This window comes from Podarcis tiliguerta (assembly GCF_965153285.1).
Source record: "Podarcis tiliguerta genome assembly, chromosome: 14".
Lineage (NCBI taxonomy): Eukaryota > Metazoa > Chordata > Lepidosauria > Squamata > Lacertidae > Podarcis > Podarcis tiliguerta.
In genome coordinates, this window is record NC_139547.1 from 42837394 (window position 1) to 42909482 (window position 72089).

The following is a 72089-nucleotide window of genomic DNA, read 5'->3' on the forward strand; positions in this document are numbered from 1 at the left end:
GGGCCTGGCTCCAGCACGCACTCCTGACACAGAGGAGGGGGTGGGCAAGAAGCTGCAGAACAATCCCAGGAGTTTGCCTCTCCTACTGTGACAAGCTCCCCTCCCCGCTTGGCTCCAAGGACACACAAAGTGATGCGTAGAGCGGAACAGAGAGGTGCCCAGACACAGTTCAAAGCTGCTTGGGAGACACCTGGCCGAGGAGGACCCTTAGTGGAGGTAGAAGGTAGGGGACCGTCAGTCCTGGAAACTGCTCTATAGGGGCAAGACCTGGCAGGATGTGTTGCTGAATTGTATGCCATTTTATTGAATGAAGAATTAGCTGCACTGAGAGACTCTGCATCTGAACCCAGCCTTGACACTGACCCAGACCCAGCTCTCCACCTGGTGCCCCTGCAGCCTTTGACTCTGACTCCACATCACTGCTAGAGACAGGGGTTATGGCACCCTTCCCTTTTGGGTTGGGAGTCTTCACCTCTGTCACCTGATAAAGAAGAATTCAACTCCTGGTCCCTGAGAGAGTGATTTCAGCAGTGAATTTGTCTCAGTTGCTGCACTGGAATTTCTTGGAATGATAATCTGCTCACAATGCAAGTAAAGAATTCATATTTTGCAACAAACACAGTATTCAGAGAACAGGAGGCAACCTGGTCTTCTCGGGAAAGCCACATGCTATTCTGAGTTCATTTGGCAGAAGCCAAAAGAAAACACTGACTAAAATACTTTCCCCTCCTCCCTTTCCCACTCATAACAGGGGGGTGAGATATGATGAATTTCTCCTGGTGGAAGCAGGCAATCGGGTTCCTGTCTCATAATCAGCTTAAAAGAGCTGCCGTGGGTCCAGAGGGTCACACCAAAATAACTTGACCTACCTTGGTCCTGTAATCTTTAAATACTACTCAACATCTGCCGTTCCGCATTCGGTCATAATTAATGTGTCTTTTGAAAGTTTGAGAGCGGCAGCCTTCCAGGTTCAAATTAATTAGCACAACTTCACAGACGAGGAAAACCTGGGCAAAAGAAAAAAGGCTCCTTCAGCTGGGGCAGATATGGAGAAACCAATCCACTTGTGCCTGCAAATCCACTGGAGCCAATTCAGATCTTAGTATCCCATGCAGCAAGATGAAAGTCAAGTTCTGATTGCTAAAGCTTTGTCTATGCTGATTGATGGGCAGAGATGCAATTTTAGAAATAACGGCTGTAATTTAAACAGAGGAGGGGACGTCAGGACTGAGGGCCAATTGCATCCCCCCAGACTTCTCTGTCTGGCCCTCAGGAATCTCCTACACCAGTCTTTCTGGCCCTCACTCACCCTGCATCATGCCACAAGTGCTTTGCCTACCTGGAATGTGAATTTGAACTCTGCCTTGCCTGGATGGAGGAGCCTGAGTGCAGAAACTGGCCTACTGTACAAAGGTAATGTGTGCTGGTCCCGTGGGTTACCCGAGAGGTGAGGTCCAAGTCCAGTCCGTGGTCAAAGGTGCAACATGGAGGCAGTCCGTAATAGCTGAAGCTGGGGGCAGGACAGGGAGTCGGGTGAGGTCAGGGTCAGGCATGCACGCAGGGAGCCAGGGCGGGTCAGGAGCTCAGGCAGGAAAGCAGGACAGGGTGCAGGCAGGAACTAGCAACCAACAATGTTCCTCCCGCAACTTGAGACTGGGGCTGGCCGGCTTTTATCTGCCCCGAGGCATAGGGTGGCCCCAATCCTCAGGTGACTTGCCTCCTGGCCTGGAGGCGAGCACTCCTCCTGCGGGAAGTTAGTTCCCTCCACCTCTCTGCCCTGAGCCTCCGCAGCTCAGGAGAGGCTGGAGGGTTACCGGACCCAGAGGCAACCTCAGCTTCTCTGACGGGGCTGAGAGTGGACCACCTGCAAGCAATGGGTCCTCCATCACCTCAGGGGCCAGAGCAGACTCAGCTGGTGCCTGCACCTGAGGATCCAGGACAGGTGAGGACCCTTCAGGTTCAAGCCCCAGCCGGCCCTGGAGGTGGGGACTCCTGTGCCACTGTGAGAGCCAGTGTGGTGTAGTGGTTAAGAGCGGTAGTCTCGTAATCTGGGGAACCGGGTTTGTGTCTCCGCTCCTTCACATGCAGCTGCTGGGTGACCTTGGGCCAGTCACACTTCTATGAAGTCTTTCAGCCCCACTCACCTCACAGAGTGTTTGTTGTCGGGGAGGAAGGGAAAGGAGAATGTTAGCCACTTTGAGACTCCTTCGGGTAGTGATAAAGCGGGGTATCAAATCCAAACTCCTCCTCCTCCTCTTCTTCTTCTTCTTCTTCTTGGATCCCTCAGGTTCAGCATCCGAGTCCGAATCCCAGGCCATCACATAATGTTTATATTAATTTGCTCCGCCCACTTTTGCCTCTGGCCCCACCCACCGCTGGCATGTGGCCCTCAGAAGGTAGCCCAGAGGGTAATGTGGCCCTTAGGATGCAAAATGTCCCCCACCCCTGCTTTTATATATTTCAAAATCCACTGGTGCTCCAAACTGCACTGCACCAGGTAGCTGGCTCTAATCTTTTGAATTTCCCACAATGACCTGGGGCAGTATTACACCAGGAGAATTGAGGGAAATTTTAAATAGTGGCTAGAGCTGGCCACTCAGCCCAGTCTGGAAAACCACTGCTGTTTTCTACCAGGTAAGCCTGCTAGGGCCTGCGGCTGACCAAGTGTGGGGTGAAATAAGTGGGCACTGACGTGGGGGCGGGGGGAGAGGGCATGGACTCCTGGTGAGATTGAACGTGGCAGCCTCATCCAACCCAGCAGAGTCCTCACAGAGCATTCTGCCCAGACTTATTTTAGCTTCTTCCCTCCTGGGACATCTTCCCTAGTCAAAAATTCACTCAGGCGCTCCAAGCATTTAAGGGAAAGGCTTTCCACCCCCCACCCCACCCCCCTCCTCTGTGTAGAAATAGCTGCAGAGATGAACAGAGTGGGAACAGAATTTGCGTCTTGATGTAAACCAACCCTCCTGTCCCCCAAAAGAGATGTCCAAGCAGTTTCTTCCCCCTCCCTCCCATAAAAACCCCAAAGCAGACATCCATTTGTTTTGACTTTGTTTTCCACTTCATGGTTTTTGTGGGGGTCATTCTGACATCTGGGAAAGTAGGTGGATTATGTTCTCAGTAATTATGAAGTTCTTCTGTTCCTCGATCTCGCCAGTGGGGGTGGGAGGGGAGTTTATAATGAAAACGAATGTGTCTAGCGCAGGCAACACCTGCAATGCTCCTTTGCAAAATGCAAACTTGACCTTCAGGCAAAGAGGGTGGAAGACGGTTCTGTCTACAGTCCCCGAGGTTCAGATGATGCAGATCCGTCCTGAAAGGCCACTCAGACTGACATTGTTTCTGACATCTGGTGTCGATGGAAAGAAACAAGGTTTCCCCCCACCCGCCCCCAGACTGCCCTCATCACAGTTTTAATATTTTGTCACAGTGGACCTCTACAACCTCTACAAACAGTTCCTTCTTCCTGCTCTGACAGACGATGTTGTTTTATTCAAGGGATGATTTGAGCTGGGCCATTTTCGGATCCCAAGAGCTGAGGGAGGCACTGCATAAAGAAACAGCAAAAGCTAGGTTTTCTGAAAAGTTTGGCTAATAATAATAATGATAATAATTTATTATTTATACCCCACCCATCTGGCTGGGTTTCCCCAGCCACTCTGGCGGCTTCCAACAGAATGTTAAAATACAATAGTCTATTAAACATTAAAAGCTTCCCTAAACAGGGCTGGCTTCAGATGTCTTCTAAAAGTCTGGTAGCTGTTGTTCTCTTTGACATCTGGTGGGAGGGCATTCCACAGGGCGGGTGCCACTGCCGAGAAGGCCCTATGCTTGGTTCCCGGTAACTTGGCTTCTTGCAGTGAGGGAACCGCCAGAAGACCCTCAGCACTGGACCTCAGTATCCTGGTAGAATGATGGGGGTGGAGACCTCCTTCAGGTATACTATATATATATAAAGGTAAAAGGTAAATGACCCCTGGACAGTTAAGCCCAGTCAAAGGTGACAATGGGGTTGCAGCTTTCATCTCACTTTCAGGCCGAGGGAGCCTTTGTTTGTCCACAGACAGCTTTTTGGGTCATGTGGCCAGCATGACTAAACCGCTTCTGGCACAATGAAACACCGTGACGGAAGCCAGGGTGCACAGAAACACCGTTTACCTTCCCACCACAATGATACCTATTCATCTACTTGCACTGGTGTGCTTTCAAACTGCTGGGGTTGGCAGGAGCTGGGACAGAGCAACAGGAGCTCACCCCGTCATGCGTATTCAAACCGCCAACCTTCTGATTTTGTGAATATACTTTCATTGCAGGGGCAACATCATGGTTTGGCATCTGCCAAGACCCACATCCCAGCAGACGCCCGTGGTTTTAGGACGAGTGCTAAGGGGAGGCTTGGGGCCAGAACATACTCAGGTGCTGGTCAGAGGAGAACAGAGCTCTGATATTGCTTCAGCAGCCATTCAGAGCCAGCCCACCCATGAGGCAAGTTGAGGAGACTGCCTCGGGTGGAAGCATCCTCAGGGGCAGCAGATCCAGGCTCCAAGGAATGCATCACCCACTGCTGCTACGGCAGGAACAGTGATAGTCACAGTATGCCTCCTCTGCGGTGACCTCTTGGCAAACAGAATCTGCAGCTCTTCTTCTCCCACCCCTAGAGAGGAAATGGTGAGAGCTGCCCCCTGGGATATCACTGCGATTCAGAGCAGCCCCCTTCCCTTCCCCCATGACAGCCTTTGATTTTCACTTCAACCATCAAGTAAGGTTGATTTGTCTCTCTCCCCCCTCCTGATGTAGATCTGCACTCACCCCTTCTTCCAGGGGGAGGGCACCTTGTGGCTCGCCTCAGGTGCCAAAATGTCTTGGGCTGGCCCTGATCCCAAGTGAGCATGAGCTCTACATTTTCCCCTCTTGGGAGCCAAGACATAGAAAATGACCCTCTTCTCAGAACCTTAAAAATCCTCTTTTTCCCCTCAGCAGAAACTAATACTGCAGTAGCAATTAGGGTGTCGTTTCATTCCTTGTTTTCAGCATCCAGGCGTTAGGCATTCCTTATTTGCTCCCCCATTGCTTTATTCGGTATATATATTTTTTCCTCCTGGTGCATCACTGCAATAATTATTGCGTTCAAATAAACGTCCACCTCCCCTCCTGCAAAATAATGTAGCCCTGTTCTTTAGAGAAAGATAGCAGCTGCAGCATCTCCCCTGCCTTCCAAGTGACAAAAAGTTTGGGTTCTAGTGAGTCAGACCCAAATAAAGATGCTGTGATTCAGGGTCTCATTCTAGCCTCTTTTTTTACTATCCCCTAGTTGCAAAGAGGCATCATTCCCTACATTACAGACTCTTATTAGATTATCCCCTCAACATTCTAGGCATGAGGCAGAGTGAGCCAGGCGACAAAATCTGAGAGGTGGGCAGTGGACCCATGGGCTGTATCCTGCAACCCATAATCTAGCCTGCTGTGCTCAGTGGCAATGGAGGACACTATCCCATTGCCAGCCAGAGGAGGCCAGTCCATTCAGTAGAATGGGGTGCTGTCCTCCCAACCTCAGCCTGCCTCCATGTCTTGGCTTCCACTCACAGATTTGGTACCCAAACTCTCATCTCGGATGTTAGGATTTAATGCTTTCTTCCAAAATTCATGGTCGTGCCCCAACGTAAACTGGGTTGTTGTTGTTGTTTAGTCATGTCCAACTCTTCATGACCCCATGGACCAGAGCATGCCAGGCACTCCTGTCTTCCACTGCCTCCCGCATTTTGGTCAAACTCATGTTAGTAGCTTCGAGAACATTGTCCAACCATCTCATCCTCTGTAGTCCCCTTCTCCTTCTGCCCTCCATCTTTCCCAACATCAAGGTCTTTTCCAGGGAGTCTTCTCTTCTCATGAGGTGGCCAAAGTATTGGAGCCTCAGCTTCAGGATCTGTCCTTCCAGTGAGCACTCAGGGCTGATTTCCTTCAGAATGGATAGGTTTGATCTTCTTGCAGTCCATGGGACTCTCAAGAGTCTCCTCCAGCACCATAATTCAAAAGCATCAATTCTTCAGCGATCAGCCTTCTTTATGGTCCAGCTCTCACTTCCATACATCACTACTGGGAAAACTGTAGCTTTAACTATACGAACCTTTGTCAGCAAGGTAATGTCTCTGCTTTTTAAGATGCTGTCTAGGTTTGTCATTGCTTTTCTCCCAAGAAGCAGGCATCTTTTAATTTTGTGATCGCTGTCACCATCTGCAGTGATCATGGAACCCAAGACTGAGTTACAGGCTGCAAAGTCAAGAAGTGTGGTGGAGCTCTAGAACATATGGCTAGGCAGACAATAAGACACAGATGCAACATTTGACTTATCCTCCTGAGCTCTGTTTCTGAAGAGTGGGGTGGGCACCTGCATTTGCATAGTTGACGTCCCAAGGCTCAGGACTGGGCAGGCAAGCAAGCAAGGGCTTCAGCAAGCAGGCTGAGAGTGCAAAATCTATTTGCACCAGCACAAAGAGTCCCAAGGAAATGTGTTGGTGCAGGGTGGTCGGACCTGGAGAAGGAGGAGAAGCTCAGGGAGTTAGACCTGGAAGACCTTAGGGAGTTCCTAGTAGGGTGAGGCTTTGTAGATCAGGCTTCCTCAAACTCGGCCCTCCAGATGTTTTTGGCCTACAACTCCCATGATCCCTAGCTAGCAGGACCAGTGGTCAGGGATGATGGGAATTGTAATGTCAAAACATCTAGAGGGCTAAGTTTGAGGACGCCTGTTGTAGATTCTGAACCCCAAGAGATGTCTGATTTGAGGGAGGGTCCTAGCTGATAGGGACGCAGGTGGCGCTGTGGGTTAAACCACAGAGCCTAGGACTTGCCGATCAGAAGGTTGGCAGTTCGAATCCCCACGATGGGGTGAGCTCCCATTGCTCAGTCTCTGCTCCTGCCAACCTAGCAGTTTGAAAGCATGTCAAAGTGCAAGTAGATAAATAGGTACCACTCCGGCGTGAAGGTAAACGGTGTTTCCATGCGCTGCTCTGGTTCGCCAGAAGTGGCTTGGTCATGCTGGCCACATGACTCGGAAGCTGTACGCCGGCTCCCTTGGCCAATAAGGCGAGATGAGCACCGCAACCCCAGAGTCGGTCACGACTGGACCTAATGGTCAGGGGTCCCTTTACCTTTACCCAGTAGATGACAACTCACCCTCCCATGGTGGCCAATGGTCAAGGATGACGGGATTTGTAGTCTTAGCAACATCAGAGTACCGTGGGCTTCCCATCCTTGACTTTCACACAGTTTATTCTGTTTCTCTAACATTAATTTCCACATTATATTTGAGCTTTCAGGTGATGTAAAAGCCACTTCTGGAAACCTTGCAGAACGTACTAGAAGAATAACACTCATTTCTGTGTTAATTGCTTCCAGAAAAGAATCCATTCGCAGCCACCTTAACCCGCAAAATTCTTAGAGTAGAGTGATTAAATTTGGAGCTGTATCCTGGCATACAGCCTGTTCCTGCCGTTCATGGATGAATCATGGAGTGAAAGAAGCACACATGTGGAAAAGGTTGGGGAGTAGTGGCATTGTCCCTGGACATTGATTTTTGAGTCACACCACTGCTACGGGTGTGAATGAAATTGAGCATGACATGCTGGTATATTGGCCAAAAAGCCACAGTTCCATAATGCAACAGGGACTGCAGTGTGAAAGAAATTAGAAGCACTAGAATTACAATCAGGAAAACGAATGCAATATCCCCCATGTCTGAATGAAGCTGAAGAGAGGTCTTAAATGACTTTGCCTTCTAGGGGTACGTTGTAAGCGCAGGCTTTGTGTATGTTTTAACAACACTCCCAAAACTGATTTCCATTTTCTCACCTGATAATTATCCTTGTAAGAGACATACCTCTCCGTCTTAATAAATATTCCACTTCTCATACTTTTTGAACCGTTGCCTATTAATCTTTGCAAACACCTTAAGAGTAGCCAGAGGGATGAACTTGTGTGGTCTGAACTCCAGGTAAGCAAACATTTTCCTACTGGAAAATATAAGTTCAGGTTCAGCAATGCCAGCTATGCCCCTTCATACTTCATGGCAAGTATTAATATTTTATTCTTTTTATCAGGCAGATGATTTTCTAATGACAGAAGAGCTTGGAAGTGATCCCCTGCTGTGATTGACTGACAACATCATCTGTGTGTACTTATCTATCATCAAGCAGCCATTCTCCGGTTCTGCAGAAATTGGCTGGCAGCTGTCCTGCACCCCAGAGGCAGTCGCAATTCAGTAAATAACTCTTAGCTAAGGAACTATATGTTATCATAAAGCCTCTTCAATTTAAAGGCATTGTATTAACACAGTGGAGTACACAGGTTGTTGTCTTCCAAGCAGACTAGTCTCTTGCATTTTTGCCGTCAAACTGGCTGTCATCTTCCACCTCAGAGATGTCTGCATTTCAAGAAACAAAGCTCAGCTATGGCTTGGCACTATGCAGATTAAGTTGTTGCTGCTGCTGCTGCTGCTGTTTTCAAAACAAGAAGTTTAAAAGTAGTCTATAAACCGAAGCAGATGCCTAAATTTTGGGGAAAGGCATGGCAATACAGAGAACTGATCAAAGGGGCTCTTCTCAGTCACCACCACCATCTAGAATCTCAGATCTGTAGAGCTGGAAGGTACCATGGGGTCATCTAGTCTAACCCCCTGCAATGCAGGAATCTTCCACCCAACATTGGACTCAAACCCATGACCATGAGATTAAGAGTCTCATGCAATACCAACTGAGCTATTCTTCAGGGATATGCTGCAATTCATCTGACTGTACTCAGACCCAACCCTCTCAAAGGAGCACCCATTTGCTTGCCCACATGCAAAAGATGACTCTTGCTTGCTGTGCTAAAGCTGTGCCCATTCTGCCCCTTAAAAGCTGTTGTTCATTGAATCAGCAACTTAGCTAGCTCAGCCCTGCAGTCCACCTGCTGTGCCTTGTAACCCTTGCCTTGTCTATGTATCGTACTGATCTGCGTTCGAGTTCTTCATCCAGTAAGAGCCAGGTCGGAATCCAAGGTCTGTACTTAACAGTAGATTGTGAGATTCTAATTGCTGCTCTCAGTTGGCAGGAATGGGTGGCCAGGAAATTGGGACAGAAGGTGCTACCAGGGATGTAAGAAGACAGCGATTTCCGTTCCATGCCATACATGCCATAATCAGCACTGTTTCTAGTCCTCTGCAGTTCAGTTTCCACCAAATTCTATGTTATGTGTCCCACTGTCCACTGGTTAATGTAAGTTACATGACTTATGTAAGTTACATCTGTCCTCGAAATTAGTTACGTAACTTACATTCATTTCAACGTAAAGGAAATGTCACAACTGTTATGTATTCAGTGGTCTGTGTTTGCCTGAGCTTGAGTCGGGACTAAGGATTCTGAGCTCCTGTGTTCTTTGATACATGGTGTCCAATCACAGAACATTTCAGGGTTTGGGCCTCTGCCATTGGCCCTTGAACTCTGAGTCGTGATTCGCAGCTTGGAAGTTTAGACAGCCAATCACGTTGGGAGTAGGAGTGGCATAGGCTTTCAGGAATGTGTATAAGCAGTTGTCTTGCTCCTGTTTCCCAGTTGTGCAGTTCAATAAAGGTTTTTGCTGTTATCACTGTGTCTTGCCTCGTGGGAACCCACCTACACTTCCACAACAGGTTTTAAAAAAGCCATTCATTGTGTGTCATTCGTGGACTTAAAACGCCAACAACACTGTCACAGAATGAATGCCCCTTGCTTGAATTATTTCCCTATTTCCCTATTTCAAATTCTGCTTCCTTTTCAGTTTCATCGGAATTCTCCATCGCCTTTCAGTGCCACTGCTATGAACTGCCTCAAAGTTCTTAAAAAAACAGGCAGAGTCTCCAGTCATACACATGGCCCTCCAAAATTTTGAATTTGGGATACATCACACATTGGACCAAGACCCAATGCTGAGGAGCATTGGGGAGGTTTTGAGCAGGTCATTGTTATTAGTACTATCATTTTGCAAAGGCAATAAAGGATGGAAAAATAGCTTCACAATAGAGAAAGGGCTTTGTGTTGCCAAAGCAAGGTCAGCCTAGCATCTTAAAGGACGGGTAGCCAGCTTAGAACCCTCAAGATATTATGGACTCCAACTCCCACCAGCTTCAGCCAGTGTGGTCAGTTATCAAGGATTATGGGATTTGTATTCCGAAACACCTAGAAATGCATCGGGTTGGCTACCTTGCTTAAGGCACAATCCTGTTGATGTTGTGCACCTTCCAGCTGCATATATTTGGGGGAGATTTAGAAACACGTGTAAAACAGAGTTTAAGGAGTTTTGAAAGAAGGAGGGCTTAGGCGCATTTATGTGACTAGGTCATGTTCTCAATCTTCCCCATTTGCAAAGGTAAGATCGGAGATGAGTGAAAAACCAACATGCGAACCTCGTGGCAGTGGAATCAGCATTTCACAAAAGCACCAAGACATTTTAAATTTACAGTGCAAGTTTTTAATTTCCTCTTTTTTTAAAAAAAGAAAAGAACATTGTACTACGTATTAATGGAAATATGTAACTTTCTCTTACAAATGATACAGTCACTACACGAGAGCTCCGTACAATCCAAACATTTGAAAAATAATATATGATTTTTAAAATATATAAATTCCCTTCCTTCCCCTCCCTTTAAAATCCCCCTAAAATCAGAAAAGGTTATCAGCTTTCTGTCCCCCCCCCGCCCCGCCCCGATATGTCATGTAAGTACTCTTATTGATGCAAGCCAAACAGTCACCAAATGCAAAAAAAAAGGGGAGGGGAGCCACATCTACAAGGTATTGGGAAAAGAACACATTTGCTTTTTTAAAAAAATAATAATCACACATTTAAAGACAGTTCAGCGCTTACAGATATCATGATAGCGAACAAGAACTAAAAAGCAACACAGCTGATTTTTATTTTTTGTAAAGCACAAAGGACCATCACAGGAGATATTTCTTTAAAAAAACAGACAGTTTTTTAATTGGGAGAGATAAAGAAAATAATAAACATTGTCCAAGAGCGATATGGAACCTATGGCCCTTCGGGTTTTTGTTGAACTACAGTTCCCATAATCCCTTGGCCACGTTGGCTGGGGCTGATGGGAACTGGGAGTCCAACAGCTTATAGAGGACAGCAGGCTCCCCATCCCTGCAGACAGGAAGTCCTCCTGCACAACTCCCATTGGAATGAATGGGCGGCATCTACTGAAGCACTACTGTGCCCATTCATTTCAATGGGACTTGCAGGTGAAGTGCTCAGTGAAGAGGCCATGTTTCTTTGCAAGTGCAGGGGTGGGTGGGGACTAAAACAACATCCTTAACTTTGGCACATGCTTATGAAAGGCAAAGCAAAAGTACAATCCCCTTTGGGAATTCTCTTGGGTAGAGATTTTAAAAGGAAGTAAACAAATAAAAAATACCCAGAAGGTTAAGTATGGCTAAGAGTCAGTACCTAATAAAGATCAAGGGTCCTTACTCAGGTGTAGGGTATCGCCAAAAAAAAAGAGGACAAGGAGGACACATATTTGCATAAGTTAATTCCAGTGTTCAGACAGAATTTAGAAATAATTAACTATAATCTGAATAAAAATATAATACATCTCAACATGGTGGGGTTAAGACATCTGTTCCCTCTGTGCTAACGGAGGGTGGCCAACTTCAAGATCCCTCCTGTTCTTCTCTCTTAGGCTTTTTATCTTTGGACCAGACAGACCTTCAAATAGAAGGCGCCTTCAAACAGAGGACCGCCCTCTGTAAAGGTAGGACACATGGTTTCCCAATAGCCAGAGGCCTCCCCTATCAATTGAATCAAGGTGTCTTGGGGCTAATAAATGGGCAAGCAGCATCTCTGGGAACTCAGCCTCAGGAATAAGGTTGCCAACTGTTCAGGACACAGGAAGAGCTCTGCTGACTCGGAACAAGGGTCCAAGTACAGTGGTGCCTCACAAGACGAAATTAATTCGTTCTGCGAGTTTTTTCGTCTTGTGAATTTTTCGTCTTGCGAAGCACGGTTTCCCATAGGAAATGCATTGACGGTTTCCCATAGGAATGCATTGACGGTTTTAAGAAAAAGGCGCAAGACGTTTTCGTCTTGCGAAGCAAGCCCATAGGGAAATTCGTCTTGCGAAGCAACTCAAAAAACAAAAAACTTTTGTCTTGCGAGTTTTTCGTCTTGCGAGGCATTTGTCTTGCGAGGTACCACTGTAATCCAGCACACGCTGCTTCCCCAAGTGCCTAGCTGGATGCCTTTGGGAAGCCCCAAAGCAGAGAATTAAGGGAGCAATGTGCATGAGAGGTTGGATTTCCCCCATGTCACCCAGTGGGAATTCCAACTCACGTGCACTTGGTCAAAAAAAACCTGGCAGGGTTTCCAGACAAGCTCTCTGCAGAAGCACTTCCAACAGCAGTTTGACATGGAGGCCTTAGTAGAGACGATCACACACTCAAAGAATTATAGAGTTTGATGGGACCCCGAGGGTCATCTAGTCTGACCCCCTGCGATGCAGGAATCCTGTTCACAACCATCCCTGGGTGGGTTCATACCACCAACCTTCTGATTAACAGCCAGACCCATGCTGCGAAAAGCTTCCCCTTATGCAGTGCAAGCTGCTGTGCAAGGCACAAGAGCAGCCCAGATCACTTTCTTCCAGTCAGTTGGCAACCCTGTTCAGAATCTCTGTGCATGGTACTCTGTGATGCGAGCGTGACGGATCAGGAACGAAGGAAGGCCTGGGTTCACTTCCATGTAAATACCCAGCAAATACCCACATAAATGACTTCCAGTACATTCATCAGCCAATGAAGGACATGAATACAATCAGAAAACCTTAGCCCCAGCAACAACTGAACTGCCCTGGAGGAAAGGAAGACAGGGTTACACCCATTAAAATTAATGAGCCTGGGTTTGTCACATCCATTGTTTTCAACAGGTCTATACCGTGTAGGGCTGCATACACACATTTATCCCCTCAAAGAATTCTGGGCAATGTAGTTTATCCTTCAGAGTGTTACGATTCCCAGCAACCCTTAACAAACTACAGCGCCCAGAATTCTTTGCGGTAGTGAGAAATGTGCTTTGAATGAGCTTTAAAGGTACTGTATAGGGTGTACACAGCCTAGGACTAGTAGTGGATACAAGAAAGAAAGAAAGAAAGAAAGAAAGAAAGAAAGAAAGAAAGAAAGAGACAGACAGACAGACCTTGGTCAGATCCCTTGCTGGCTAAACTGAACGCCATCAAAATTGCTAAAGTGACAACTTTTATGTTTTGTTTTTCGTAAAGTCCTATTTACAATCAAGCAGTATATAAATTTGGTCAGATAAAATGAACCAATAAAAACACATGGCACAATCCATTTGAACAGCTGTCCTGCACAAGCCTCCACTGAAATGAATGGGCGGAAGGGCACCACCAAGTTCTTGGCACAACTCCCATTCACAAAATCGGAGATTGGGGGGGGGGAGGGACCCTCAAAAGTAATCTTATCCAACCCCCTGTCCGATGCACAAAATCCTCTGCTGCAGCATCCTTGAAGATGGCCATTCAGCCTCTGCTTAAAAACCTCCAAGGAAGGAGAGTCCACCACCTTCCATGGTTCATTTCAGAGGGGCTTACTCAGGAGTAGATCCAGGGTAGATGGTGCTGCTAACACTTTCCTGCGAGGCTGGAGTGAAATGGCATGCCGCAAAACTGACTCCTATACATTGTACCACATCACAAACACACACAAGAACAAAACCAAGAAAAGTGCTGCTGTACAGCAACACTTTTTGCAATGTAAATAGTGCATATCTTTTGCTTTTTAAGGGTCTGAATGATGCAATATTAAGACAAAGTTACCACAGCGTTTAAAAAGTGCTTTTTTTATTTAAAGGAAGGGCTACCAAAACACAGGGGCTGGAGTCTGAGGAAAGGGGAGATCAGGATCCTGCTAGCAAAGCTTTGGGCTCCCTCTGTGATGGGTTTACTTAGAGATCCTAACTATTGCCTAAGGACTTTAGAACAACTGCAAATGATATGCTCTGAAGGGGAAGCGTGAAAGGAGGACTGCAATGTGCCTCAAGATTCACAACCTGTCATAGCCATATTTGGATTTACTTCTAACCAGGGATGGTGGAGAAATCCAATTCAGTTTTCATCTGAAGCCAAATCTATTAAATTCGCACTTCCCAAACAATATAACTCAAACCCAGCCGTCCTTTGAAATTTGCAGCTATTCGAATGTTGCAATAGGGTTCTCCAACCAACGTTTACAAAAATGCATATATTAGGGGAAAGTGTGCACAAAAACAAATACATTCAAAATGCATTTTATTAGGAGGAATTGCTTGCAAAAAATGTGCACATTAATCAAAACTGCATACAAAAATGTGATTATTGGGAGAATTTTGCACTGAAATGCTGATGAATTTTCATGAGCATTTAAAAACACACACACACACACACACACACACACAATTTCACGAACTGCTGCAGAATTCTGGTTCTCTTACAGCCTCTCACTTCCGATCTTAAAGTTATCCATATTTTCCACAGCACTTTGCATTTTTTTAAAAAAGTCCTCATGAAAATCCACCATATTCCTCTTAATATACATGTTTACATGCAACTATGTGCAACAGACATGTTTTTGCAAAACAATCCCCCCTAATATAATGCATTTAAATATTGTTTTCAGTGATATGGATATTTTTATGCATACTTTACCCTAGCAAATGCATTTTTGTACTTGGCTGGAGAATTTCACTGCAAAATTCAGAGAAGAGTGGATTTCAAAGGACGGCTGTGTTTCAATTTGTAGATCGTTTCTGAAAGTGTGAATTAGCTTGGCTCCCCTTTAAATGCAAATGGAATCAAATCTCTTCCCCCATCCCTAGTCACAAAGGAGGACACCTGGCGTAAAGGTAGGATGAGCTCACAGGTCTGCTTCTTCCATTGGAAAAGAACAGGGAAACCTGTTGACAGGGCAGCTTATGCATCAAAGTCCCAGTCCCAGTTCCATTAAACCAGCCCAATAGACACATTTAATTTTATTCCTTCCTTGAGATGATTCAGAAGTGCGGAAACAGAATATCATATTGCCCTTGTGCTACAGACCACTTCAGACTGCATATGCCACATGTTTGAATACTGCTAGTGTTTAAAAAAAACCAACAACAATTTGCATGTGGAAATCTAAAGTGAAAGGGAGATCAACAAAAACCCATAATCCTGATAAGCTGGATTTCTATTAGCATAAGCAGAGCCACTGGCCCATCTAGTCCAGCATCCTATTCCCATGGTTGTAAACCAGATTACAAGAAGCCTCAAAATAGGACCTGAGTGCAACCTCTCTCCCCCCATTTGGGGTCCCCCAACGACCGACATTCGGAGGCATCCTGCATCTATGACAGTGGTGGACAATACAACCATGGTGGCTAGTAGCCATTGATAGCCTTTTTCTCCATGACACAGTTTCATTCTCACATGACGGGATCCTCCAGAAATTTAGGACTCTGCCTACAGCCTGAAGTGGGCACGAAAAAGGAAAGACAGGGCCTTGTGCTATTTCCATAGGGCCATTTAGAAAAACCTAGAGGGCCACAGGAAGTAATTCACCCCTGCTTTAAGGAACCTTCCCTTTCCCATTCTTCACTTCAGCCCAGCAAGTGCTCCCAATTCCTCCATTTGGCTGTAAACACAGGGCTGGGCATTACAGCTTCAGTGGGAAACAGCATGAATCTATTGCGATGACCAAATTGCATGTAAGTCCTTACACTTAACCCCTACAACGTTTGTGCTTTATTTGACACCATGTGCTGTTAGGAGGAGACGCATTCTGTCATTAAGCAGGGAGAAAGTATTTGCACGGGACATGGGGTTTCTGCCAGAGGGGTAGAAGCAAGCTTTGGATGTGGATCCATGGCACTATCTACTGCTCAAGTCTGAGAGCTTGATGGTTTTGGAAATTTGTGCCAGGAACCCATGCAGGTAACAGACAGAATTGGCCACGAACCTCTTCTGCGGGAGCTCCGCTGAGCAGAATCAAAGATGGACAGGTTGAGGGCATAACAGTGTACAGGTGCTTCCCAAACTTCTCCCTCCCCCAATGGACCATCTGAAAATTGCTGAGGGTCCTGGTGAACCACTTAAGGATTTTTCTGCCTGCTCTAGCAATTGCAGTGCACAGAGCTAGATGCTGTGTGATTTTTAATGGTGTTATTGCAGACATGTCATGGACCACCTGAATGAAGCTCATGGACCACTGGTGGCCTGCAGACCAGTTTGGGAACCCTTGTCTTGTACGCCACCTCCTGTTTAATTAAGGGAGGCTGATGCAAGCACTTGTGGAGAACTGTGCCTCTCATTGGTACCCTGGCAGTGAGTTTACTAAGGGGTAATTAAAATTAACGCTAATGAAAGGAAGCGGATAGGGGCATCAGAGCATCAGACCTCACGAGAGATTGTCTTAAGAAAAACGGGGCACTTCAATGGGTTATGGTCATGGCTATAAATCGAGCAAACGCTCTTCGCACGTCTCTACGGGCCATTTCGCTGCACCTCCAAACACATCCACGTTGTTGTCAACCCAGGGGATGATGTTGCCCGGCATGTTGGTGGAGCAGTTAGCAATATTCATGATGTCTTCAGGCTTCAAGACTCTGTCCCATATATTGAACTGGCTCATCTCCCCAACGAAAGCTTGAGTTGCATCAAACCTTCCTCCAACAGTGTCCTTAAAGTGAATGAAAACCAAAGCTTGGATTAGTTCAAGACCATCCTTTAAAAAGATGGCCAAATCAGTATCTTTACGTTTGCAAAAATGAGGGGGAAAAGAAACCAGTGCAGCTTACTTCTGCGTAGGCAGAAAGCTGCGGGCCTGGTTTTCTCGATTAGGAAGCTGTTCCATGTCATGTCAAGCCACTGGTGCATCTAGATCAGTATGGACTATTTGACTGGTGGTGGAAGAACTGAAGGAGCCTTTCTCAGACTTACTTGGAGATGCTAGGAATTGAATTTAGGGCCATCTGCATGCAAATCCTAAATACCAAGAGCGGGGGGACCTGTGGCCTTCCATGTATTGTTGGACTCCAACCCCCATCAGCCCCAGCTAGTATGGTCAAGGATGATGGGAGTTGTAGTCCAGCAACATCTTGAGGGACTCTGGTTTCTTACTTCTAATATCTCCTCCAGTTGATCCTTAGGTCACACGTAGAATCATAGAATTGTAGAGTTGAAAGGGACCCTAAGGGACCCTAAGAATGCAACACAGCCTTTTGGAGGGGGACTGCACCCCAATAAACATAAATTGTTTATTGCAGATTTTCCTATGTAGAAGTGCCCCTCTATTGAGTTGAATAGTGATGCAATGAGCTTCATTACTACAATGGAATCAGCACCCTTGCAAGGGATGGTGAGCTCAGGAATGTGCAGGATGGTTTATTCACTGTGTTCAGCTACAACCATGAATCTTTTATTTGTGCGCCGCATGTGTGATGTTGCCATCTGCAACATACTGAGACTGATGTACTCATATGTGAGGCCCTCAATAGCTCAGTCAGTAGAGCATGAGACTCTTAATATCAGGGTTGTGGGTTCAAGCCCCACGTTGGGTAAAATATTGCTTTATAACCATGACACCTTCCTGGTGGAAAGGTAAAATACACACGTAATAAAGAAATACGGTATGGCCAACAATATGTCAGAGATGTGTTAGGTTTTTTATGTTATAATACATTAGCAGGAGGAGGGGAAGAGGTAGAGGAGAATTAATCCCAGAAACATGGGAAGCTGCCTTATACTGAGTCCATACTGCCTACACTGACTGGCAGCTGTTCCCTGGGATTTCAGACAGGGGTCTCTTCCTGGTGACACTAGGGATTTGAACTGGCAACTTTCTGCATACAATGCAGATGGCTCTACCCATGAGCTATGGATTTTCCCTGTAGAAGATGAAGAAGAGGGCCTTTCCTGTGGTGGCCCTGCATTCCTAGAATACCATCCCCAGGTTTGGTCCCTCCTCATTGGCCTTCAGGCAGGCCCCAAACACCTTGTTGAATGAACCATGGTGCAGTGTTTTAATAACTTTTCTCTACTGCCGCTATTTTAAAGCTCGGGAGATGCTTTTGAATTTCAGATTTTAATGTGGTGTTTTATTGATTTGTTGTAAGCTGCCCCAGGGTATGGGCTTCAAAAAGCAGGCTGGAAATAACAAGACGGATCATGTTCTTTCGTGTTCGGAGGCAGCATGCAACTGAGTTGCAGTTGCTGGGCAGCAACGTCACAAAGGGATACCGCTGTTGTGCACTGCTTATGGGATGCCCAGAAACATTTGCCTGACAAGTGTGGGAAGCAAGATGCTAGACTATAGAAAGATAAAAAGGTAAAGGTAAAGGTACCCCTGCCTGTACGGGCCAGTCTTGACAGACTCTAGGGTTGTGTGCCCATCTCACTCAAGAGGCCGGGGGCCAGCGCTGTCCGGAGACACTTCCGGATCACGTGGCCAGCGTGACATCGCTGCTCTGGCGAGCCAGAGCCACACACAGAAACGCCGTTTACCTTCCCACTAGTAAGCGGTCCCTATTTATCTACTTGCACCCGGGAGTGCTTTCGAACTGCTAGGTTGGCAGGCGCTGGGACCGAACAACGGGAGCGCACCCCGCCGCGGGGATTCGAACCGCCGACCTTTCGATCGGCAAGCCCTAGGCACTGAGGCTTTTACCCACAGCGCCACCCGCGTCCCCCTAGAAAGATAACCAGCCGGAAAAGAGGAAGGAGAGTCTCCAGGGCCACAGATCAATGGTACGGCATCTGCCTTTGCATGCAGGAAGTCCCTGTTTCAATCACTGACATCTCTAGGTCAGGCTGGGAAGGCAGAGAGCTGCTGCCAGTCAGTGTAGACAATTCTGAGCTAGATGGCCCAATGATCTGACACAGTATGGGGCAGCTCCCTACATGTTCTTCCTCCCTCCCTTCCCCACCTACCCTCTGACTTTCTGCAGATGAAAATCACACCCTTTCAGGATGTTTCTTTCCCCTTCTATATTGGTCTCTCCCATAGTTGGGCTTGCAAGATTTTGGGCAGAACCTGTATTTTAAAACACTTTTTGTGCATAGGACTTAGTTGAACTACTGTGTTTTTTTAAAGACAGGTGCAGTCTTCTGCAACATGTCATTAAAGCAATAACAGTGCATTACTGCCTGGATAGCTCAGTTGGTTAGAACTTGGTGCTGATAATGGCAAGGTTGCAGGTTCGATCCCCATATAGGACAGCTGCATATTCCTGCATTGCAGGGGGTTGGACTAGATGATCCTCAGGGTACGTTCCAGCTCTATAGTTCTACGATTTATACTGGTCACACCATTCTGCTTTATTCGTTATCATGCAATGCTTCTGCATTATTGCCACACAGAAGGGCACTCTTGCACTACAGAGCAACAAAAGCAGAACCAAAACACACCCCGGGGCATTTGTAGTATAAAAAGTTACTGGATTCCAGCAGGACGTTGCAGGACACACACTGATGGGTGATGAAGCAGTGTGTCTGCCCCAAAGCTTTAATAGGTGCAAAGAATTTTGAAAGTGAGATTGTGTATAACCACCCCAATACCATCATGGGTTGCACCCAATGATACTTTACTCAGAGTAAACCCATTGAAAACCAATAGGTCTAAATTAGCCATGCCCATTGGTTTCAATTAATCTACACTGAGCAAGACTAATATTGGATACAATTCCATGAATGCACAATAAAAAAGGATATCTGCAGGTACCTCTCAGGCCACATTCAAACCATATGATACCACTTTAAACAGTCATGGCTTCTCCCAAAGGATTCTGGGAGCTGTAGTTTCTTAAAGGCGATGAGAGTTGTTATGAGGTCTTCTATTCCCCTCACATAGGTAAAACTCTCAGATACCCTTTTGAAGACTGATTGATCGTTGAAATACTCTGGGAACTATAGCTCTGGGAAAGGAATGGAGATGGCACTTTCCTGTTGTTTTAATTTCTTGGAAGGAGGAAAAGGAGGGAAATAAGCACCTTGCATGGCTTACCTGTTCCTGACCAAGGATCAGAACCCCTCCTGGCTTAATGGGGTGCCAAGGAGCTAAATTATCCCCTGTCCCAAGCTTCTCTCCATCCTGGAAAGCTTCCCACATTCCGTCCCTCGTGGTCCACGTCACACAGATGTGGTGCCATTTTCCATCACTAATGAAGAGCGGGAGCTGGGCGACCTGTTGAAGATAATAAAGGTTATTGTGGATGTCCGGAGTGTTACGCCCAAAGGGTGCAGGCCTGTCCAGGGGAGGCTGGTCTGTTTGGCTGAATGGCATGTTGCATCACCAACCTCAGCCTGTCTTCAGCCAATCCTCGCTTGCCTGCCTTCTCACCAGCACCCAATCCAAGCGGAGGCACTGACTGTCAGCTCCCTCTTTAGTCTCAGCGTTGCCCCTTGTAGAAGTGAGGAGGAAGATGGGGACAAACTAGAATGAATTGGTTCTGCCAGTCACTGACTCTACCCACCATTGGCCTCTTTGCCTTCCTCCCTGGGAGTCCCAATGGGCACCAGCCGCCATTGGCACAGACCACACTGATCCTGAGCCAGTCAGTGGCTGAAGCACTCTACATAGAACAGACGGTAAGGTTGGCTAGGGCAGGAACATGGCTTGCAATCTCTGGACTTTCCCATTTTACAGCCAACAGGATTTTGCTGCGGATTATACTGGAATCTCGGTTCGTATTTTATGGCGAAGCTTGGCAAATCCTACATATGTCCAATCAGCGAGGAGAGACAGATGCTAAGCGGCAGGATCAAGCTGAACTGTAGAATTCAGCAGGGAGGAAGATGGGGACAAAACTAGAATGAGTCATTGACTCTGTCACCTCCTGTTGCTGGCTTCCCTGCCTTCTGCCCTGCTTATCCCAAAGTGTAACAGCATCCATTGGACCTGTTTGCTGAGCGGCAAGAGCCTAGTCCTCAGGAAAGCCAAATACTAAAGGAGAAGAGTTGTGAAGATTGGACACTAACACACTGCAGAGTTCTCAATGGGGGGGCTGGGGGGGCGGAAGGAGGTGCATCCTCCCCAACAATCCTGCCATCAGTTTGCATTTATTAGTGCAGAAAGTATTGATCCGACACGTAGAGGTCTTTCCTGTTCTAATTAATTCAAAAGGGTTCTGCGAGCTTCTCTGTGTGAAAGAAACAAGCAGAAGGTTCATAATGTTTGCATTATTCCTTCAGAGAAGCTGAGTACAGCTGGTTTAAACTGGTTGTTTTATCTCTTTTTGTCAAGGTCATGCTGACTATCAAAGTAAGGCCAGAAGGAGCCTTGGTTTCACTTTCTCTTTCCGTCTCTTTTCCTTCTGGTGTGGTGTTCTGTACATAGTACAGTGGTACCTCTGGTTGTGAACAGGATCTGTTCCGGAGGCCCGATCGCAACATGAAAAGAGCGCAACCCACAGCGGCGCGTCTGCACACGCGCGGGTTGCGATTCGCTGCTTCTGCGCATGCGTGTGACGTCATTTTGCGCTTCTGCGCATGCGCAAGCGGCGAAACCCGGAAGTAACCCTTTCCAGTACTTCCGGGTCGCCGCGGGATATAACCTGAAAGAACGTAACATGAAGCGGACGTAACATGAGGTATGACTGTATGCTTAGTGTTAAGGTTTAGACTTATTGTAAGTAAGTTTAAGTTAAATCTGCTGCAACTGGATTTCTTATGGACAGTGCCAGTCCTGAATGTATGGGATTTGTGACCATTATACTCCTTTGCCTTCAGTAGCAGTAAAGCTCTGCTGGATCCTGCAATGTGTTTTAAGTTTTTACTCTGCTAACCATACACTGGAGTTCTGCTCTGGATCAGTACTGATCGGGGTCATCCCATAAAGCTGAGTGTTGGAAGATTCGGGGCAGGGAAAATAAAGTGCTTCTTCACACAGCACATAGCCCAGCTATGGAATTCTCCCGCAAGAGCTGCAGCCAAGGGGCACCAACTAGGAAAGCTTTAAAGGGGAATTAGCCACATACATAGAGAAGTCTGCCATAGCTACTGGTCATGTTGGCTATGCGTTACTTGCAGTATCAGAAGCAGAAATGCCACACAGTGGCAGAGCATTGGCAGAAGGTCCCAGGTTCAATCCCTAATGGCTTCTCCGGGTAGGGCTGGGGGAATTGCCCCACTTGAAACCCTGGAGAGCTGCTGCCAGTCTGTGTAGGCAATACTGAGCTAGATAGGCCAATGGTCTGACGAAGTGTAACGCAGATTCCTAGGCCACTGAATGCTGGGGATCATGAGTGGATGGGAGTGCTGTTGCGGTCAATCCTGCTTGTAGGTTTCCCATAGGTATCTACTGGCTGCAGTGGGAACACAATGCTAGACTAGATGAGCTCTTGGTCTGACGAAGAAATACCTCAGGTTAAGAACTTAATTCGTTCTGGAGGTCCAACCTGAAACTGTTCTTCACCTGAGGTACCACTTTAGCTAATGGGGCCTCCCGCTGCCACCACCACCACACGATTTCTGTTCTCATCCTGAAGCAAAGTTCTTAACCCGCGGTACTATTTCTGGGTTAGCGGAGTCTGTAACCTGAAGCGTATGTAACCTGAAGTGTCTGTAACCGGAGGTACCACTGTAATCTTCTCAGCTATTTTGTGTTGGAAAGCGAAAAGGCCTGACATACAGTCTGTCACAAAAACTCTTGTCCTTGGTTCCGTAAATACAGTGGTACCTTGGGTTACAGATGCTTCAGGTTACAGACTTCGCTAACCCAGAAATAGTACCTCATGTTAAGAACTTTGCTTCGGGATGAGAACAGAAATCGTGGTGTGGTGGCAGCAGGAGGCCCCATTAGCTAAAGTGGTACCTCAGGTTAAGAACAATTTCAGGTTAAGAACGGACCTCCAGAACGAATTAGGTTCTTAACCTGAGGTACCACTGTATTTAGCTGGAGATTCCAACCAAACATCAGGAAGAACTTTCTGGCAGTAAGGGCTGTTTGATAGTGGAACGGACCTCCCTGGGAGATTGTGGGCTCTCCTTCCTCGGAGATTTTTTAGCAGAGGTTGGATGGCCATCAGTCGTGGATGCTTTAGCTGAGATTCTTGCATTGCAGGGGGGTGGACTAGATGATGCTTGGGGTCCCTTCCAACGATTCTACAATTCCTTCTATCTATCTGGAATCATTGTAGCTCCCCAGTGGTAACAGCAATATCCTCTGAACAGGCTTAAATACATTTTCCTTTAGAATTGCCTAGTAGAATTGATTTTTTGTACCTGGATGCTGATAAAGCCCTGTGTGCATATATTATGAACTGTGGCAAATTCCGAATGATGCACATGTCTCTTAGCAACCTCTTATAACGCTCCCAGGGATTCTATGTTTATGAGACTACCACAATGCATCTGCACAGAACAGCAGGCCTTTTCCCCTCCCCTCCCCAGCTACACACAAAAACATTTCTCCTTCTGACAGAGCCTTATTTTGACCACATTTGTAATAGGTCAGTTGCTAACTTGATTAATTGTTACGTGACTTACAGTCTAATTTTAAAGTGGCCAAGCCAACGAGCCGCACTCTGGTGAAAGGAGCTTCTACCAGCAAAGTAATTCAAGAACTGCAGCTTTACAACCTGATCAATCAACTGGGCGAACTTGCAGCAGTGCAAGTCTGGGAGCCTCATCCTTCCCTTTGCAAGCAAGTAAACGTCATGCGGCCTCCCAAATCTTCACTTTGCAAAACAATATGCAGAATGAAACACAGCCGTCTTTCAAAATTCAGCTTTCTATGCAGTGCAGTTCTGCAGACAAGTAATGGGTACCCAAAGTACATTGGTGAAAATAACGTGCAAGAATGTGCTATATTAGCAGAATTTGCTTTGCATAAATGTGTGCATTAGGCAAAATTGCATACAAATAATGTTCTTATCAGGAGATATTTGCACTAAAATGCTAACGAATTTCCATGAGGATTTTTATTTTATGCAAACTGATGTAAAGGTGTGGAGAACTTAAGATTGGGTAAAAAACGAGAAAGCGGTTGGCTCATCTCTACTTGGAACCAAGTCCCATTCAGTTCAATGGGACTTGCTAAGGAGCAGGTGTGCACAGAATTGCCATCCCAGGGGCCAAGTGCCAAGATGCTTCATATGCCTGTTTTTGGTTTTAACAAGAGGGGGGCTCAAATGCATTGACCCTCCAGACAGAATGAAGAATTGCCCTACTATTTTAGCAGGGCAGGATAAAACTCTGCTACATCTTAGAATGCAGCAGAGCTTAATCCTTGAACATTTCACTATTGCACAGCGGGAATTCTTTTCTTTTTTCCTGCCTTGGCTGATGGAAAGAAACGGGATTCTCAAAAGAAAGAAGAAGAGGAGTTTGGATTTCATATTCTGCTTTATCACTACCCTAAGGAGTCTCAAAGCAGCTTTCGTTCCCTTCCTCCTCCACAACAAACACTCTGTGTGGTGAGTGAGGCTGAGAGACTTCAAAGAAGTGTGACTAGCCCAAGGTCACACAGCAGCTGCATGCGGAGGAGCGGGGAATCGAACCCGGTTCACCAGATTACGAGTCCACCGCTCTAAACCACTACACCACACTGGCTCACTGGAAGGCAAGTGTTTCCTCACCTTGTCATTAATGAGCAGCTCAATGGGGTTGTTCCCCCACTCGATCAGCACCACTTCATTAGCTTGCCCAGGGACAGCGTAGGAGAAGGGTGTCCCTATACCCGGAGAGGCACTCGACTTCAGCCACAAGCACACAGTGAAGGCATACAGCTCAGGCAACGTCTTCTTGATCTTCCCATACAAGTAGTTGGTGCGGAGAGGGAGGGAGACTTTAAATTCATCCGGCGATTTGAAGGCGCTGGTACCTACAGCCATATCCCAAAGGACACAAGGTTACCCATGTAAATTGCAGGGAGGTCACTCAAATAAAGAAGCTGATTCATTGCACAGGTTTTACCTGGTTTATCAATCAATCAATCAATTTAGCATAAAAGTAACGCAAGAGCTCTGAAAGCAAACTAAGAAGCGTGCTTTCTTCATCCCTGCACAGAAAGTTTCCTCCCTGAAATATTAAGTGTCTAAAATTAAAACATAAAATATATCTATTTTATGGATCTTCATGATGTATGTGACAGGAGAAAGCGCCTTTTCAGTGGTGCCCCCTGTATTTTAAAGTTTGAATGGGATCATTTTATTGTGTATTTTGATTGCGGATGTTTATACTCTAATGTTTGTGAAATTGCTTTTTGTACCTGAACATAGTTTAAGAAGTCTTTTTCTGGCAATAAGATTTATCTAAATTAATAACAGGATTAACAACAAGTGCTGGATTTTAAAGGGACTCTTGAGTGGGGCAGCGGCACCATGCTAGCTCCTCAGCAGGTGGGTCACTGTTGCTTACCAGAAGAGGGGTGGGTGAGTCAGCGGGAAGGTTGGTGCAGTGAAACACAACAGCAGAGCCAATCTAGCACTCCTGCAAGTGCGTTTGCACTGTAGCAACCTCTCCACTGCCTTGCCTCCATCCCTCCTGCGTAAGCAACAGCAACCCACCTGCCAGGAAGCTAACACAATGGCTCAGTCTCACCCAGAGAGCAACTTCTGGTGGACAGCAGCATTTACTGCAATCTCCTCTGGGGTATGTGGAGATTATTGAGCGTCATGCCACAGGTGCTGAAAAGATATCCCTTGCCCGAGTCCCTGAAGCAAACATTGCAGACTGTAGGCTGTCTGGGTCAGGATTGGATATATAGGAAGCTGCCTTGTACGAGTTCTGACAATTTTATCCATCTAACTGGGTGTTACATACTCTGACTGGCAGTGGCCCCTATGGTCTCAGGCAGCTTGCTCCTTTTAATTAGAAATACTGGGATTGAACCCAAGACCCTCTGCAGAGTATGTGTATGGTATCTTCGTTTAATTAGACGTTCTGATTCTGTGCTTACCGGTGAATGGCTGCCTTCTTTTTAATTAAAAAACAACAACACTATGTGTTTTATTTCTTCCTTCCTCTGTGTGGCATACATATATTTATATGAAAGAAATTGGCAAGCACATTCATTTGCAATGAAACAGAACACAAAGCCTTTGATTTCTATGGAGCAGACTTCACCGTAAATGTGTTTTTTACACTGAGGATATAGGTAACTTACATCAAGACTGCATGTGGCAATTTCCGGCAGATCTCGACACTACCTGTCCCAAATGGTTTGCTTTTAAAGAAATCTAGCAGGTCAGCTTTTTTAAAATAGCTTTTGACTGCTTTTAAAGACCTGGGGATTTTGATTTGCAGCAGTGATCCTGAAGCTTTCTCAGACTCATTTTCCCTTTTAACTGCATTTGGGTCCAAGTTCTGCAGCAGCCTGCTTGCCTCTGGAATCTCTTTCTATGAATGCATCGCCACCCTATTAAGAGGTTAAAACCCATCTGTGAACAGCACCTGCCCCTGGGGAGAAGATGAACATTTTCATTCCATGCTCCCTTTCACCTTGGATGAAAGGTTCTGTTAATTTTTTATCAACGTGTCCATCTTTCAGCCTGATTCCAAACTCGGGTTCAAGCTGGATGCAGGTTTACTCAGGTTCAACGCTGGTCCTGCACCTATATAAAGGGTCAGTGTGATTTAGAGGTTTAAGAAGGCATGGGAAATCCATGACTCTCCAGATGGTGCTGGACTCCAGTTCCCATGAGTCCCCGTCACCATGGCCAATGGTCATAGATGATGGGAGCTGTAGTTACACAGGAGGACCTCCTGTGTACAGAGATAGAGAGCCTGCAGAACTCCAGATGTGGCTGGACTCCAGTTCCCATCAGCCCCAGCCACCATGACCAATGGTCCAGCTACCATCTTCCAGGCTAGCCTACCTAACAAGATTGTTGTGAGGATAAATGGGGCAAGTGGGAAAGAACCATGTATAACGACTTAAGCTTTGAGGAGCAAAGGTGGAGTATTTAAATATAATGCAATGTAAATATTAACCATTGCAATTATATGCGATATATAATTATCATTTATTGCAGTTGCTCATACAAAAAAATGGCTAAAAGCTATTTGACAAAACACAGCACCTAAAAATGTTTTAAAACCGGGGGGGGGGGGGACAATGAGCACTACAAAATACACAAAGCACTCGTCCAGTAACATTTTAAAAAGGACAATTCCACTAAAATATGACCACTACCATAAGACACAAGTTAATTACCAAAGGCCTAAGCAAAATAAATCTTGGTGCCTAAAGATGGACAAGGATGGTGCCAGGTACATCTTCCGGATGAAAGCATTCCAGAAATGGGATGGAGCACCACTTAAAAAGCCAATTTTTGTGTGGCCACCCTCTGTCCCTCCCTCGGGGGGCACATGGAAAAGGGGCCCTGCCGAAGGCTACAGAGTCTGGGCTGGTTCATATGATGGCAAAAGGGCAAAAGGTTCCCCTCACTTGCTTTATACCAGGCATCCCCAAACTCGGCCCTCCAGATGTTTTGGGACTACAATTCCCATCATCCCTGACCACTAGTCCTGTTAGCTAGGGATGATGGGAGTTGTAGTCCTAAAACATCTGGAGGGCCAAGTTTGGGAGTGCCTGCTTTATACAACCTGGGGACACAATCCAAATCCCTGGCCTGCCTTAGATATTGTTCCGTTTGCTCTTACAATGGAACCTTGCACACACAAAGAAACACACTGTATTAGAATCCAAGCCAACACACATTTGGTTTCCAAGTGATCACCCATCAGACCAGACCTGCTGAGCTTCAGCAAGGTTGTGGGACTGACAGGTCATCAGACCATACCTTGGGACCAAATCTGAGACAGAACCAGGCTGAACCACATTAGTCTGTCGCCGCCACATCTAATTTCAGTCTCAGGAGTTGAGTCTTTTTTCATTCCGCAGACACTCATTTCCAACAGTGTGTGTTTGGGACTTCATCCTGAGAAGATGCCTCCCGTTCCCCATGACCATAAGAGGAGCTGAGCTGAGTCTCACAAAAGGCCCATCTATCTATTCCACCATTCTATTCCCTCGGTGGCCAACCAAATTTATTTGTTTGATTTACATTTCTTCCAGTGGGAGGACACAGCATGAATTAAAACAAATACAATGAGTGTATTAAAACACACAACAAGTGTCAATACTTCTTTTTTTAAAAAAAACTTGTAAGTAACCATACAGTGGTACCTTGGTTTGCGAACAGCCTAGTTTACGACCATTTTGGATTATGACCAATTCAAACCCGGAAGCGCACATCCCGGTTTGTGATTTATTTATTTTTTGATTGCGACCCAGTTTTTTTGCAGGCCCCATTGGCGAAAGCGCACCTTCGGTTACGACCTGTTTTGGTTTATGAACGGATCTGCGGAACAGATTATGGTCGTAAACCAAGGTACCACTGTATTAAAAAAGAGCACTGCAAACCCTTAAAAACATTGAAACACACACACACACACACACACAAGTAGAATATCCAGCCATAAAAGACCCTGCCAAAACAGTCAGCTAGTGGCCAAAGACCTGTCTGAACAAACAAATCTTTTGTCTACCAGTGAAAGGGAAGCACAGAGGGGGCCGGCCTAGCTTCTTGTGGAATGGAGTTCCACAATCTGGGAGCAGCCACCAAGAAGGCCCTGTCTCATGTCCTCACGAAACATGCCTGCGAAGGTGGTGGGACCAAAAGAATGGCCTTTAGGGAAGCATTGATTAGCATTTGGGAAGGCTGCAAAGCAGAACAGGAGCACAGCAGCCTTCTCTCTTCCTATCACTAGACTTCCTATATCTCCAAAACATCCCTGTAACTAGCACATCATGGCAAAAAAACTAAGTGACCCAAAATTAAGATTCGCCTGGTTTTGTTCAACAACAATAACGAACAACAAAAAAGAGAAACCAGAGGTGCTTATGTGGTCTGGAGATTTATTTTAAGGAATTTTTGCACCCTTTACCCATAAGAGTAATGGCATGCCCAGATATGTGCAACCTGGCTCCTGCAAAGACTGGGGCTTAACCTTCACAAAATGCATCCGTTGGCACAATTCGGAGGTGCAATCATTAATTTGCCTGAACAAGCCTTGATCCAGACTTGCTTAGTACTATAAATATCATTTAAAGTGAATCTATATTTAAACAATTCACACACTCTTGATCTGTAAAAACAGGGGGAAAGGGAAAGGGAAAATGATTATGCAGACAGTTTCGTGTTATTCCTCCCTTGCCATGTGTGCTTGAAATTTAAATACACAAACTCTAGCCAAGCGTGCTGTTTCCCAGTAATTAAATCTAAGGATCTGATTAAATGATTAGGATTAAGAGTGTCCCCCAGTGGCTCCAGGAGTAATCCACAGTAAAGGTTGCGCATTTGAGACAGGACATGCTTGCCCCAAGGTCTGTGGAGTGAACAGAAGTGACATTCAGCAATTAATTAAAAGCAAAAAAGAAAAGGGAAGTTTGTCTCATTTCACAGCTTGCTCAAAGGCAAAGAAGACGCCTTTACAAGTAGGGTAAGTACCTCTCTCTTCCTCTGCCTACCAATTAAACTAACTGATAGGAGGTTCAGGACAAACAAAATGCAGTACTCCTTCACACAACACTTAAAGTTAGACTGCAATCCTGCAGACAATAAGCCCTGCTGAATCCAATGGGACTTGCTTCTGTGCATTACATGGACAGACTTGTGCTATAGCTTATGGAACTCATTGCTACAGGATGGTGGTGATGGCCACCTGCTGATATGGCTCTGAAAGGGAATTAGACAAATTCATGGAGGAGGAGAGGTCTACCAGTGGCTATTAGTTATGATAATTATATGCATGCTCCAGGTTCAGAGACTGTAAACCACTGAATACCACCTGCTGGGGAGCCAAAATGGCAGAGGGCTATTGTCCTCATGCCCTGATTTTGGGTTTCCTTGGAGGTATCTGGTTGGCCACCATGGGAAACAGACTCTTAAACAATGGAAGCTGGTCCACTTACGGTGAATGGGACAATGCCCCGTCTACCTCAGCCTGACCTCAGCCAGCCACCAGCTGCCTTCTTGCATACAACCAGTCAGTGGGTGGCTCTGCCTGTCATTGGCTCTGGAAGCGCCTGGTACTGGTCTCCTTGCCATCCGCCCCAGCAGTCCCAATCAGCCCCAGCCACCACCATTACACCCGGCATTTCTCAAACTTGGGTCCCCAGCTGTTGTTGGACTACAACTCCCATAATCCCTAGCTAGCAGGACCAGTGGTCAGGGATGGTGGGAGTTGTAGTCCAACAACAGCTGGGGATCCAGGTTTGAGAAACGCTGGACTAGATGGACTGCTAGCCTGATCAACAAGGCCTCTTCTTGCTTTGTGTGCTGGGGGGACTACAGAAATTTTATTGCCAGAAATGGATCGTGCAGGATTGAAGCCACTTCTTCCTTGCTCAACATCATTCCTTTGAGATCGTGAGAATGTATTCCATGTAGTGATGGAGACATGGCAGTAGCCTCCTAATAGCTACAGGACCGCCATGCAAAGATGGAACAGACTTCTTATCTGTTGCTCTGGAGAGCAGGGCTAGAACCAAGTGGCAGTTGTCAATCGGAGGGAAGGAAGCAGGTTTAAGCCAAACATCGGAAGATGCTTCCTAATAGCCAGAGCTTTTTGACAGCAGGAGGTGGTGAGCTCCCCTTCACTGGGTGTGTTTTAAGGAGGGGCTGTACAACCATCCATCAGGAATGAATCAGCTGCATCCTGCATTGCAGATTCTGCACTGAACAAGAGGGGGTGCTACATAAACATAGGAATATAAGAAGAGCCCTGTCTGATCAGGCCATTGGCCAGCTAGCCCAGCATCTGGTTCTAACCAGTGCTGGATTTACATATAAGCTAAACAAGCTATAGCTTAGGGCCCCACTCGCTTGGGGGCCCCCAAAAAAATTAAAAGGAAAAAAAACTGGATGCACATTTCCAAAATATAAGACAAAAAACAAATACAATAAAACCTACATACAGCAACAGTGTTTTGTGTTGTGTAGGCTCCTATGATGCAAGTAATGGGCCCCGCCTGCTAGCCTGCTCCCTAAAATATCACTGGTTTGCTCATTTCTATATATAGGGTGCCTACAGTCTGCATGGATTGGTTGCATGGCAACATGTGCAAATGGCTTTAGATACCTATTAGGTCCATAAATTACCATACAGCATATATTCAACACAAAAAGTAGCAACAATTTGTTGTTGACAAAGCACAGCTGGACATATAAAGGGCCCCATTACCTTCAGTAGCTTAGGGCCTCATCAAACCTAAATCCGGCCCTGGTTCTAACAGTGGCCAACTAGATGCCCCACTGGGAACCCCATAAGCAGACAACAGTCTCTCTTCCTGTGGTTTCCGGAAGTCAGTATTCAGAGACATGTTGCCTCCTACAGTGGAGGTACTGCACCCCCATCGTCCAAATGTGTGAATAAGTCTGCACTCAGGGTGCCCTTATTCTGTTATTTATTTATTCGGCTTAGATTCAGACCAATGCAGTAATGGCTGTCCCCATCCACTACCAGCAATACAAGTTGCTCCAGGCATCACTGCACCCTAAATCAATACACAGGACTGGAGTGTTGCAGGACATCTGAGCTCCTGCTGAGTCAACAAGTCAAACAAAAATAAACCCACACCGGAATATACAAAGGAGGATGTAAATTAGGCATCATCATTACCTCTTTCTAGTTCAGAAACCCTTTCAAGAAGTGCGTTCAATGCTGCCTCTGTCCTTTGCCGATGGGTGGAAGTCTCATTATGAAGCAGGGATTTCTCGTTCTCCAGGTCTGCCACTTTGCTTAAAAGCTGGCGCTCTAAATCTCCCAGCCTCCTCTGAAGCATCTCTCGGAGATCGTGAGGCAGGGCTGTATAGGACACGTTCGCTCGGAGCTGATGCTATAAAGGAGAGGGGACAAGGGGGAAACAAAACAAAATGCCACAATTCTCATTTATTAAACTTAACGAGGCACTAATACTATATTATCTTCTCAGATGCCCCAGGGCTGCAGGAAGTCAAGCATATGCAGCAAAAATTGAGCTTCTGAGTTCATATATCTCACTGTATGGGAACCCATGTGTGCAGATGGGAGACGTGTGTACACTTCTCCTCTGTGATCTAACAGCCAGGGATGTATATGCAGAACCCGGTAAACCACACTCTCTTTAAAAAGCTGGATTTCCACAGATCAGCCTTTCAGGGCAGGAAGGAAGAGAGCAGTAGGATTCAATTCATCTAATAGCTGATTAACAGTATCCCAAGGGAGTCATTCCCATTAATTTCAAGGAGTCTACTATGAGTAGGAATAGCATTGGATACGACACTGTTAATATTCAAATAAGCATGATTAGGAATACAGCCTTATTTTAAATTCCAATTTATAATGCAGCAATAGTTCACGTTTGAAAAATACATCTCCTTTTAAAAAAAACTAGCAGTGAGGGTGGGGAGATGAGCTATGACATAAATAAAACAGGCATTGCAAAACAATGGATTAAAGCAGTCCACACTAGCATTCCCAACAGCCAGACCTTACAGATCTCATTCTAACAACTGTAGATGGTTGCTGGAATAAATAAAGTTTTAGCCTTCTTTTAGGAAAGCAGAAATGGAGGGTCTTGACAAGTGAACAATACCCTGCAAAGATGGAGCAATACTAGAAATGGCCTGGCTTCATGCTCTAAAAGAGCAATTCAGCAATCAATGTGGAGATCAGCTGTGGGAAAAGGACTTCTGGAAGTATAGAGGTCTCCATGCTGGCTGCAGCTGCTGGAAGCTGAAAACATCTGGAGGCAGTGTTAAAAACTCAGATATATAAGCTAGGAGCCAATTGGCTCCTTAAACCTGGGTTACAGTCACTAAAACAGAATGCCTAGTTGCCATTTTGGGGCCAGATGGCTCGAAAGTCATATTTTTCAAAACAACTTTTTGGTTCCTAAAATTCATTCCGATTTTGCAGAAAAAAATATAATGGATTGACTTCTACAGGCTGTGTTGCTAGTGTGTGCAAACAGGCGAGATCCAAGGATCCCCAGGCATGCACCTCCAGAGAGTAGAGACATCAGGTGCCATCCTGGTGCCCCAAACATCTTCACGTGGTCGCAAGTGGCCGATAGCCAGGTACAAAATGCACCCAGCGCCTGGCTAATTTCGAATGCTATCTGGAGGGCATCATATTGGCTACCACTGGGTCAAACTAACACTTTCAGTTATGACCAGGAGTCAACTTTTTTACTTACAAATGGATGGTTGATAACTCTTAAGCCGCTCCATTCTACAGAAAGTGACGCCACTTCTATGCAGGTATGTTGGGGGGGGGGGAATATGTGACTTTGGTGGCATGCAATAGCTCCCACAGGGGCATTAGCTGCCAGATTTAAAATTTCTTTGCATGAACAATTGTTAAATGCTTATGGTGCATGCGACAGAGATCTCACGCCAATCTAGATATGTGATTTTGGGGAATGCAGATAAATTTGTGTAAATTGTCACTGAATGGCTAACTCTTTGAATCCTTTTACTGGAGCGTTCATGAGGGTGCCTTTGAACTGTGCAATAAAAGCATTGCTGCTAGCCATTTTATTTACATTTTTATAGGCCTGATGTTACTGAGTTCATCCATCCTTATGTTTATTCAATGTCATAGCCAAAAAGAAGAAGAAATGAAATGAAACAGGGGGATACCTGTGACCTCTGGGCCACAGGTTGCCTCACTGTGTCCCACAGGTAATCAAACAAAGCATCTGGCATTTCCAAAGGTGCTGCACCTTACTGATAATGTTCCTTTCCAAAGAGGAAGGGGAAAAACTTGTCCTTAAGAGTTATATCCTTGATATTTGATTACTATGAGACTTCCTCATTATACATTGACAGCACTTCAAGCAAATGTAAGAGCTGCTTCAAACACTGAATTCTGCATTGATTACAAAAAGCTTTCAACCATGTCCTTCAAAATGACAGCTGGATTGGAAGAGGAGATATACTCTGCATTAATATTTAAGCATCAGTGACCACTGGGCTGAAAAATAATAATATCTAAAATAATCATATCTAATGATAAAAATAATATGTAAAATACTGTCTCATTCATTCCAATTGCCTTTGTAGCAGGTTGTATAGTTAAACTGTTGAGAAGATGGACCAGCACTTAACACTTAAACAAAATAAAAACCCTCATGTTCTTACATGGCACCATATGCCAAGGACACATTATCTAGGATGTCAACGTTACACTGCAACCTCTTAAGCAACTATGTTCTTAGCCAAGGCTGAGATTAAGAAAAAGAAATGAAAAGCACCAGGGCAGGGAAATAAAACCCACAAATCTCCTCTCAATCCATTTTATTGGTAAACACACATAGAACAACTATACCTTCTTGTGCTTCCATTGGGGGAAATGGCACCTCATAAACACCAGTTCTGTAGTTTGTACTTGTTGCAATCAATTTTCACAAAATCTGCACCAGGGCTCAGAACAAGCATCGCCTTGCCAGGAGCTGGTGAATATTTTATTTCTTTGGATTTCTAATAAATTGACCAATTCCAGATCTCACTTCCCCTTCATATTCTCCCTCTTATGCCTGGATTAAAGTATAGCTTCTTTGCTTAATGTGATAATAAAGTTCCCCTTTTATAAAAGAGAAGTTCAAGAAAGTGATTTACATAAAACCTGAGCAGCCTTTCTTTTTAAAAAGAATCCCATTAAAGATGAGACAATGACTAAGAGTTTCTGGGAAATGAAGCCTGTTTATTGCAGTGTCCCAGAAGGTTGAAACTTCACTAATTGCTCCCCTGATAATCTATGATGTATATATTTAGCGGGTGACAACAATCCCCTAAGGAGAGATGCACCTTCAGCTGCCTAGAAGATGAAACTATAGGTTACATATGTTGAATGGCTAAGAAAATGGCAAAAAAGACAGGCGGGTACAAATATGGAGTTCTTCCCCAAAAAATGACCTGGTATTTGAACTTGGAACAGCACCATACTATAGAATGGACCAGACACACAGACTATGAATGAAGATGTTTCACACAATTCTTTAGATATGGACAGCAATAGACTATTTTTAAGAAAATGAAGGTTGCAGAGCTGCTATAATGGGATCTGAGCACTTCTTGATGGGGGATATCAAATCCTGTTCCTCGACACTACAACTACTCAGAAGAATGTGTAGGTTATTTATGCAGCAGTATAAGAATAGCACTACTGGATCAAGCTCAACATTTTGCACTGGCCAACCAGCCGCCTCTGGCAAGCCTGCAAACAGGGCAAAAGGGCTGTTGCCTCCTTCAGCAACTGGTATTCAGAGGTACAGTCCCCCTACACATGGAGTCTCCATTTAGCCATCATGCTAGTTTAGTATAGTGGTTAGAGTCTGGGGTATAGATTGAGGAGATTTGGGTTCAGATCTCAGCCCCAAGGCTTTGTGGATGACCTTGGAAACCAGTCAATGTATTTCAGCCTATGACTGTCACACAAGGATAAAGAAAGCGGGAGGCATGAAGACGAGCAGAAGCAAAGTGAAAGAGCATCTGTTTTGCATGGACAATTTCCAGCATCTCCAGACAGGTCTGAGAGGGACTCCCTCCTTCTGAAACCCTGGAAAGCCACTGTCAGTCAGTGCAGACAGACTGAACTAGCTAGACTAATGGTCTACCTCCGTATAGGGCAGCTTCCCGTGTTCCCGTGATACTTACAATGCAATGCCTACTTTAAAAAAGTAAATTCCAGTGTGCCCTGAAGTGCTTGCTCCCTAGTAAGGCTAGCTTTTAGGATTGCAGCATAAGTCTAACTTGCCTCCTTTCCACACCAGTAGCCAATTTTCAGCATCCTGGACACACAAAAGGTTGTTTTATCCCTATTAGGACTCCCTAAGAGTCAAGTTTCAAAGGCAAAGTGACTTTCTCACCTTCAAACCAAACACAAGCTACCTGGCATCAGTCACCCACAAGGATGCCGCTCTCTTTTCCAAAAAGAGATGGAAGCACCACAAACAGCTCCCACCCCGCACCTAGCTACCACCTGTCAATCACCCCCAACGGGGTGCGCTCGCTTCCCGGGACCAGAGGCCAAATTGCAGCACCACAGACAGCTCCCGCTCGGCACAGAGCCCGCCCCGCTATCCATTACCGCCAACTGGCTGCCGTCCCTGCTTGGCGAAGTCGGCGGTTAACTTTCAGCACCGCGGACAGCTCCGCCCGCGTTCCCCCGTCCTCACCTCCAGATTCTCCAGGCGATCCTTGAGCGTCTGCATGGTGCGGCTGAGCTGGTCGATGATCTTGGCGGGGTCGCGGGGCAAGTCGCCCATGGTGTCCTTGCCTTTGCCGAACTCCTTCCTCCACGTGCCCGCTTTGCCGTCGGGGGTCTCGCAGCGGCCGAGCTTGGCGGTCAGCTCGCGGATGGCCTCCCTCTGGTTCCCGATGGTCTCCTTCTGCTGCAGGATCGTCTCCCGCAGCTGCAGCACGGTGGCCTTCAGCTCCTCCTCGGGGGGCAGCCCGCCCCCTTGCATGGGGATGGGGGGCAGCGGGCAGCCCGGGTTGGCAGCGTCCAGAGGCAGCGAGGTGCACACGAAGCGGCTCCCCGGGGGGCTCTCCTGGGCGCCCGCTGCCCCCCACGCGGAGAAAGCCAGCCCCGCTAAGACAGGCAGCAGCATGCCGGCCGGTGGGGTGGGGTGGGTGGGGGGCGCTAACTTACTTCGGGAGGGACCGGCTCAGCATGGGGTTGCGGGGAAGAGTCTGCCAGACCCGGGAAAGCTCCTGCGGTGGGGGTTTCCAAACGGCTTGCCGTCGGGAAGCGCCCAGCGAGCGTCTCTCCGCGTGGGGAAGCACTTTTCTTCGCAGGGGAAGAAAGTGCGGAGCGGGAGAAAGCTTGCAACGCCCAGCAGCAACTCGTTACAAGAGACAGCAAAACTAGGATTGCGCCGGCGAAGCGGCTCGCGCGCTCTTAAAAGGCTGAGCCGGGTAAGCTGCGAGGAGGGAGGGGGCGTGGGAGAGCCTGGCAAAGGGAGCGCTCCGTGGCCGCCTCTCGTTCTGATTGGTCGGTCGGTTCGGAAGCCCGCGTGACGCCTTCTCGGCTCTTGACTGGCAGGGCGGGGCGAAGAGTAGAGAAGGGGGGCGGAGGGGGGGGGGGAGAGAGAGAAGGCGGGAAGCATCCTCATTCGTTTCCAGCTTGGGAGAGACGAGGGAAGCGCGCGAGGAGGATGGGGAAAGGCGCGTGCTCGCTGGGGGGGGCGGGGGCGCGCGGGTTTTAGGCGCGAAGCAAAGCGCGGGAGAAAAGGCGCGAAAGCTTATTTCGCTTTTATTCCCTGAGGAGAAGCTTTCGCTCATTCCTCTAACCTGAAGGAGAGGTGTCGGGGCTCAAAGCCCGTCGCAGCTCTTCTCTCGCATGTGGGTTGAAACAGTGAAATAATAATAATAATAATAATAATAATAATAATGTGTGGTGGGCACCTCACAAGGTTGTTGTGAGGATGAAATGGAGAGGAGGAGAGCCATGTGTGCCACCTCAAGCTCTTTGGAGGCTGTAATGTAATACTGTAAATAAAACTGGGAAAACCTGGGCGCAAGTCACTCCTTAGCACCACAGCACTTGTACATTATCTTCTGCTAGTCTAACTCATCTTCTTAACCTACCTCACAAGGCTGTTGTGAGAATAAAAGTGGGAGAATGTGTGCTTTTTTAATAATAAAAAAGGAAGGATAGGATTGAAGTGAAATGTAATAGCAAGCACTCTGCACATTGCTCAGAGGCACTTTTTTTGTTATAACACAATACTATTTGAGACTGAGCTGTGGTAAGTCTCGACACATGTAAAGCACCCTTCAGGGACAATGACCCAAGAGATGTGCTGTGCAATGAGGTGTGAGAAGAAACTACACCTTTTGTATTTCATATTTATTACTTTATGCAACATGCCTTTATTCTGTGGTGCTCAAGATAGCATAAATAGATTCCCCACCAATACTTCACCCCAACACTGTAAAGCAGACTGGGCTTAGAAGTAGTGACTCACAGTTTTTGCAAGTGATTGTTATTCATTTGATTTATTTATTTAAAACCTTCATGTATCTCTGAACTGCAGTCGTCTCGAAATAGTTTACAAAGATACAATGCCCCAAAAGTAAACATCAGTTATAACGACAAAAACAAACATAAAATGGCTGCTGGCAAGAGTGTCAGCTTGGCCCTGCAATCATGGGTGCCTAGGGCCATAGGTGCCATGCAGCGTGCATGGCCCTGGCACCGAAATTTGTGGGTGCCCTGCCCCTTCATGGGGAATTTTGTGGGTGCTTGGGCACCCAGGGCCCCAGGAAGTTGGCAGCTATGGAATAAAAAGGTCTTCAACAGGTGCCATAAAGGAGGAAGGCCTGTCAGACATCAACTGGAAAGGAGTTCCATAAAATTGGGCGCACAATGTAGCTGGAGCCTCCAGACCAGGCTCAAGGGTAGCCATGCATAGAGTACATTGCAATAATCAAGTTATGTTGCCATGTTGCTCTGCACTGTGAGAGGAATGGCGATGTAGCAATTAAATAATAATAATTTTTCATTTGCATTTTTTAAAATTCCGCAAATGCTTTGTACAAACTTTTTCTATAGCTTCAAATGTAATGATAAGAAATCTCCACCCTCCTACTCCCAAATTAATGCCCTGCCTTTGTTTTTGTTTTGTTTTTCAAATGCGAAGCCATTATATTGCTAACCAGATACATTATTAACCACCCAGTGCCAAAGCCTTATTCATATCAACACCTCCTTTATAACATTCCCAATATTCTTCAAGGCTGAATCCTTATTATTCCAATATGTTATAAAAATTGACCGTTTTTTCTCACTGCCTTCCTTATCGGAACATAATAATGCTTGTTAATCATTTTTTAATATTGCTTTTTAAAAATGTATTTAATCAAACCATACAATTCAAAACCATGTAAGAAATGAGGCAGGGGTTCCCACACTCCCATTTCCATCCCTACAGATCACTTTACAATTGCTCTCGGTGGACCACTTAATGATTTTTCTGCTTGTTGTATCAATGGTAAAGCACTTCAGTAGATGCTGCATGATTTGTAATGGTATTTTCACCAACACTCCATGAACCACCTGAATGAAGCTCATGGACCAACTGGTGGTCTATGAGTCACACGGCATGGGAATCCCTGAAACAAGGAAATAGAGAAAGAAGGAAGGAAATACAGAGAATAAAAATGAAAATTAAACTTCTCCCACACACACAAAAAGAGAGGTACAGATTTGGGTCATAATTCTTGGGAAGAATAATAGCATGTTGGTTAATTGTTCCCTCTTTTTCCAATGTCCAGGCTCTGAATGTCATTACTTACACAGCCAGATTGGCAACATTTGTCCATTAGAGGGAGGCAGCAGTAGAAGTACTAGAAGTTTGCAGAAGTATAAAAAAAAAATGTTTAGTCCTATAGAACGAACCCTTAAAATAGTGCAGTGTAAATTCTGACTGGCTGTTATGTGCGGGGCGGAAAATCAGGGGTGGGGCCGTCCTGCCTAGCCCTGAGCTGGTGCCAGACACTGAGTCCTCGGAGGACAAACCAGACGCTCTGCAGGTCAAGAACCTTGAGCAACAGGCAGGGCCTCCTGGCACCAGTGCTGAGAATCTTCCTGTGGAGCTGTCTAGGTTGAGACCTGCCGAAGAACTTTGTCAGAGGAGGAGGAGGAAGAGCCACCCCTCAGTCTCTGAGAAGATTGGTGCCAAAAGGCCCAGAGTCCAATCCAAAGAGCCATGACACAACGTATGTCTACAGACTTTGAGTCATCATGTGGCTCATGAGTAAGGGGTCTACTTGTGAATGAGGAATCCCTAAAACTTAGTTACTACCAAGCAGCTGCAGCTTGAACAGACATCCCCAAACTCGGCCCTCCAGATGTTTTGGGACTAGAGTGGTACCTTGGGTTAAGTACTTAATTCGTTCTGGAGGTCCGTTCTTAACCTGAAACTGTTCTTAACCTGAAGCACCACTTTAGCTAATGGGGCCTCCTGCTGCTGCCACGCTGCCGGAGCACGATTTCTGTTCTCATTCTGAAGCAAAGTTCTTAACCCGAGGTACTATTTCTGGGTTAGCGGAGTCTGTAACCTGAAGAGTATGTAACCCGAGGTACCACTGTACAACTCCCATCATCCCTAGCTAACAGGACCAGTGGTCAGGGATGATGGGAGTTGTAGTCCCAAAACATCTGTAGGGTTGAGTTTGGTGATGCCTGAGTTAGAATGTGGTTTAGGAGGCCACAGAATATAAAGTGATTGGGCTTGGCTTAACTGAGACTATGCTGTACCTTGGACTGTACTTTCTTGGACAACTGTTTTGGTCAAAGGCTTTTACCTCACTGAGACCCCAGGCTTTGAGAGAATCTTCTGGAGCACAACAGGGAAGGGAACAGCTGGAATTTTGGGCAGCAATGCTCCACAATGCAACCTTTTGTTGCAGGCCCCACTTGTATACTCAGTTCAAGGCAGGGGAGATATCTGAATGAGGGACTACCTGATTAATTGCTCATTTTCATTTTTAAAAATCCATATCCCACTTCCCCCTCCACAAAGAAGCTCCTTGCAGCAGCCGACAAATCTATATGCAAAAATTATCGAACCATTAAAACCCAAATTACCAAACTAGAAACAGCAGCACATAAAGAGCAGAACTAACAATATGTACATTAAGCTGCAACAGAATTTAAAAGCTTGTTTAAAAATGAGTGTCTTCAGTTGCTGGTGGAACACGAATGAAGAGAAAGGTTGTTTTTATTCTTTTGTTATAATTTTTTTAACAGGATTTATATGCAGCTTAATCATCAAATCCTCTAAGCAGCTTACATAAAATATAAAATATATAAAATATAGGCTCACTTAAACAAAAGAAATCTTTAGCAGCTCCCCCCCAAAAGTACAGCACTTGCCTGATATCAAAGTGCTGATCTTTGGTATTGATCCTGGGGCTAAGACTCAGCTAAGGTTAACTCTGCCTGCCCTCTAGTGGCTAACGGTAACAAGCCCACACCCATTCATAGTCAAGTCTTCTTGTTTCTAGTTCCATCTGCACCATACATTTAAAGCACTCCTATGTCACTTTGGCAGTAATGGAGAATTCTGGGAACTGCCGTTTGCTCAAGGTGCTGAACTTGCAAAGCTACGATTCTCAGCACCCTTAAGAAGCTGCAGTTCTCAGGAATCTCCACGACTACTAAAGTGGTATAATACTACTTTAAATGTAAGGTATGAATGTTTCCTTTGTTAGGAGAGCTTCACACAGCTCTTCCTATAAGGAATTTTTTTAAAACAAATCTATGTTGGCAAGCTCCAAACATGAGTTGAACCGCATTTTGTTAGGGCAGGACCTGATTCTGACACTCACCAAAAACATTGTGGACTATTTGCAAGCCTCAAAGTGAATTCCTCCCTTTGATGTGACTTTTTTGCAGGCCTCATGTACTAAGGCTGAAATAATGGCACCATTGGCGCAGACTACACTGATCCGAAGCCAATCTCTGTCTATGGCTGAAGCACCCTGCAAGGACTGGATGATAAGGTTAGCTTGCGCAGAAACATTGCTTGAAACCCCTGGACTTTCACATTTACAGCCAACGGGGATTTTGCTGCTGATTACACCAAGATTGTGGCTTATAGTTTATGACCGAGTTTTGAAGTTCTGACATGTGTCAGCCAGCCAGTGAGGAGAGCTAAGTGCTAAACAGCAGGATCGAGTTCAACTTTCCTGGCTATTGAGCACTAGTGTGCAGTACGTGCAACAGAGCTTTGTTATGAGAACGAAGTGTTGTTCGGTATTAAAGCCATATGTCTTTTGCTTTGACAGGCAAGGTCAATACAATTGCGGAGAAGTCTAACATGGGCAATATGAGATATGGCACATTCTTTTTCCTTGGTGAGGCCAAGCGCATGGTGGAGATGGACGGATTGTCTAATATTAGCACCATCAGCCTTCGCTGTTGCCCACATTTTGCTTTGTCATTTTAGTGCTAAGCAAAGATAAAACTTCAATTTAATACGTATTAAACACACTGTTTGAAAAATATAGCTGATGTTTATATGTTTATGAGCATATAACTCTTAATTTTGTGCAAACAGCATGCATCAGTTGTTTATTGGATTGAGGGAGGAAAAATCCTTTAAAAAAGCACAGCACACACCAGCCTGCTGCTTTTGATGCCCATCAATAATTAGGCAGTAAAGGAACCAGATTTTTTTCCACAGGTTTGATTATTACTCATCCAAGCTGTTTTCACATAGATGCTGCCAAAGAAAACGATACCCATGCAACATATTCATGCAAGTCAGCTATATATTTCGTGACGCGATAAATATATTACGAAAGAGAGCTTTATAGCTGTAGTGGAAAGATTTTTTTTTTTTTTAACGTCATCGCCCTAAGGGCTGTCTGGCACACTCACCATCTCTCTTCAGCCCACGGAATGGATTTTTAATTTTTAATTTAGCATTGACAATTTCAGCTGCCTTCAAAAGAGCTTTGTTCTTTTTGGAAAAGGCCTTTGTGTTCTAGTTTGTGTCATTTGCCGCGTTTGAGGCACTGTTTTGAAATGTCTAACCCTGAAACTTAGGAAGAAAGATATAGGGCACAGATGGGCTAATAAGGCTGGATTTTTGCTCAGATGCCTGCTGAAGGCTTCAGCCTGCTACTAGCAAATACTAGGGAACCCCAAGCAAAATTTGTATTTACCTCCTAGTATAGGGCCAAAAGAGGGACGCGGGTGGCGCTGTGGGTAAAACCTCAGTGCCTAGGACTTGCCGATCGTATGGCCGGCGGTTCGAATCCCCGCGGCGGGGTGAGCTCCCGTCGTTCGGTCCCAGCTCCTGCCCACCTAGTAGTTCGAAAGCACTCTTAAGTGCAAGTAGATAAATAGGGACCGCTTTATAGCGGGAAGGTAAACGGCGTTTCTGTGTGCTGCGCTGGTGCTGGCTCGCCAGCTGCAGCTTCGTCACGCTGGCCACATGACCCGGAAGTGTCTTCGGACGGTGCCGGCTCACGGCCTCTAGAGCGAGATGAGCACGCAACCCTAGAGTCGGACACAACTGGCCCGTACGGGCAGGGGTACCATAGGGCCAAAAAAGCTCCAGTATGTGGAGACCAATCATGGCCTGCTAGGGAGTCCAATTTGGCCCTCCAAGCCACTTCCCCCCTAAGACCACACCCACCTGGCATCACTGATGACATTCACTGATAGGTAGGGCAGGGTGTAATCCTCCAATGGCTGTGCTGAAGGAACAGGACCACACAGCTTAGGCAGCAAGATTTAATCTTCATTCATTGGCTGATGAGGACACTCAAATCTCCCCCTCCCCTCCTCACACTCCCAGTTTTCCTTTTTCCTTTTCCTATTAACCCTTAGGGCACATCGGTACCATACATTTAATTCACGCAGTTTCCCACACTGTTGCAATGTGTTAAGGGTGCTGGGAATTGCAGCTCTGCGATGGCAAGCTATACTTCTCAGGATTTTTGGGGGGGACCATTTGCTTTAAATGTATGGTGTGGGTGTGCCCCCAGTGTCCCATGGTTTCTGAACAAGGGCAATTCTCACTGGGCTGGTTTGGTGAAAAGGCTGCCACCTGGGGAGTGGGGGTGATTTTTTTATTTTTTTAAAAGCTGAGACCCTCTAGTTTTTCAAAAGAATTTGAAAGCCTTGCTATCACTTCATCATTGCTCCTGCTCTGAAAAAAGTCCTGGAACTATGCTCGCCTGCATTCCCCTCAAGGCAGGCCCATCCATGAGGCCAAGGTGAGGTGGCCACCTCAGGTGGCAGGATCCACAGGGACAGCTGTTGATCTTTCTTTCCCCACCTCCTTTCTTCCTGATGCAGATCTTCCCTCACCTCTTCTTCCCTGGCAGGGAACAAGCACCATTTTGGGGTCCACCTCAGGTGGCAAAATGTCTTGGGCCGGCCCTGATTCCTCTTCACTATGCCAGGGATTTCATCATGAATTCATCGTGTCCATGCTATACTTTTCATAGGCTATTCCTATTAATTCTTCTATATATTTTGTTATCTTGGATTGAGTATGGATTTTTTTTTTCAAAATGAAAGCCTGTTTCCTTTTATTAGTAAACCTTTTAGAGGATACTTCATTTCTGTTTTTGCCAATAGCTGGTTTGAAGAATACTTATGAAGAACATGGGCATTAAGGCAGCTGATGGACTTATTCTGTAGGAGTGTTCGCTGGCGCTGTGTGTACCCTGAATTGCAATGTGAGTTGGGTTGATTCATGGAAGGTTCTCCACCCCCTCCCCTCCCCAGCGCTGTCAGCTTGGTCTCATTTCTCTGGAAAAACTTTCCCAAAGACTCTCTGCCTGGGAAAGAAAATCACATCCCCATGGCTCCATTTTAGAAAAGTCTACAGCCCTGCTTGGGACCCTCTGGCCCTCCAGATATTTTTGGAATCATCCCTGAGCTCTGACAACACTGGCTGGGGTTGATGAGTGTTAAGAGTTCAACAACTTAAATTTAAAAAATGCTCAAGATGTGCAATATAGCCTTGAATTCTGCCTCCAGCCTTACATCCCACTTTCCTTCTATCTTTCTTCCTGTACTGCTTTTGTTAGTGACTGATGATGGGAGAATTATTTCTTCACCCCCATTACATTCACAATGCCAGAACGTCAGGTGTTTGGCCATGATGTGTCGTCTGCTTCCTCTTGCATTCTAATGGGCATTACAAGGAAAATGAATGTTGGCAGCTCTTCAGGGATGCTTGATTAACTCAGAAAGCCACAGTTTCCACACAGTGCAATCTCTATAAAGAGAATTATCTGCGTTTCTTTCATTCATACTTTGGTCTCTTAATCAAACTATGCAAACTAAAGAAACAAAAGGAGACGTTGATCCATTAACAAAATGCCAGCACTGCAGTCATTGCCATAATCTGATTCCAAACAGTCGCACTTTCCAAGGGCGCAAACACACATTTCTAATTACTACTTAGGTGACTCTTTCCTGCATGAGGATTATCTCCAGGTAGGAAAACTTGTGCACAGCTTCACATACAATCAAGCTGGCACCCAGGAATTTTGGACAGAGAGGGCTTATGTGAAGGACATGCAATATACAAATGTGACACTAGATGGCGACAGTGAGCTATGACAAATTCAATGTATTTTTCAAAACTTTTTTTAAAAAAGCATTTTCACAGCATTTTTTATATGTGTGTAGATTCCACCCCTGTCAAGGGCTGTATTTTCCTTTGGGGATAACACATCAGGGACTGCAGGCCAATTGTGGACAGGGTTAAAGCCAACAGAGGGTGAGATTAGTGGTGGGGGGATAAGGCCACTTGGTTCTCTCTCTTCTTCTGCCACCTCTTTTCCTCACCCCAATAAAGCCTGAGGCCACAGCCTTGCTAAAGCTTATCTGGTCATTGCCTAGAAGAGTGACTGCCTGGGAACTACAGGTATGATGCTTTGGGTTTCACAATGGAAGAAATGTGGGGTGTAAATGCCTAAGGGCTCCCCAGAATCTAGAGCTGGCCCTGGTAACCTGTAGTTTAGCCAATGGCTGTTGCAGGGAGGATTTTCTCAGTGGTTGTTCTCCAGTTGGCTGCCTAGTTCCCCTCCTCCACTCAATTGCTATCTTGTTAATTGCTTCATAGATTTAATCTGTTTAGTATCAAATGTAAGACACACTTTGTGCCTTTTGCTACTGCCAATTGTTCATTTAGGCTGTTTCCTTATCTTACAGGTGGCTTATTCTAGCAATTTTTTATATATTGATTTGTTTAAATTGCTCCACATTGATTGTAAGCTGCCTCGGGCACATTTTATGGAAAGGAAGAATATTAAAAAGAAAACCTTAAATAAATGAAATTATAGTTAATGGAAGGAATTTCACAAGCAGTCTCCTTATTTGTATTCCATGTGGTCACACATGCGTTTGCAAATTGTTCATAATTTTATTTAGAAAGGGCATGGGTTTGCCAGAGCTTCTGTGAAAGCAGCTCTTAGTTAAATCTAGGGAAGTGTGAAAATCAGTCAGATCAGATGTACATGTCTACAGTCAATCTCTCACTTGCCTTTAAGTTCTTTTTTCCGGTTCGTGTGGGCGCTGGCAGCTAATGCAGGTTTCAATCAAACGTCAACAAGCAAAATTCCTCCTGCCCTACAGACAGCCACAAAAATGAATCAGTGATTTATTCACACTACAAATTCATTTAGACCCCTGTCCAGACTCGATGAGGCACAGCAAGTTGAGGGCATCACGTTTCATGTTCGTGAGATTCTTTTGTTTTTGCCAAATGGTATCTTCAAATGTGAAACAGCATGCTCTTGAAACTGGAAAACAACATCTAATTGGGGGGGGGGGGATTCAATTTCTGCCCAAAGATGGAAAAAGTGTCTAATTTAGACATTACTTCCCAGTTTGGTAATGAATTGCATCTAATTGCCTCTTAGCGAGAGAAAGACATTATGGCGGCAGACCTGCGCCATGTCTGATCTAAGATTTGCTATAAAGGGAGTGGTGTGATTTAGAGTACATCCAGTAGGAGGGGTGCATATCCTCCCCCCTCCCCAGTTTTCCTACCTGAATTGTTTAAGGTACCGTATTTTTCGCTCCATAGGACGCACTTTTTCCCCTCCAAAAATGAAGGGGAAATGTGTGTGCGCCCTATGGAGCGAATGCAGGCTTTCGCTGAAGCCTGGAGAGTGAGAGGGGTTGGTGCGCACCGACCCCTCTAGCTCTCCAGACTTCAGGAGAACCCCAGCGCCAGCCCCACAAGGTCGGGAGACAGCAGGGAGGCGGAACGCCGCCATCCCGCTGTCCCCAGACCTGGTCTGAAGGCAGGCGGTGGGGAGAAGCGCGCTTCTCCCCGCTGCCTGCCCCGCAAGCTCCGGGGACAGCAGGGAGGCGCAGCGCGTCTTCCCGCTGTCCCCGGACCTGGTCTGAAGGCAGGCGGTGGGGAGAAGAGCGCTTCTCCCCGCTGCCTGCTCCGCAAGCGCCTGGGGGGGGAAATAATTTTTTTTCTTTATTTCCCCCCCAAAAAACTTGGTGCGTCCTATGGGCCGGTGCGCCCTATGGAGCGAAAAATACGGTAGCTATGTCAGGCCTTTTTGCAGAAGAAACAATGCTCTGGTGGTACCTTGTCGTCCAACCATGTTCTTGTTGAAGAATTTTGCTTTCATGGACTAGTGCTCTCTTTGTCAGATGTGTGAGAAGTGTTCTGCCCTCAGTCAGTAGAAAATGGGGCATGGCCACAGATGGAAAAGGGTGGTACTTAATGGGTATGTTTAAGAAGCACAGAATAACAGTACCAATAGGAAGAAGGCATTGTTTTCCTTTCTGCTCTGTATCCATTGTATACAGCACTGTTTCTGTTCCACGGCAGTTCACCTCCTGCCAAAAATTAATATATTCATCCCACCGCATGCTATGACAAAATTATTTCACTTACACAATTAATTAAACAAATTGCATTGTGTGCTACCGACCAACAATAACAGACAAGACAGTGTATTGGGATCAAATAAGGCCACAACTTTTTTGATTGACAGGTGCCAGAGGTTTGGCATAGGCATTGGGTAACACCATGAACTTCCAGGCCCACTGGCTGGAAGTAAAACCTAGGTCAACCCGACAGCTGGAAGGGGGACCTATGACTTACATCAACTAGAAGCGCCCACTGTGGGATCGGCATTTTGAGGTGTGCTGTGGCTCCAGCCACTGCCTGGGCACCTGGACAGAAGCAACTCCCAGATTCCTTTAACTGGATACCCATAATTTGGAGGAGCAGGTAGAGGCTACAGCCTCCCCTCCAACCAATACTAAGGCTTTCCCAATGCCAAAGACGATTGCTATGAGGTAGGCGAAGGCGTAAGCCAATTTGCCTGCCCCTGATAGGCTGAATTTTAGTAGGTCTGAATACAAGGCCTGACTGGCAAGACAAGGCTAGGCTAGGCTGCCTTGCTGGCCAGGGAGCCACGCAACAACCAGGGCTTCATCTGGACTGCGATGCAACACATTGGAACCCAGCTACAATTTTACTACACCAAAAGGTTTAGCGGACTTGTTGTTATGTTATTTCCTCATTTCAATGGAAAGGAAATTCAGTGTGAATGGGTGGGGAGAGGCATTATCAATTACATGTCATTGCAGACTGAAAGCAGCAACAACAACAAATACCAATTTTATTCACAGGTATTTAATTGATTTCTGTTCTGGACATGGAATGAAATAGCAAACGTCAGTAATTTCTACTTCCACTTGCATTTTTGTCGGGATTCTCTGACACCCCTCTACACCAGTACATACAACCTCCTTTTCCAGCTTAAGGAAACGGGCTAGTTTGCAGTTGGCAATTTTCATCTTTGTATGTCAAAAACAAAGACATTGCAGCAATGGGTTTATGGCAGCATTGTTGTTTGCACTAGAAATGTATTGCTGGCGATGAATGCTTTAGTGAGAGCTTTCATTACAAAAGAGGTGGAGGAGTAGCAAGGACAGCCCCAAATGCAGATTCAGCATGAGGCAGAAAACGCAGGGACCATATAGGCTTTCAAAAGCAATTAATGAGGTCCATGGAACAGTCAGATCCTTTCTGCAGCCTCTGCTGACCCTTCCACGTCTTAGCATCATCTGCCGATTCAGAATGCTGCTCTGAGATTGCAGAGAGTGGTTCAAAAGAGTGTTTTGATTCATATTGCTCATTGTAAGTGAAAGACAACTTCACACAACCAGGAAAAGCTGGGAAGGATTTCCTGAGGTTTAATGAGCAGTAATAGTTTGCTGGCAACAGGCTCAGCCTGCCTCAGTGCTTGCCAACTCTTCATGGGGTTTCAAGTGGATTCTTTGCTTTCTCTATGGCATATCATATTGATGGAGCCTGGGAAAGGCCATCAAAGCCTGCCTTGTCTGTTTGACTTTCAGACAGGGATGACGACGAAATTCAATTCCGTTTGTATTTAAAAGTGAACTCAAGCTAATCTGCCCTCCCCAAAACAATACATGAATCAAAACATAGCCACCCTTCAAAATTTTCTGAATTTTGCAACACAGTTCACCACCAGCCAAGTAATGTGTTCAAAATGCATATACTAGGAGAAAGCATGCACACAAATGCATAAAATAACACAAAAGTGCATTATATTAGGGGAAATTTATTTGCAAAAAAATATATCTGTACGTTAGGCAAAATTGTATACACAAATGTGTTAGAGGTGGGGCGGGATCACAAACTGATAAGGAATGTGGAGAACTGAATTTAAGATTAGATTAATGAGAAATGGAGAGAACCTGACTCACCCATCCCTACTGTCAGAAATTTAAAAGCATAGAATAATATCATGGTGAAAAGCAACCACAAACCTTCGTAAGATTTGATTTGCCCGCATTTAATTATGTATATAAAAGTAAAAGGCAACTTTTCAATTCTTTCAATAATAATGAAATAATAAACAAAAGCATTACAAGAAAAACAGATTGAAAAATAAATCAAACAAAACTGTTACAAAGCAAAGCGGCATTAAAACCTAAGGAGAAAGCATAAACACAGTAGAAATCTGTCTTAAAATACCTGGTTTGTGACTGGGTGAGGTTTTTGTAGTATCCATCTAAGAACAAGAAGTACTTAAGTGGACCTAGCTAAGGAGGGAATTCCACAACTGCAGTGTCAACCACCTTGGACAACCAAGGTGTCTCTGTCCCTGGTACCCATCACTTGGACCTTAACTAATGAGAGGCCAGAGCACTTAGCCTGTGATGCTTCTCTTAAAGCCACACAGGTTCATATGAGAACATGTCTAGTGTTAACCCTGCATTCCCTTCGCCTTTGGCTTCAAGATTCCTCATACTCTGAAGATGAGGAATCTGACTCCAGGATCATGACAACTACCTGCTAGAAAGAAATGAAGGGTGCTGAACACTCAAATAGATGGAAGTTGGTGTACAGAGCTTTGACCTTCATGCTCATGGTAATTGTTTGTGTCTGTGCACAGCCGCAGTATCAAGTGATGATGTTTACAGTTGGGATGGGGCAGGACTTGTAAGCTATCTTCTCCAATCCCTGGGTCCATGCAAGAAAGCCAAGGTTAAACATCCCCAGCAGAAATCTGGAACCTCCAGATTTGCTGTAGGCAAATGTTTGGCTGTAACCAAAATTGCTTTGAATACTTCCGGCATGGGGGGGGGGGGGGAGAGAGAGACAGCCTGGCTTTTCCAAACTCCACCAGCAACTTAGCCAAGTCACTCATAAGAAAATTTTATTATATATTTAGTCAGCGTAATATTTTCCCTTTGATCCAGTTCCCACGATCAGTTCCACATCAATCATAATAACAGTTCAGATGGCTGAAAACCCACACAGCCTTCTGTGCTGTGGTTCCTGTTTCATTTTGAACAGAGGGGGTTTTTCCCCCCCTACTTATCAGCCGAAACACTGGCATCTGTTGAATATCACATTTCGTTGCAGCAGGAGAGCTCTCTGTGTAAAGCGTTGCAAAAAGAAAAAGGTGCCCCTAACGAAGATCTTCGGTTCTTTCAGTGTCACTGCCACCACCATTTATCATATCAAAAACCAAGCTGTGAACTGGTGTTGGCTCAATGAATTGTTCCTCTAGCTTCCCATTCTTGCCCAATTCAATTGCAGGGTGATCAACTTACAGTGCAATGCTCTGCATAGATACTCAGAAAGAAGTCCCATTGGGTTTAATGGGACCAACTTCCAAGCATGTACAGGATTTCAGCCTTACAGTCTGATCCTAGCTTTATTATTGCTTCAACTGCTAAGCTACAAGTGTAGAATTCTGCTACTGTATATTTAAGTGCATCCTATGCTAAGAAAATTACTTTCCCCAGAATAATTACAAGGTAGTTTACAAAAACATGAGCAACACATGAGCAATCAGGGCCTTCTTACCCATAGGCACCAGGGATGCGGGGCACCTGGGCGTTGGGCTCTCAGGGACGCCAGGCCGAGAGTTCGGGGCCCAAGAGTTGAGTCCGGGGAAGAGCCCATCTGTCCACCAGAGTGCCGCAGAAGGCTCTTCTGCTGTGGGTGGCTCTGAGCCGCAAGTTTGGGGGTGACCGAGCCAGCGAGAAGTTAAGGCGGCCAGCCGGCTCTTCCCTCCTGCATGGCTGGGACTGGGCAACCAGGGGGGGCGCCAGGCAGATCTTTGTACCCTGGCGTCACATATGCTTAAGGCAGCCCTGTGACAAATACACACATACAATAATGCAACAATATGTTCAGCTGCTATAAATTCAGATAAACAAAAAGATATCCAGAGGTTCATTAAGAGCTGGAACTAAGAATTAATGACCTGAAACTGCATGAGTAAATAGATGTATTTTTAACAAGCAGCAAAAGACCAATCCTATATTGTTGTCATACCTCACCCTTTAGTTAAAAAAAAGGCAGTCAGTGCGAAGATGGCCCTTGCCCTCAGGCTCACAGTCTAAAAGGACATGGCACATGAGGAAAAAGGAGTGGGAGGGAAGAGAGAAAAGCAAGCTCCAGCACAAGGTCTTAAAGTTACAACCAATGTCATTGGTGGTTCTGCTACACCTCCAAAGGGAGATGATTCCATCAATAGCTCTACTCTGCTCACTATTTATACTGTGATCACATTTTTGCTTTCATCAGTTGCTAAGAGTAGAGCAGGCCAGCTTGCTTTTGGGCAGATGGAGCTAAGGAAAGGGATAGTATTGAGAAGGAGAGTGGGTAGGGCTTATAGCACCACTGATCTTTTAAAAAAGAAAAATCAGTAATCCATGTTAAAAAAACCTGTTATGATTCATGCTCTGATACTATGCATATTAAGGCCTTGTGTGCACTATACATTTAAAGCAGTGTCATACCACTTTAAACTGCCATGGGTTCTTCTTCCAAAGAATCCTGGGAACTGTAGGTAGTTAAGGATGCTGAGAATTATTAGGCAACCCTTTTCCCCCCTCATAGAGTTACAATTCACAGACATCCTTGAGGAGAGGGATTGATTGTTAAAACCATTCTGGGAACTGTAACTCTGAGAGGGGGAATAGGGATCTGACAGTTCTCAGCACCCTTGACTACAATTCCCAGGATTCTTCAGGCTAAGCCATGGCTGTTTAATGTGAGATAGTTTATTCTGATATTGCTTTAGATGCACAGTGCAGATATCGACTAAGACGGTGGGTAGCAGCCTTTAGACATGTGCTTCTCTAAGTAGGTATGTCATGATTTGCTCCTGATAGACATTCTGTTGATATTCATCATGTGGTATCAGACATTCTGTGAACAAAACTACAATTCCTCAAAAATGCAATTGGTCTTGAGACTGCCAAAAGCATCTCAAAAAATTTTCTCAGACAGGGTTTAAAGAGTCATTATTTGCTTTGTTTTTATTTAGTTGTAAGTTTTGCACACAGAGAAGGAGAAATTGGAAAAAACCCAAAGCTTTGCAGTGCCTAGAGCGAAGTCAAGATGTTTTTACTTTTTCCCATTGCACACTGAGTATTGCAATACTCTGCTGCAAATTAGTTCATTGAATGCCACTAAGAATCCCTACCGGCAGCCTGAATGCCAGAGGAAATTATTGTAAATACTGGTTTAGAATCAAGATCTAGGATTGTGAAACTGACTATTTAAAAGCAAAGGCAAGCACTAAATATGTTCAGGTAACAGAAGCAATCAGGAAATTCATCTGTAGATCAGGCAGGAACCTGGACAATAGTCAAAGAAGAAAAAGTGAGGCAGTTGGAGAGAGCGAACCAAGGGAAGTCTGACGTAGCAGCAGTCAGAATTTCCAGGACTGTGCGCTAATTTTGCACGCACCAGGATTTTATATATAGCTTTCCCTATGGAGCCCTCTAGCCCATCAGAGGACTAGGCTGAAAGTCAGCCAAGAACTGAAGAATGTAAACATCCATCAATTATGCCAGTTACATAGAATGAGAGAGTGTGCTGCGAACTTCATGGGTTGACTATAGATGGAAAACGTCCAAACACAATCCTGGAAAACGCAGGGCATAACCTGGCTCTTTCCACCCAAATAACAGGAGGGCGGGGATGCACTCTCTACATTAACTTACCATAACTGGGAATGAGAGACGATTTTGATTCAGTTCACATTTAAAGGAGAAGCTACCTAATGACCACTTTCTGAAACAAAACACAGCCATCTTTTGGAATTAGCACTTCTCTGAATTTTGCAATGCAGTTCTCCAGTCAAGTAGGGTAAAATGTAAAAAGTAGGGTAAATGCATACATTAGTGAAAATAACATCCAAAATATTTGAGGGACTGCCCCTCTCCCCAAAGTCTAAGGGCATTGCCATTCACATGGTGTGTGTGCACCGCAGCATGTGTTCTATTGTGCAGAGAGGAGCTTACCTGCCCCCCCTCCAATATTTTATTCAAGTTGGCACCCCTGATCTGTGACCTGGAACAGGACATGAACACCAAGCATGTGGTTGACATCATAGTGGTGGATCAGAGGGTTTACCATTAACGCCTAGCAGAAACCCAGCTTATTCCTTCCTATTTGAGGTCTTGGCTAGGATGCAGATGGGCTGTGGGCAGCCAGCTATGCCACAATCTAGGGTTGGAAAAGCAGCTGGATCATGAAGTGCTACCGGCAGAAGGACCCGCTCTGTCAACCAGGCATAAGGCCAGGCTCCTGAACCAATATAGTCAGCAGTTGCAAGAATGAGTTTTTCTATATGTATCAGAATCTGGAGGCCTCCCAAATGAGTTGGTGCTTTTGTATGCACAGTCAATGACTTCTGCAATCCATCCATTCTGTTCTTGCAGCACTCTTGGTCGGAATAGCTTTAGCTGTTCTACAGGAGAGATGATTAAGAAGGAGGGTCTGGGGGGGGCGAGATTCAGAAACTGGAAGGTAATTTCCAGCAATGCCAGGGAGTTTCAACAGGACTCAATCTGAGGACTCCCTTTACACACACTTTACTTGAAGCCTGCAAAGCAAATCCAAATGCAGCCCTTATTAGGAAGAATTGATTGCATTTTCATGAATGGAACAGTGCGTATTATATGAAGAGATGTGTGTCTATCCAAGGGATGGGAAACCTATGGCAACTCCAGATATTGCTAGACTACAACTCCCATCATCCCTGATCACTGGCCAAGCTGAATGGGACTGATGGGAGTTGGAGTCCGACAGCATCTGTTTCCACATACCTGGCCTATCCTCACCACAAATCACTGCTCTGCAAATAATCTAGAGTAACTTTAACTTGATTTGAGTATGGCTAGGGTTCCTAAATGCAGGTGCACAAAAATTATATTGTTACATCACAATGTGGGGCGTGAGCCTGAGGATGCAAGCCTTTGCACACTTAACCTGGAACCAAACCCCACTGAACACAGTGCATCCTTGTAAGTAAACATCCTTGGGATTTTGCATTCAGTGAAGTTTTCATACTGCAGATGGAACCCTCCCTGGGTCAGCTCCCAGTTTGAGGTGGCTTGGGTAAAAGTGTCCTGTGGGGGGGTCCTTTCCTCTGTTGTGGGGTCCTGGTGGGCATTGCCTGACAGTGGTGGCAAGTAGCAGCAGTGCTGTGAGTGTTGGGCAATTGTGGGAACATAGGAAGCTCCCTTATACTGAATCAGACCATTGGTCTGTCTTGTTCAGTATTACTGACACTGGCTGGCAGCAGCTCTCTAGGTTTCGAGGCAGAAGTCTCTCCCAACCCTACTTTGAAATGTGTTGGATCAAACTTTGGACCTTCTGCATACAAAGCAGATCCTCTGCCACTGACCTATAGCCCTTCCCCTTGGAAGCAGGTGTGCTCTGAGAGTCAATTTTAAAATCTACTGTGTATCTTGGGAGACCGGGATCCATGGGAACCTCACCTCCCGTGGTCCCTGCTGCACTGTACAGCAGGCAGAATCTATTATTTTGATACCGTAAATGGACTTCCCCAGTTGCCTCTGACCCACACACTTATTCATCATTAAGGAATATAAAAAAAGACTTTCTAGATTGCTTTTGAACAGTCTGTGGTCCATTCCAAATGGATCCGTATTGGGCAGCTTTGCAAAATCTGGGTTAAAAATCTAGGTCTGGAGGTCTCTGATAATAAAGGGTATAATGTCACTATAATAGTCTTTTATTTCTTTCTTTTTTAAGTGCTATAGCAGCTAAAGTAAAGGTAAAGGACTCCTGACAGCTAAGTCCAGTCGCAAATGACTCTGGAGTTGCAGCGCTCATTTTGCTTTACTGGCCAAGGGAACCGACATTTGTCCGCAAACAGTTTTTCCAGGTCATGTGGCCAGCATAACTAAGTTGCTTCTGGTGAAACCAGAGCAGCACATGGAAATGCCATTTACATTCCCGTCAGAGTGGTAACTGTTTATCTACTTGCACTTGACGTGCTTTCAAACTGCTAGGTGGGCAGGAGCAGGGACCAAACAACGGGAGCTCACCCCGTCGTGGGGATTCGAGCCACCAACCTTCCGATCGGCAAGCCCTAAAATCAGTGGTTTAGACCACACCGCCACCCACGTTTAACGAGTAGTAAATGAACCGGTTATTCAAGGCCAGGAAATTAGCTGTTGCTAAAGCCATATTCCCCCCCCCCCCATTTCTTTTTTTAAAATAAAACCCACCTTTTATTACATTTACTGTTGAGTTCTTTCAACGCTGAAATGAATTTAACCAACAATACTGCAATTGCTCTTTGATTATGTGAGGTCAGGTTCCATCCACAGGCAATAAACATACAAATGTGAAAGAATGAGGTGGCTGACATTTTTGTTAAAAAAAAAAAAGGCATAACATTTAGAGTCAATGCGAGTATTTATTGTTTTTATGAATTATCTCACAGGCAATAAAAAAATATACTGAATGGCATTTCAGTTTTCATATCTCTCCCACACTCTTTTAAATGTGAGGCTTGCTATGGAGCTAGCCACAAATGCCACACTAAAGTAATTCCCAGATTCTGCTGTCAGAAAACTGGATTCTGCAAGAATTGACAACAACAATTTAAAACTCAAAAAATTAAAACCAACAACAAACTAATAAAACTCATAGCAGCTGGCCACAGATGAAGCTAGTGGCTACTCTTCCAAGTTCTGCATCCAATGTCTTTAACATTCAAAGTGGATGCTTGACAGATGGAACCTGGTTTCCTCCGTTAATGCTGGGCTCTCCAGTGGTTCTAGTTGAGCTCCACTGAGCACATGCCTGTTCTAGTGACTGCTTCCATTCCTTCTCAGCCTAAATAGGTTCTAAATGATCCTATTTCTCAAAGACTTCCACCCTTCCCAAAGGCAATCCTAGCCATCAGAGTTGAAACAACTCAACAGGAATTCTTTTTATACGCCAGCTCACACGTTCAAGTTTTCATCCACCCATCATCGACTTCGTATTACGCTTGCCATATATTTTTGCGATACTGGTTCGTGTTTGACTCTGACACAGAAGCTACATATTTTTCTTTTAACTGCAGCAGAAGAGGTGAAGTACTTGGAGGCTGCGGTCGAGAGAGGTTACATTCCGGAATTCAGTAGCCAGTTTTCCAAATCAAGCCATATGTCATGGAAGGGAGGGGATGTCAAACCTCGGGCAGGTTTGTGTTTATAGAAGGCCTTCCAATCTCTGCAGGCATCATAATGGGTTCTTTGACTCTTATGGTCGTAATGAATATAGGAAACCAGGTTCTGCCCTCTCACTTACACTGATGGGGTCAACAGCTGCTGCCAAGAACTAATGGAAGGCTGGAAATCGATTCTGGAATGAGACATGACTTGTATTAAATGCTGGCTCGGGATGAATGTGATCTCTTAATCAGGGTTGCATATTTAGGGCTTGTCCACATGCTATGCAGTACAAGTGTACAAGCTGGGTTGTGTCCTCCTCAGGAAAATTCATCAGCATTTTACTGAGAATTTTATCCTAACACAAACATTTTTAGCAAAGCAATTTGTCAAACATAATGCATTTTTAATATGTCATTTTCACCAATAGATGTGTTTTTGTCCATACTTCACATTAGTTTTCCCGAGAGAATGCCTTACCCCACATTTGCCCAGTCAACTGTTTTGCTCTGCGGAACTGGCCCTGTTACAGGTGTTATATAACACTCAGTGGCGTAGCGTGGGGGGTGCAGGGGGGGGCCACACCGGGCGCAACATCTGGGGGGGCGTGCTCGCACTCGCAGCTCTCTGCCCCTACCTGGCTCACGGGTTAGGGGGCGCAAATTACTTGCCTTGCCCCGGGTGCTGACAACCCACGCTACGCCACTGATAACACTCATTTCCCATTTGTATGAAATGATATTTTTGTGTGGCAGCATCCAAACGCTGGAACTCCCTGCCTATGGGCACCTGGCAGGGGCCTTCAATGTACTTCAGTGTGGTGTAGTGGTTAAGAGTGGAGGACTCATATTCTGGTGAACTGGGTTCACTTCCCCGCTCCTCCACATGCAGCTGCTGGGTGACCTTGGGCCAGTCACACTTCTCTGAAGTCTCTCAGCCTTACTCACCTCACAGAGTGTTTGTTGTGGTGGAGGAAGGGAAAGGAGATTGTTAGTTGCTTTGAGACTCCTTAGAGTAATGATAAAGTGGAATATCAAATCCAAACCTCCTCCTCCTCCTCCTCCTCCTCCTCCTCCTCCTCCTTCTTCTTCTTCTTCCCTTTTCAGTGCCTGCTAAAAGCATTTCTGTATAGGAAAGGCTATCCAAATATGCAGGATGTCAACACATGTTTTAATCTGCTTTTCAGCTTACCAGAGGTGTTAATTATTATTATTTGAATATTTTAAATAGTTGTTTTTAACTGGTGTTGTGGTGTTGTTTTTTACAGATGATTTTATCAACTTGTGTTTTTTTGTAAACCGCTTTGAGGTTTCATTACAACCAAGCAGTATATAAAGCTTGTGAAATAAATATATAATCCCCCACTAGGGGTGGGGGTGGGGCAGGGAGGAGAGCCTTGGCACAGAATGGGAGTGAGATCAAACCCCTTAATGTTCCATTATCAAATTCACTGCCATTTGCAGATGCTCTTTCATAAGGAAACATACTTCCTCACCACACAGCCAGGAAATGAGAGCAGCGTCTGTCTGAGTGGAAGTTCATTTTGGTTTAAAAGCACAGTTGGCACAGAGAAGGCACCGAGAAACATGGGCTGAGCAATTGAATCAGCGACGTTAAAGGGACGAGGCTACACAAAGACCACTTACCGTCATTTGACAAAGGTTTTGGGGAGGGTTTTTTTATTTTTATTATTACTATTAAGGGGAAAGCTATGAGATGTCATCAAAGGCCAAAGGATTTGTTCCATCTCATTATCTCTTTGCATTCTGTCTATGGAACAAACAAGAATGGCTTAAATTAACAGAGGCTTATCCCTGTCCTGTTGCATGTTGCTTGGAGCTGTTGTGCTTCGTGGTGGGTGGGCTGTGGTGAGTCTGTACGAGGGATGGGCAAATGTGTCCAGCAAGGTTTCTCTTTTTGCCAATCTTAAATTCAGTTCTCCACATTTTTGCAGCCATTCTCTATGGAACGCATAGGAAAGCATTTGTGTTTCTGTATTAAAGGCAGCACATACCGTGTGCCAAGGGTTCAGGGCCAAACTGTACCTGATGCAAGAGATCTGAGATAGCGTTCAGTATAAATCTAACCTTTGCATCCAGACATTGTTAGAGTTCAGGGACACATCCCAGCCAAGCAAAAACATCTGGGGTGTGAAGCAGCGCCACTGAGGGGAGTGGTTTAGGGAGAGGGGTGTGGCCTAGGGAGAGGGGTGTGGCCTAGGAAGAATTCCGTGGGCCACCAAGAGAAGCCATGGGGGCAGAATTTGGTCCTGAGCTTTAGGTTCCCCACCCCACACCTACTGTATACCATTCAACCAACAAGAAGTGGACTTGTTGCTGGGTTTTTCTTTTTAAATCAACATTCAAAACTCACGGGAATTAGCAGTGGAAGGGGAGATTTAAAATGTTTCCTGGACACAGAGCCCTTGTAAGCGAGGGCACAAATGTCTGGTTCCTTAGATGCACACTGCAGGTCATCCAGGCAATCTAAATCGAAACCAGCCACTAGCTTGCTGGAGGTTTGGCTCTCCTGAGCAAATAGACAAATTGTATCAAAAGAAGCTTCTCATAGTTATTATTTATAGTTCTCCTTCAACCTCCCTGCTGAGTTCTACAAGGGCAACACAGAGTAAGGAGGGGGAAGCTGACAGCCGGTGCCACCATTTGAAATGGTTGAATGTAAGAAGACAGGCAGGTGAGAGTGACAGCAGTCTGACGTTTGTCGGGCAGTACCCCATTTGCCCTAATGGACCAAACACAACCCAAGCAGAAGTGAGCATGCTCCATGGGGACCAAGTGTTCGTTGGAACCTTGAACAGCAACATTCCACACTGCAGCACTTTGTAACAAATCCAAAACCTAAATTTACAGTGAGCAAATTCTTAAATGTAAGGCAGCTTCCTTGACTCCATCTGCACTGTTATGTACTGAGTTGAATAGGATCCAAACTGCAGCAGTCTGATTGGTCCTAGAACAATAGGATCCAAATTGCAGCAGTCTGATTGGTCCTAGAACAATAGGATTCAGAATGCAGCTGTCTGATTGGTCCTGGAACAATGCAGCGGTATGATTGGTTGGCAGGAACCACCCAATCATGCTCCAGATATAAGTGAATCCACAACCTGATTGGCTTACAGTAGAAGTCCAGAATTAGCCAATCATGTGCAGCCCATTGTGTAAATAATGTATATAAAGCAGATACTTTGAGGGGACTTTCATTCATTCCTCCTCACCACTATGATCTGAATAAAGAGCATGAAATCACTTTGCGACTCTGAGTATATTTCATGAACTATACATTTAAAGCAGTATCATACTACTTTAAACAGTCATGGCTTCCCCAGAGAATTCTGGGAAGTGTAGTTAAGGGTGTTCCAAGTTGCTAGAAGACCCCCCTACTCCCCTCGCAGAGCGGCAATTCTACAATCCTTCCCAGGGAACTCTGGGAATGGAAGCTCTGTGAGAGGAATTAGGTCCACCTTAACAAACTACAGTTCCCAGGATTCTTTGCAGGAAGCCATGGTATGATGATGCTTTAAATGTATGGTGTGGATGGAGCCCTGATTCTCTTCCCATCTGCGGTACACTAATGTGCAGATTGTTTGGATTATTAAACCGTGGAGAGAGAAAGAAGCCTGGCCATTATCATACTTTGAAAAGCCCCTTAAGACAAATCGCTTCCCCTCCTATCTCAGGGTCTCTGACCCAGCCTTTGTCTTGGGAAGCTGCCATCTGGCATTTCAGGGACTGGTGAGCAATAAATATGGATGTATGCAAATAGTAACACAGCTAATCAGGGTGATTTTCCTTTTAAAGAAACCTACACTAACCTTGGGCAATGATAGATTGTTCATGAAATAAGTACCAAATTGTGAGGCTGTCTAAGGAGTAACTTTGCTAGTGACTTTTACTCCTTCCTAAATTCCAGCATTCATTCTTTCAATTTGTTAAATTTATTTCAGTGTATTTATTCTATCATCATCATACACAAATCATACATTATACCATAAAACAACCCAATCAGCAAATATTAGCAAGCCACATTTTAAAAAAACTTAAAATGTCATTTTCAATATTATCCTAAATCCTCATACAGTGGTACCTTGGTTCCTGAACGGCTTGGCTCCCGAACAAATTGGCTCCAGAATGCCACATACCTGGAAGTAAGTGTTCCGGTTTGTGAACGTTTTTTGGAAGCCAAAGGTCCGTTTCGGCTGTCGGCATTGTTTCTGGGGCCAATCAGCCAATCAAAAGCCACACCTTGTTTTGCGAACATTTTGGAAGTCAAACGGACTTCCAGAACGGATTGAGTTTGAGAACCAAGGTACCACTGTATTCCAGTATGGAAATCTGAGTTCCAACTAGATACAATTGGTTGCATCTGCTACACTAACCATTGAAATTAATCCATATACTGTAACTACCCTAGGTCTAAACCACTGAGATTTTATTATATTTTTATGTGCTCCAGAAGCTGCCCAGAGTGGTTGGGAAAACTCAGCCAGATGGGTGAAGTATAAATAATAAAATTGTTGTTGTTGTTATCATCATATAGCAACATATAAATAAATATCTTGATTTCAGTGTGTGTGCTGTGTAAGTACACTACAAAGATTCTCTCTCCTTTTTTTGGAATCACTCTTAATGTGTAAGTTTTACTATGTACATCAGGAATAGGGAATATTTTTTGGCTTGAGTACCACATTCCTTCATGGGTAGTCATCCAAGGGCCATATATCAGTGCTGAGCAGGGCCAGATGCAAAAGTGGGGTGAGCAATGGATGTGGATCTTAAGAGTACATCCCAGCCTTGCAAACATGAGAGGTTTCAATGCACACATCCTCCTTCCAGGCAAGCAAGAGGAATGATCACAATTCACAGACACATCCCACTCGGGCAAAAACACTCAAGGAGGATCTTGGCTGGGAAGAGGTGTGTAGCCTGGGGAGAATATCAAGTGTTAAATCTCGGGGGCCCTAAGGTTCTCCAGCTCTGATGTGCAATGAGCCCCAAACTTTGTTCAATCACTCTTTTGCCAGTGGGCCTTCTGCATGGACAAGAGCCTTAACTGAATGATAGGACATCTCCTACAGAATGCTCCAGGTTCAATCCCTGGCATCTTCAGGTAGCACCAGAAGAGACTCCTGCCTCAAACCCTAGGAAGGCTGCTGACGGTCAGTGTGAACAACAGCAAATTAGGTGGACCAACAGTCCAATTCAGTATAAGGCTGCTTCCTATGTTCTCTTTCCATTAATAATTATCATTCCCATGATTATTTACTCCAGTTTTTGTTTCCTCTTATGAAACAAGTCTTCAGCACATCCAAATTATAGCCTTAATGATGTTAATGCTGGTTTGAGGAACCTTTCAACCTCAATATATTGTTGGATTCCAACTCCCATCAGCCCCAGCCAGCATGCTCAGTGGCAAGGGATGATGGGAGTCTATCAACATTAGAAGGGCTACAGATTCTCTGTCCCTGTATTAATGGGTAACTCACACATAGTAATTCTCTTGATAGCTTCAGTGGTTTCCTTGTAATACCTTCCCGTATTTATTCTTGACCCTTTGCTTCTAGGCAGCCTGTTTAAGCATGGCTCCTTTTACAGTGGTACCTCAGGTTAAGAACTTAATTCGTTCTGGAGGTCTGTTCTTGAAACTGTCCTGAAACTGTCCTTAACCTAAGGTACCACTTTAGCTAATGGGGCCTTCCGCTGCCGCGGCACGATTTCTGTTCTCATCCTGAAGTAAAGTTCTTAACCCGAGGTACTATTTCTGGGTTAGCGGAGTCTGTAACCTGAAGCGTCTGTAACCTGAAGTGTGTGTAATCCGAGGTACCACTGTATTATTAACATGGATGTAACAATACTCTAACAGCTGCTTTTGTTACAGAAAAGCTGCATTGGGAGAAAGCAGTTTTTATGTTTCTGTTCTGTTCTGATGAAATTTCTGCAAGTTTTGATTAACACTAATGGGCCTGGACATTGTTTTATTCCAAAAGGAGTCAGGTTTTTATGCATCCAGTTGCTTCAGGCGGCATAATATTAATATCTGCAATAATGAGTGCATTGGCTGCCACCTGCAATAATGACTTACTCTTACTTTAGCAAAACACATCCATCTGTTCCAGCCAAGTTCTACAGTGGACGAACTTACTTTATACTTGGAGCCACCTGGTATGTTTAAATGCTTCCATAATGCTCCCGGTGTTATGAAACCACCCTGTGTGTGGGTGTGCATCTTTCCTGCATGTGGGAATATCATACACAGCAGGTACAGTTCATGGCACTCTGGTTAGCAAAGTGATAAATTACAACTGTCACTTGACGAAGAGTAACTTGTTGCCTGGGTTTTAAGGGGATGCTATTTTTACAGCAGTAATGATATGGTGTTGATTGTTTGTTTCTCTTCACATTTGTTTTCGAGGTAAAGCTGGACAAAGGGTCCTTCCAGAGTTACTCACTTTTTCTGTCATACTTCTGCTGTTTGTTTGCTTTTTTCGTTTGTTTTGAAATACACACTTATTCTGCTTTCGAGCCCATCGCTGTCACACTCCCTGTGTCATACGGGAATGCGACAGTGATGGGCTCATAAGTGTGCTCTCCAAACGAAACAAAAAACCCGTTCAGCACACCAGGCTCTCAGCATGAGGGAACAAAAAGGAAAGGTGAGGTGAGGGGGTGAAAATTTACAACAATGTTTCAGTTGCTTTGCCAATACCTGGAAAATAATTCAGTTGCTTTCAGCACTGAGCTGAACAAAAGATGAAGATTAAATTTTTGTATTAAAAAAAAACAACCCACAACACGATTAGTTGCCTCAGGGATTTTAGATCAGGGACAGACAGAACACATTGTAAACATTGTGAAGAACAGGAATTGCTATTAATGATGGGAAAGAGGGAGGGGAATCAGACAAATTTCTTGGTGGTGGGAGAAAGCTTTGTGCTGCATTTATTTATTTTATTTTACTTTACTTTACTTTTACTTCTTTATATATCCCACCTTTCCTCCAAGGATCTCAAGGTGGTGTAAATAACTCTCTCCCTCTCCATATCCTCCTCATGACAACCCTGTTGAGGCAGGTTAAGCTGAGAGATGGTCACCCAGTGAGCTTCATATTGGCTCAGTGCGGATTTCAACCCTGGTTTCTCAGATTCTAGTCTGGCACCCTAACCACTATCATTATGCATGGTGGTGGTAAAAAGCTTTTCTATGTTTCTCATGTCACTAGAACTTGTGGCAATCCAACAAAGCTGAATGTTGGCACATGACAAAAAGTACTTCTACACGCACGACATAGTTAAACTGCAGAATTTGATCCCATAAGTAGTTGTGATGGCCACCAACTTGGATGGCTTTTTAAAAAAAAGAGGATAAGGGTATCAGTGTCAGGAGTTCAGCCTACACTCGAGCAAGACCCTGGCAGAGACACATGCCCGACTGGCATGTTCTCTCCCTCTTGGTCGATCGTTCGGGAGCTTCATAAGCTTTCTTCAGCCCGAACATCACAGCAACCAATGCCAACCGACACCGGCACACTTAGGGATCCGCAGAGTTTGCGCATTTTGCGTAACAGACCTCAGCAACTCAGCATTTTGGCTAATCTACTTTATTTACATATAAACACACAGAGAGCACTGCAACATGGCTCCCTCTCTCCCTAGCATCAGACAGCAAAGAGAAAAAGAACAAAGGACAATAGTCCAACTTCACGGAACACAAACATCCTGTCTCCGTCACTTCCTACTCTGTGGAGTCAAAACATATACCGTCATGTGATAGACAACAATCCCATGACTGCAATCATGGAGCAGGAATTCTAACAATCAGTAGCTGCTAGCCACAATGGTTATCTTCTCCCTCCACACTTGGAGGCAATATGCCTCTGAATGATGGGCTAGGAATCACAAGTGGGGAGAATGCTGTTGTGTTTGGGACCTGATTTTTTGGCTTCCCACGGACACCTAGATGGCCACTCTGAGAAGAGGATGCTGGACTAAATGGGCCAAATGCATCTTCTTAAAGAGATTCGTTTAAAACATAGTTTGCCCCTTAGTTGCTCAGTTCTTCGGATTCCACCCACTGGCAGCAATCTCAATCAAACCATCTGCAAGCATCTCAAAGCACATCCAAAATTGGACCCAGGCACTTCCACTCCCCATAGCATCACAATGACAACCTAAGGCTAACTATTCTGGGTAGACTGAAGAAGTAACTCCCCCTGTGATGAAGTATTCCTTTTAAAATCTTCTTGATTATGTTAAATCATTATGGCTTGCAGGTGCCGCACAATAATAGCACTGACTGTTCTTTGCTGCCACAATGGATAACTATATAATGTATTCCAACGCAAATGATGAAGACGGATTTTAAAGCAGCATTGAGTACCTTTTAAATAAATTATTTTTCAGAACTAGGAATGCTGAAGAACTTTTCATCACAGGGCACTGCAAAGCGCAGTTCTTGGTTCTGTGACCTTGGGCCACATTTATAACTGATGTGCCTTTCTTTGAAATTTATGGCTGTCATTATGACGGCAGGTAGCGGAGGATATTCAAATGGCAGTGTGTAGAAATGCAGCTGTTATGAATTATTTTGAGGAAGGAAATCAATGCAGGCTGCAATGGGGCTTATTCCCAGATGAGCATGTTTAGGGTTGCAGTTATGTCTGCTGGCCAATACTAGAGATGGATAAACCCATTTCTCATTTTTCCAATTTTAAGCTCAGTTCTCCACTTTTCCACATCAGTTTGTGAATGGGGGTGAGGGTTAAGTCCTCATGAAAGTTCATCAGCATATGCATGTGAATTTCTCTGAATGTACAATTTTTGGTATGCGCTTTTGCCTAATGAATTCATTTTTGCAAAGCGATTTTCCCTAATAGAATGCATTTTTGCATGTTGTTTGCAGCAACGCACCCATTTTTGTTCACACTTTACCCCACCATGTGCATTCTTGTGCACGTGACTTGACTGGAGATTGGCAGCATTGCAAAATTCTAAGAATTGCAAATGGTCAGCAGTCATGACACCCACCTCTCTCTAAATGCTGCTTCATAGTGGAAGGCAGTTCAGTATAAGAGGCTTGTAAGTATGTTGCAACTGTCTGGGTTTTTAAAAAATGATATGTTATCTTTCTTCTTTTAACCGTTTTTTTTTTTTTTACTTTGTCTTTTATTCCTTTTTTGCATTTTGTTGAATTATTGCACTCTATTTCCATTAACTGCCTTGAGCATGATTTTGTGGGAAGGTAGGATATAAATTTAAACAGCAGCTCTTTTCAAGTTGGTAGTCATGACATCTTGTGGCACTGAATTCCGTAAGTTAATTAGGCACTGTGAGAAGATGTGACACATAGCATCATAGGTCCATTCCAAACCTGTGATCCTGTATCTGTGATGTTAAATCAAACCAGCCAAACCAATTCCTTTAGTAAAGGCCTAAACCAGCCACTTAAGTCCTACCATTTACAAGTTCAGAGAGGTTGCTTTGTTGCCATAGAGACAAGTGGGTGGGCCTTTCCCCACCTTAGCTAGCTGACTGCAAAGGGTGGAGCTGTGCATGTGAGAGTTTGGCTGATACCAGAAACTAGAGACAGAGAGGCTTATCATGCTCTGTGCTGGACCCAAAGCTATGGCTTGGGGTCCTACCTGGAAACATCATGAGGAGACAAGATACGTTGGAATGTTAATGCTGTGAGAACCTCCATCCTATGCTCAGGTTGTATACATGTGTAAATAAAACTATATATCCTAATGACCACGGCAGCACTGCCCGTCTTGCCGCCTGAGGTCCAACAGGAATTGTCACCTCCTGGCCTGCTGTGCTGCACCCCACTTCTGCTGCCACTGCTGTGCCCTACTTCTGTGCCCAAATTTGGTGGGAGCCAGTGAGCTATTCAGATTGTTGTCACTCAGCTTCTCTGCCTGGGGTGGGGACGACAAGTGGTGATGCCACAGGCTTGAATGCCTCCTAGCATTCCAGCAGTGGGCCAGGCACTTGCACTTCTGCCGCCTGAGGCTAGTGCTTCGCCCCATGTCATGGGCGGCCAACTCTGCTGAAGACATTGCAGCCCCCATTGACCTCCATTCCAATGAACCTGAACCCTGTATAACTATAGGAAGCTGCCTTATACGGGGTTAAACCTCTGGTCCATCTAGCTACAATCTGCGGCAGCGGGTGTGAGGTTAAATGTAACCCTCCATGCCTTCCTATCTCGACCTTGGGACTCTCTCAAGGTCACACTCTCTCCCTGTCCACATTGCTCACTGGCCCTGCTCCACGTCCATCACCAGCACTTTTGCTTGGCTGACTCTTTCTGATACAGCTGTCCTAAGGTGATCACCACTAACTTGTCAGGTACAATCTATCACTTGGGGTCATAACGACACTCCCAAGCAGTAAACATAGCAACCGTCTAGACAAGTGTGTCATAGGCTAAATATTTTAAAAATATTTTCTCAGGATCTCTAATCTCAGATGCAAACCAGTCATTCCCTGTTTACTTGTTCAAAATGGTTAATGTTTAACACTGCCCTGTGTCTTTTGAGTTATACACATTTTAAAATGAATTGATAAAGTCTGATTGCTAAGTAGACAGGCAGCTTATTGAGAAAAGTGTCTTGGGTTGCCTTTGTGCCAGTTCTTTTCCTTCAAATTGCCACACTTTACTCCAGGTGTTGCTGAACTAAAACTCCCACAATCTCTTGTTATCTGGCTATCTAGCACTCTCCCTAGCTATCTAGCTCTTTCTCTAGCCCTCTGCAGAATTTGGGGAAGTACGAATTTCAAAGGATGACTATGTTTCGGTTCACAATCTGTTTCAGAATCTGTGGATTTTGCAGGCTTGTCTTTGAAGGTGAAATTAATTCTCTGCCATCTCTAGATGCAGCTTATAAAAGCTTGTTTTATAACAGATTCTGAGACGTTTGAGAATCTGCATCAGTGTACTACTAATGTAGAACAGTTTGTTTTTGAACTAGAATGATAGGATGGCGGCTTCTGGAAGCCCTACTCCAGCTTGTAGTCAATTGATGATTCTGATGAATCAAAATAGAATCTAACCAAAGGAAATACTAACCACAGTGGGGCAAACAAAGTGGGGGGGGGAGTAATAACAACAGAGCCCCATCTACTTAAAATGCCAATGTTAATTTCATGAATAGATATTAAATTATAGATTTTTATTATCCTGCTCAAATTTATGCTCCCATAACCTCACACCCACACGTGTGGTAGCATAGTAGCAACATAATTTTCTCTCTGCATGGGATTTCATAACACTGCATTAAAAGAGTGATCATTCCACTCACACATTTTATAGAATTGTTTTCTCAACAGCCAAAAGCACGTTCCCTCCATTTCAATAAGACAGATATTTTGCGGCTGGGAGTGACAATGAAAACCTAATGCATTTGCACCTCATTTTCAGTGCAACTGTTTGAGTGGCTTAAGACACAGTCTGCTAGGAACTGCAATGCTGTTGCAAGACTCCCATGATTTTCAATGGAGACTAAGTAGGCCAAGGGAACTTGTGGGGTCAGGGTTGTCCCCTTTGATCAGAGCTCTCCAGAGCTGCTGGACTCCATTCTCCTCATTCCCTACCAACATGGCTAATTCACAGAGTGGTTTGAAAATCAATCTCTCTTCCTAGGGAACTCTGGGAATTTTAGTTCTGCAAGGGGGAATAGGCATCTCCTACCATTCTGCAGCACCCCTGACCGGCACCCCAGGATTCTTTGGGGGAAGCCATGGCTGTTGAAAGTGGAATCTTAGCTCTGGGTGGAATGGAGCTGCTACGCTAGCTTCATGGAAGGTGTGTTGCTGTTGCTTTCTGAAAGTGAGAGGGTTGACGTGGCAGAGAGGTTGGCATGGTACAAATGCTCTGGCATAGCCAACCTGGCATTCCTGCAGGTATGTTTGCAATGCACTGACTTCCCTGCCAGTGGCTCACCTGCCAGGAAGCCAATGTAGTGGCTCTACCCCACCCAGTGAACTACTTTTGGATCGGAACAGTGTCTTAGCTCTCAATATCCCCACAAATATGGAGCTACAGAGGTGTCATGGCCCCTGTATCCTGCAGTGATCTGGACACAGAGTTGGAGACTGCAGGGGTGCCAGATGGGGAGCTGGGTCTGGGTCTGAGCTGGAAGATAGGGAGACCACTGCACCTGAAACATTTGGAGAAGACTGCCCAGAAGTTCCTCCCAGGCTTCCAGGGCCAAAAGGGCCAGAGCCCGGACCTTCACAGACACCTTCCCCTGAACCTGAAAAAACAGACGACTCCTGCTCCATATCATCAGTCCAGCAGCATTGGGAGCATACTAGGAGGAAGGCTATGGAACAAAGGAGAAGTTCCTGTCTTCAGGCCAGAGAGCTGGCCCTTTAAGGGCCTGAGGTTCTTTCAAGTGGTTTGAGCAGGCATCCCCAAACTCGACCCTCCAGATGTTTTGGGACTACAATTCCCGTCCTGTTAGCTAGGGATGATGGGAGTTGTAGTCCCAAAATATCTGGAGGTCCAGGTTTGGGGGTGCTTGGGGTAGAGCCTGGAGGAGGTAGTCTGGAGACAAGCATAAAATACCCCTCAGTCTGCTCCCAAGCCTTGTGGAGTGAGTTGCTTGCTTGGAGCTGTCTGTGGCCCAGTAATCCTGGTCCAGCCCTGCCTCCAGTCTTGTTGCATTCCCCATGGGTTCAGACAGTGGTCCAGAAAAAGGCCAATTTGTCCCCCTTTTGGCTGAAGCAATCAAATGTCAATTGTTCCATTTCTTGAATAAGTATCTTTCTTACTACTGTTTTCCAAGTTTATGGGCAATATAAGCAGGACAGGACTATTTCGCTCACACCCTGCTTGAGAGCTTCTGAGAGGCATCTGGCTAGCCACTCTGGGAGCAGAGTACAGGATTTGATAGGCAAGGCTGGCCCAAAACATTTGCTGCTGGAAGCCAAAATTGTGCAACCACTGCATACAGAAACTGACAGAGTGGTAGCAGAATGTTACTTCAACCCTCTCAATGAGACAGGGCAGCAAGGAAACTTACAGGTTACAGAGCAGGCTAGAGGGCACACAATAGCTTTGTCCTCAACACTTCACTGCTGACTTTCATCCAACAGCATCTGCCACCTGAGGCAACTGCTTCACTCTGCCTAAATGGTAGGGCCAGCCCAGTCTTTTGGTCCAGCAGGACGCTCCTTCTGAATCACAAAATGACTTTCTTCTTAGTTTCCTTCCGGACAAAACAATACCTTAGCTCTCAGCCAACTTGGAAGGGAATGATAAGGAATAAGAACAACTTTGCTGCTTGTAACGTTCTGCATGTAGTGTCAAGAGTCTTCCATAAACACCAACTAATTATTCATGAAGGGCTTAATGAAGAGCATTATTCTTTAGCCTTTGACTCACACTGGTGTCTCGCATTGTGATAATTAAAAGGGCTTTTATTTGTACAAGATAAGCAGCCATCTGGATAGCAAGACCAACATAAACGTTGACTTACAAACACTGATCTATAAGCCCATCTCAATGCACTTCCTTGCCGGACAGCTTAACAGGATGAATGAAACCAAAACGGGCTAAGTTCCAATGAGAGTATCGTAGTAAATAGTTTTAATTGTATTTGGTGAACTGTTGACGAAAAGCTTGTTTACTACATATTAGCAGCTGTTTGCAGAGACCGTTGACCACATTGGTGGAAGGTTTTGACTTCAGCTGGAATAAACAGTGCCATCCTAGGCATGTTTATTCGGGAGTGAGCTCCATTAAGTTCAGTGAGGCTAACTCCAAGGTAAATGTGGGGAGGATTTCAGTCTAAGCTAGCCTGTTAATAGTGGTGGTTGACCCTTTAAGGCAGATGGGGCACTGCCCCTCTAACCCCAATCTGCTCTCAGCTTCCTGTCATTGATTTCAGAAGTTTCTAACTTTTTAGAAATTTTAATTGCATTGTTTTAGTAATGACATGCTTGCCACCCTGGACTCATTTGAAGGAAGGGTGGAATATAAATTTAATTAATGAAAATTTAAAAAAAACATGTCTCTCTCTGGTGATCTGATGTGAGGGTAGCACTTTCTCTGGAACTTCATGATACTTGGGCAAGGGGAGAGAACATTTTGGAATTGATCTTTCACTACAGAAGGCAAGACAGCTTTCAGTGCACCCATAAGCACCTAAGGCTGTCTACAGATTAACAAATTTGTAATTGAAGAATGGCCTCCCTTTAATTGATTACAGTGCTTTTTTTCTTTAAAAAATGTTTAGGGGTACTCTCATTTTCCTACTCATATTGAAACACTGCCCCTCAATGAGGTCAAACTTAGATTCACAAAATGTTTAGGGGTATGCTTACCCCTCAGGGAAGAAACACTGAATGATTACATTTAAAGAAACGTCTGCATTGTCCCCAAACTCAGCTTAATTTCCTTTTTGCTGATATTTATCACGTGTGAGAACCTGAACACTTTTCCAAAGGAACAATAGCATTTGCTTATAGAAAGAAAGGGTTTCCTAATACATTTTCTGTTTTCACTTTTGTACAGTAAAAACATGAGGTAAAACAGTAAAAATTCCCTTCGAAAATAAAAAAGGAGACCCTTAAATTGAAGCCCCACCCATTTCTGCACACACACACACACACACACACTAATTAACTAAAGCTTTAGTGGGTTAATCTGCTTATTAACCCAATTAAAGCTTACAGCTTTAACAAAAACAGGGACTTTCCACTGAAACAAACGCCCATACCAACACTGTCATAAAACCTGCTGGGAAGGTTCCAAAAGCCCGGGCAGATATATAGCCATTTCCAAATACCTTTAGGCTGAATGCATATACTGGAGAAGAGGAGGCTGTCAAACACTGCTTAACAGAAAGCGATTGCTGGAAGCCGAAATCGCCGCCCGTCCTAACATTAATATTTTAATCCAGCATTAGTGAATCCATTTCCTTATTCACACCCACACTGCATTACTTTTCGACTTATTGTAATGCAGTACTCATTTGACTTTTGAGAATAATCTCCCTCCTGGACTGGCCTCCTGTTTCAGCCAAGGGAAGGGGCTCAGAAATATTTAATCTGGTTTGTTAGACCAGTGGGAAGATGTTTACATAATACAGTATAAAGAACATGCTGTGGTATTATTTAAATCAGATACTGGAATTTAAATTAATTCTAACCAGATTTTCCCACTCCCTTCCTCTCCCATCTACCCCACCTCTCAATTTTATGAACACTCAGATGTGGGTTTTTTGTATGGGGGGGGGGGCAGGACTGGGAAATAGACTCTGCCTACACTACGCATTGCCCTGGGTACACAGTTTCAGCAGCAATAGATTCTGATTATATCAACTATGAGCAGTGGCAAAGGTTTTTCCCTACGAGTCAGTCACTTTCTAAACTGCTAAATAGCTCAGTCTGTAGAGCACAAGGCTCTTAATATCAGGGTTGTGGAGTCGAGCCCCACGTTGGGCAAAAGGTTCCTGCATTGTAGGGGTTGGACTAGATGACCGTGGGTGTCCCTTCCAACTCTGCAATTCTATGATTCTATTATTCCATTGTCAGGGCATACTAGTGTGTCCTAAAGAAGTG

The 72089-nt window shown here is 45.1% G+C and overlaps 1 protein-coding gene and 1 long non-coding RNA gene across 3 annotated transcripts; one reads left to right on the forward strand and one right to left on the reverse strand.

Annotated features, from left to right (window-relative positions):
* Positions 1-10833: 10833 nt before the first annotated feature.
* Positions 10834-36929, reverse strand: NPTX2 (neuronal pentraxin 2). The gene is made up of 6 exons (XM_083413643.1): positions 36204-36929; positions 31664-31880; positions 24613-24857; positions 20040-20219; positions 12221-16718; positions 10834-11946 (listed from the first exon to the last, which is right to left on the reverse strand). Exons 1-5 carry the CDS (start codon positions 36636-36638, stop codon positions 16491-16493), a joined length of 1305 nt encoding a protein of 434 aa, XP_083269769.1. The 5' UTR covers positions 36639-36929; the 3' UTR covers positions 10834-11946; positions 12221-16490.
* A 248-nt stretch (positions 36930-37177) lies between these two features.
* Positions 37178-45814, forward strand: LOC310664560. Of its 2 annotated transcripts, none has more exons than XR_014504945.1 (3): positions 37178-37371; positions 41432-41538; positions 44132-45814. It is a non-coding gene; the product is annotated as an uncharacterized lncRNA (long non-coding RNA). The 2 variants fall into 2 exon arrangements; XR_014504946.1 differs by lacking the exon at positions 44132-45814 and adding an exon at positions 41824-44122 and having other exon boundaries at positions 37181-37371.
* The last annotated feature ends 26275 nt before the right edge of the window (positions 45815-72089 follow it).

Coding starts and splice junctions, on each gene's coding strand:
- NPTX2 (XM_083413643.1), bottom strand. CDS start 36,638: ATGCTGCTGCCTGTCTTAGCGGGGCTGGCTTTCTCCGCGTGGGGGGCA. Junction 24,858..31,663: donor GGTTTCTGAACTAGAAAGAG/GTAATGATGATG, acceptor ATATGGCTGTAG/GTACCAGCGCCTTCAAATCG. Junction 20,220..24,612: donor AGCTGCTCATTAATGACAAG/GTGAGGAAACAC, acceptor TATCTTCAACAG/GTCGCCCAGCTCCCGCTCTT.